We start from the raw sequence: 72,089 nt of genomic DNA, 5'->3' as shown, positions 1-72,089 counted from the left end.
TAGGGCTTTTGATCTTCCTCCTGTGCACCTGAGACCCAGTCAGTCTCTTGGGCTACATGTATAATTGCCAAAATTATTGTTACTTGTAATTAATGAGCACATGAAAAGATGGCTGGTTCTAATAACTCACCTTGGAGTACCCTGTGCTGTTGTTAAATTACCTTGAGCCCTGCTGATGATGATCATTATATAATTGCTGCAGCCCAAGGGATTTGGGCTCACTTGAGTATCAGATTATGTCTTCATTTTGTTGATTCACAGTGGTAAATGTACCTTTGCTGAACATGAGGAGACTGAAAAAAATACCATCTAAGAAGAAAATGCCAAGGACAGGGAGGAAGTTTAGCTCATACTTTGGCTTCGCCATTAAGATTTTTTTCATTAAGTGGCTAGCTTCCATTAAATTATCACCTGAACAGCCGTGCACTTTTTGTTGCTTTTATAAGAAACTAAACACTGAAGCTCATTCCACCCCTTTGCATCCTACTGGAAGTCCCTTATGTCCCCCTTCTTCCATTCCCCTGTGTCCTTCCTCAACTTATTCCTCATGCAAGGAGCTTTGAGCATCCCCTGTCTCTCTGTATAATTATCCTCCACCTTCTCAGCTCCACCAGATGGATATGCCTCCCTACACATATATTAGACAGTCTATATACCCTCTCTCCCACCTTTCCTTCTACAATTCCATACTTTATGTGAGCTGGTTCTGGAAGGCAATCTAGAAGTTCACCTGCCCACTTTCAAGTGATTATTTGTAGCAACTCAGTGAAAGAAGGCATAAAATAGCTATGCAGTGGCTTTTTCTTTTCATAGAACAGCAGGAAAAAGCAATGTAGATTCTTCCTAATGGAGCTAAGATTATCATTCAAGGTTATACAGTCATAAAAGTTGTCAGGCTGGATTGGTTAAAAGTGTGAGCAGCTTTTCCAAAAATGGTAACTCTTTAGCTTAAACCAAAGACCCAGTGGGCTAGGAAGGACCTTGCCCCATCACAGCAATGCAGTAGTTAGATGGTGAGGTTCACTCCAGGAGGGTGCTGGTACAGGGCCCAGTACTAGGCTATATGACAGATGGAGGAAGAATCGTAGGAAAAAATGTAACACTTGTTAGCCAGGCAAAGGAAAACAAAGCTGGGGAAGTACCTCTAAAACCAAGTATCATACATTTGGCTTCTGTGTATGTAAAAACGATCCCTATCATAACAAAGAGAAAGGAAGAGCCTTCATAGTGCTGCTACTTTCCTTTGCAAAGCGCTTGTCTTCTATTTTCCTAGAAACTTGCATGAGAAACTCGTTTGACCACTGGCAGAAGGGAAAGGAAGGAAGCAGTTTACCCAGTGGTAATCTTTAGCCATCTAAAGACTTCAGCTGCTATTACTCAGCACTAAATTGGCTCTGACAACAGATACAAAAATCAGCCCTGTTTATTTTAAAAGCGTAGCTTTCCGCTGCTTCAGCTGGAGGAAAGCATTTGCTCTTTGTCACCACATTGCATTGTGCAGCTGAGCAGCCTGGTATCACCCAGCTGAAGGCAAACGCCTGCGTGCACACAGGCTAACTCACAGCATCCCCTTCCAGCCAGAACAGGCCATCAACACTGCAGCTACAACACGTTGCTTCAGCCTGGTGGTGTCCACAGAGCACCAAATTGTTCAACTATATAAGCAGAAAGTGCTTTAAACTCATCTCTTGGATTTTGCACTGAAATTGGCTCGGGGTACTTACACAGTCAGTTACGGCTGAAAGGCCCCTCGCTGCCTTTGGCAGAGAACTCGTGTTTTCCAGCTAAAAGCAACACCCGACAACCTGAGGGCAAACTCGGTGATAGATCCAAAAAGTCATCTCTGGTGCATTAAGAAACCATCCATTAAGGAAGTGTCAACAGTCTCCCCACATCTTGTGGGGTGTCCTTACAGTCAGGCAGAAAGGTGAACCAAGGAACCACGCCTGGAGCACCTGAATGCAAATGCCGTGCTTTAGGCATTGAGCCATTTGTCTTCTATTTAACTGAGAGTGGGAAAAGAGTGAAAATATACATTTATTCTGCAAAAACTGATTTAAATTTTTAAAAACCCAGAAAGCTGAAAACTGAAGGCTTTGGTTCATGGATCTGTAGCTCAAAATTAATTGCTAAAACTGCTACCACAATAAAATCAGTTAATTAGGGCTCTCTGGTTCCTTGAGCACTAGAGGACATGATCATCTGACTTTGCTGTTTGTATACTGCAATGTACTGAAAATAGAAAATAAAAGTTCCACATGACAAAGTGTTGATTAATTGTCTCTAAAAAACAAAAAGACAAAACAACATTAACCAATTATACAAATCTTTAAAAGACAAACTCATGGAAACAACATTTCCTTCTGTTGCAATTTTGTTTGGAACAGCAGGCTGTGCTCCTGAATTAATTTTACAGCTGAAACACAGCTAATCCACAAATAAGCCTGTTACAGTTGGTGGGCATAACAAAAGAAGTGTTTGCCAATAGGCGCACATGACATCTGGAGGAAGAGTATGTTTGGTAATATATTAAAACTTCAGGAGTAGGTCCCCACAGAAAAATGTATCCACAAAAAATCCATACCTACTACAGACCCTCATGAAAAGCACATGCTCACAGTGCATCTGCAAATATGAGAAAAATATTTTTATGATCTCCACTGATATAACATTGTGTATAAAAAAGTGAAAACTCATGCTTTTCTTATTCTTTAAGTGAATGTCTTCTGCAGAGAGAACTGAAATAATAGACTAATTTTAATTTTAATGTGCTACTACTGAAATCTATTTTCAATAGATTGAATATTCAAGCACGGAAGTCTTACAGTTTGAACAGGATTGTGTGCAATGCAGGTGAGATCCTGGCCCTTTTGAAGTCATTGGCCTATCTCCTACTATTTGTAAGGAGACCAGAATGTTATCCTGCATATTCAGGTCCATGTAAAACCTAAAGGTGTAAGAGGAATTTACTCTAGAACACTTAAAGGTATTTAATTTCCAAGAAATTTGGAAATTTCAGGAGTTTCACTTCTGAAAAAGGAAAAGTAGGTTCATTCACATCCTCTCCCTGTCTGATAGGTAGGATGCCAACCAGGAGAGTAAGCTCACTGCGTGCGTGTTGGCACTTATTACACCCTGGCAATGTCAGATTTTTTAAACATCTGTAGGCCAGTTCAAAGAGCTGTCTTTAGTGCGGAGATGAGGAAGGAATGAGACGCTACCAGCAAGGAAAACTACATCTGTCACCTAGCTCCTCTATGTACTGCACTCCTAATTAAAATGACATTCAGACAAAGACTTGAGCACGTGCTAATTTAGGTAATGAATTTAATAGAATGATTCTCATGCTTAAACATTATATGCATAATGAAGTGCTTTGAGAAGTGAATCTGTCACTCAAAGAAAGAAGTATGAGGTGATTTTAAAAAGCCAATGGTTAGTAATTTCTCAAGCAAAAAAGACTTCCGTGTTGGTCAAACTATAGAGAGTTACACATCAGTAAAAAAGATTCATCCTCCATTTGTATGACTAAATTCAAGCCATGTGAGAATGGCTAATTATAGTCCCATTAAAACTATGTGTTCCACATCATTTAAGGAAAAATATAAAAGGATACCTAGCAGTAACATGAAATTTAATGACAAGAAGGAAATTCCTAGTTTATATAGGAATGAATTGCTAATAAGGGCTTTAATGTGAATAAATTGATGCTTTAATGCTAATTATTTCATTACAATGTGTACTGTTAAACTTAACTCATGTAAGGGAGCAACTATAACTTGAAATGTACTGGCCTTTGCCCAGTGGTCTGGAAAATGCACTGCATAGTGAAAACATGAGCCAACCGTGCAAAAGATTTTGATATTGTATCATGGGATGAACTGTATGATTGCTATTAAAACCCATGTAGGTGGCAGGACTCAGTATCATTTTTGCATTGCTTTGACAATGCTATCCCTACAATCCACAAAATTTCTAGTAAGCTCAAATTTTAAAAATCCAATCCTGAATACTGTCATTTCTACTTATGGAGAAGTTTGCATTAGATTTGCAGCTGCTCTTCCAATAGCATTTATGTAATAGAATACTGTTAATGATGCTAAAACATTTGATCTTGGCTTAAGACATTGGCAAGTTCAATTTCAACATATTTGACTGCTTGTTGCCTTTATGGGTTTCCGATAGAGGTGATCTGACCTCTCTTTTACCTTCTGGAGCAGCACCGGAGGAATGTCAGCCAGTCGAGTCCCTGACTTCTCCCAGAAAAGAGTTTATTCATCAAGGACATGTGAAAAGAGGAGTTATAAAAAACAGCTGTGCCAGCTCTGGAGCTTCCTTATGCAAAACCTGCTGTGGGCGCTTTGCAAAAATCTCACACATTTTGTTGTTCTTGTTTCGGGTTTGGCTGGGATACAGTGGGTTTTGGTGTCTATTTTCTCAGGAGAACGTTAATTGTTCTCTGGGCTGCACTAACTTGTTTGCAATGATGATGCAGCAAAAGGGCGATAATTTGGGACAAATACATGCCATTGGGACAGCTCTTCGCTATCTTTAATCTTCTGAGATTTGCTTATCTTTTCCTAACGCAGGAATTGCACACAGCATAAAATAACCTGAATTAGTGGTGGGACTGGAAGCAGCAATATAATTCCGTGTGGCCAAGCTAAGGTGAATCCATGCTGATAACATGGTGTGAAGCAAGCACTGGACTGTTTCAGAGAGTTGTTTTCTCAAAGCTGGTGGAAACTTTTCTTTCACGCTTATCATGGTCACGTATTCAGACAAAAATGTAAGTGAATGTACACGAGTACAGAAGCTGGTTAGGCCCCATATGGTGTTTAAATCCTGAAGTAAGAGCAGCTTTGCAGCAAAAGGAACCCTTTGACCAGAGAAACCCTCTTATCCTTTGTATGCAGCTCTTCTTTTCATCTTCAAGCATCTTCTAGGTTTAAAGTAGTTTTCTCCTCTGTTCTGTCATGGGTGGGAAGAACAAGATGACGATTCCCTTTGTGAACTCTCTGAGCTGTCTCCTCAACATCAAGATGAAGAGGTCATCTGCACAATACGAGAGCATCTTTCAACCTCTAGTTAGAGAGGACTTCCCAGCATGGAAGCAGCCAAAATCATGTTCTTGGGGAGCTTTTTAAGATATACTTTGTAGCTTGATTCACAGATCCAGCCATCAGCTATGAGAAAACACAGTGCAGTGCAGTCCCGAGTGGATCTGTACAGTCAGTAACTGCAAGGTACTTTTGTTGTGGTTAGATCTCCCAGCAATCGCATGACTAGTCCCTGAGCCTCTTTTACTATGCCCCAGCAGACCATGATGCCAGCAAGGTTTAATATGGATTCTCCATTTTAAAAGCCAGGATAATAGAGTTCAAATATTTATAATAGCCCATGCGTACCATAAACTGGGGTAAACTCAGTCTGTTATGGCAGAAATAGTTCAGTGCAAAGAAGCTGGAGAACAGTTTAGGACTGCTATCTGTAGACTCTCATATTTAATTTTAAAAGCATATTAAGAACATCCCAGATATTTGTTGAATCTGAAGGCCTCTAGCAAAAGCTGACTGATTTCTAAAGTCCAAATAAAAAAACAAAAAGTTGCAACGTAGTCAGAATTGTGTCAATTTTTTTTTTAAAGTCTACAATTAGATGTTTTCTCCTTAATGTATTACTTTTACTAGCCTTCTATTGAAAGACCTCACACCTGGCTTTCCTGAGTTGAAAAACTCAGCACTGTTAAAAAAAAAAAAAGAAAGAAAAACGAGAAATTGCATTATTTGATGCATCATACCAGCAGTTTGTTTTGAGATTTTTTTTTCTTTTCTGCAGAAGTATTGCTTTTCAAGGAGAAGGTGCCAGTGATGAACATCTCACTGATTCCCAGCTATAGTACAATTTTTTAAAAAAAAAAATTGTGATGTTGTTGTTTGAAATCAGGTTCAAGATATTTGAAATCTAGGCTTGTGTAATAGTTTATGAAATAGCATTTTACAAATTCTAGAATTTTGTAGATAAATCTAGTCAAGTCAATTATTTTGGCAGTGGAAAACCTGGATCTGAGGAGAAAAAATACTGATCTCTAAATGATTTTTAGGCATTCTCATGCACTAAGCTAGAACAATCTTATCTGTTGACTGCAAGATGAACCCTTATCTTCCTGGTAAATAAAACTCAAGTTTCTGGTTAACTTGTTGAAGAGACTCTTTAGTGGAAACGTAGCATAACAAATTTATATCTGTATTAATAGTCATCTCTCTGTTCATCATCTACAAAGAACAACTCTTACAGAGCACATGTAATATCCAAGTGCCTCATCACGGAAATAAAAAAAATATTGACTTGTCCAAATTCATTGAAAGACTTTGATTCTCACTCCTCTTTTGTTGTGTAAGATAAAATGATTTTGCTGTTCTCATTTGCTGATGATCTTTTTTTTTCAGAAGTCTGGAGTGCTGCCTCTTTTTGCTATCTTAGCAGCCTTAAAATGTGATCCTATCAGGACTATTTCCATTCATTTTTCAAAGAAACTGAAAAAAAAATCAATACCTTCACTATCAGTACCCAGCTAATAAAAAGTCTCGTCGATAGAGCATTATCCAGTTAACTGTCAAAAGACATTGGTATACATCTTACAATTTCTCAGCTTTAAACAGTAGATTGAAGCAGTCTATAAAAATACTTGCTTTCTGTCACCAAAAGAAGCATTAAAACATTCTGGTCATCCAAGGCACACAAGTGTAGCAGAAGGCCTCAAATTACCCCTCAGAAAGAGTGGCTGTGAAAGCAAATTTGGAGAATGGGTAAAACCTTGGGAGGAAAGTACTGCACATTTGTAATACCTTATTAGATTACTAGACCCTCTGGTGGTTATCAGTTAATTCCATGCAAAGAAGCTGTAAGATATAAAAAAGTATAAATCAAGATAAAATAAGAGGTAAGAATCATAAAATAGTAGGTGCCTCCTCTTTCTTGTGGCTGGCGTCTTCTCCAAGCAACTCTCAGTTGGCATAAGCAGCTTCAGTCTCAAGGACATCCATATATTTTTTTACTTGAACTGCTGCTTGTAAAGAGCAGACAATATTGCTACAGATCCTAGAGTTTCTCCCCTGAGGAAGTGAAGTGCTTCTGTTCCTCTTGCACAGGTTTCTCAAAAGAAGTGTCTTCTTCCCAGGCCACCTGCTTCCTAGATGTATGACGTGATAACGTACACTAGACTCAACTCCAGAGGGCAGAAGTCTCTAGGAACTCAGAAAAACTTTCTCCTCCTTAGAGAAAGATTTAAACTTCCAAAATAGTTCACTACAGGAAAGTTTTTCAGTTTTCAGAGCACACAGCAGACGTGTGCTTGTCTGCTTATCTTTATTACAAGTAAAATGCATCACAGCAACTAAAGCCTCGATTTATAGTCATAAAATACAATAATATGCAAAGACTGAGGGGGAAAACAGAATGAAGGTTTTGCTCATCTGTTGCAGCAAGAGTGGCTTTTGACATTTTTCTTTGAAGAAATGCATAGACCAATTTTCAAATGAAGAGGGTAAGTACATAAATTGTGCTTTTCTAAGTCAAAATGGTTACACATTCTTTTCAGTAAAGTAATTGTAGGATTATGAATGTCTCCAAAAACATAGATTTAAAGAGAGCATTCTGCTTGCTATTCATTATGTTAATCCTTCAGTTTTCTTTATTTAAGTTCATATTCTGAATCTTATTCCTGTCCGTATGATTTAGGTGTTCACTGTATAAGCAAAAATTCAATCCATTAAAGTTATTTGCATGTCAGAATAGTTGACTGAGCACAAGACTCAAATACTGAATTTTAATCTAGAGGAACATAAAACATACCAGCAGATACTGAGCTAAATCCAAGCTTAGTTTTGGCCACCACTGAGAGATGTTTATAATAAACAAATGTACGATTATTTGCCTGCAAGAAATTTTACTTCCTACTAGTCAGAGTGTGGCAAGTGTTCTTGAGCAAGAGAGTTTATTTTCATTCCAGAGCCTTGTATTTTGTTTTATTTAGGATTATTACACAGTTTATTATTTAATTCTGTATCTTGTCATCTGTTAAAAGTAAACTGTGTAATAGGTTCAAGAAAAGATGTAGGATCAACATTTCACTTTCTGTTCCACTGTAGTACCACTGCCTGTGTAGACACCTCAAGAGGGATCGTTCTATGGTTTCCTTGTTTTAAATTAACTTGTGGTTGTGCATCACATTACTTTAATTAGTATAAGTGCCAGTAAGTCAAACAGCTGTAACAGGTAATTATGCAATTACACATAATTACTTCACTGAGGTGAGTTATAATGCAAGCATTTTTATTAAGCTTGAAAGTCAGAAGGAAAGCAGCATGTACAAGCATTGGCCAGGTATTAGCCAGCCATAAGATATCACCACTTTATTTCTTGCATCATGAATGTGTTGCAGCCATACAAGAAGACAGAGCCAAGTAAATGTGCTTAGGGCAACCAATAAGTGCATTTCTTGGATAAGAAGATATCTTAGTCATCAACAGCTCTGCTTCTGGTAAAAAAAGAGTTAGGAAAAAGGCGGGAAAAATGAAACATGGGAAATGAAGCTGGTGAAAATCGCAAGAGTGAGGAGAATATGTAAGAGAAAAGAAAAATGGGCAGACTAGAGGAAATGGGGGCAGGGGAAAGAAAAATACATGAATCTATGAAAAAAAAAAGAAAAAAGGTTTATTCTATCAGAAGTTAGCCTTATGTGTCGCTACCCTCCTCATTCTTCACAGGAATCTTTCTCTTTTTAGCACATACAAGGATCTTTTCCCCATGCAATTTTTTTCTCCTGTGACATGAAAGTTGAAAAAAAATCTGAAATTATTTCTCTGGCATTTTCCCTGGAGGATGATCATGCTTGAGAAGAACAGAAAGAGTCCCCAATTTGGTGCCTATTTTGATATATTTAGAATAGAAAGTGTAAAGAATAGATACACCTTCTGCCAACAGAAAGTCAATTAAGACTAACAGCTACTCAGCCAAATACTACTGAATTCAAGCATTTCTCACGCGTATAAGTGATCTGAGACTGGCATAATTGTTCTACTCATCCCAGAAACCACTGTGGACTAACATGAAACAGGGAAAATCTCAGCATGTGTTAAGAGAATGCATTAAGTTACATAAAAGTCTGCCAAGGAACTGTCAATACAAAAGAGCACTGGAAATGTCTGGTTTTGTCATTTTAATATGAAACTTAGGGTTTGCCTTCCCAGATAAGTCCAGTGACTCATTTAGAAAAACCAAAACCTCTCCCTGCATAGGAGACGGTTATGAAATACTCTCTACATAGAACCTCTTTTTGCAACCAAATTTTTTGAAACATGAGTTTACCACAGAAGCTCATTTTATTGGGTAATGGATTAAAAACAAACAAAAAGAAATTATTTTTACCTGTAGGATTCCCTGCTACAGGATGTTACTTCTGCTGACCCAGTGTGAACTGGTTCACAGAGGGGCTGGACAAATTCATGGATGAAGAGTCCATCAAGAGCTGTGAAATTCTATGACATAAATCCAAACTCTGGCTTAGGAAGTGCCTTAGATACAGATCACTGGAAGTAGATGTGGAAAAGCAGAAGTATATACTTGCCCTGCTGTATTTTTCTCAAAGTATCTGCTCCTGATCACTGTCAAAAACATGGTACTTACGTAAGGAGACCATTCACCTGAGTTGCATTAAAGAACTTGCCCTTTGGCAAGGGAGCACAGTGTCTCCCTGCAGTCCAGATGCTGTTTGCCTCAATAATTTCTCTAGTTTTTCTCTAGTTAATTAAACTGGTTTCCGTTCTGAGCAGGTATCTGTCACACACAGTTTAGAAAGGATCCTGCCTGTCTTCCCTCTCTGCATCCACCTGTGTGTCCAGCCTGACTTTACAAGAAACGTGTAAAATGGGGCAGTATCTCTACTTCAGTTGCACCTCCAGTCGAGGTACAATGCTATTCAAATTACTGAAAAATTGTACCAATGTAGGGAGAAGTAGAACATTATCCTGGCATTGGGTTTTTTTGGTTTTTTTATCAAGCTGCAGGCTGGTCTTTTTAGTTAGGACTCAGAAACTGGCTTTCCACGATGAGCTTGATCAACGCAAGCACCAACAGCCAACATTAAACTGAGAAGTTAAGTTTATTTTTTGATGTGTAGAATTGACAAGATGAACTGCAAACCATCTAGTCAGTGCTTTTTGGAGTACAGTTGTGCTTCACTTTTCTCTTGTTTACTGAGAAAAGACAAGTTCCTGAGAAAAGGGATGTGCACTGAATTCAGGTTTGACAGCTACAGTGGTGTAACAGTCTTGGCTACAACACACACCAATATTGTTTTGGCTCCACAGAGTGCAATGGAAGGAAGAAAGCCCTACTGGTCACTGACATCCCTGATGGAAAGATTCCAGCAGACAAGATTTGGGGTTGGGTGATGGTTAAAGTGAAGTGAGAAGCGCTGCTGGTCTAACTTGATATCAATGTGCACCTTGAGTGTGAAGAGGCCATTTAAGATCTCCCCAAGCTTTACTTAATACAAATGGAGGAATTGCAGTCTCCTTCCTGTGTGTGGAGTTACTCCTGCTTCCAAACCAGAGCAGCAGGGAAGGATGTGTACACTAATATGCTGAAAGGGGGGCTGAGCTCTGCAATAAATGGTCTGTGCTACAACAGCAGGTTGAGACTGAGGAACCAGAGCACTGGACATGCTCCCTTCTGTCAGCTCAGGCTACAAGTGGTAACCAAAGAAAGAGCTGAGAGTGGGCAACAGTGACTTCTTTAGTTCTCTGAAAGCATTCTGGGAAAACTTATTTACTACAGCTTGTACCTTGCATCTCACTGTGGATATGAGAAGGCAGAAAGTTGATGGTTTTTTCTTTACCTTCCACACCAAATTACAACTCAATAGAACATAATGTCCGTAAAATGCAATGTCTCAAAGTCCTTTAAAAATATTCTTGTGAGATTAATTTGGATTAATCTTACATCCACAGACCTAGGGTGCTTAGTTATAAACCTGACATATTAAAAAGTACATGTAAAAGTCATAAAAGCCCACTGAAAGATGCAGATCTTAAAATTCATCTCTTTCTTAATGTAACACATCTTGCAGTAGCATAGCACAACCCCTGGGTAGAGACATAAGCACTCAGAAACAGGGGCAAGACACTTGCTTGGAACAGATCCAAGCCAACTCCAAAAGCCCAGCCTGGGAAAACAATGAAGTCTTTCACAAGAACTGTAATAAATTGAGTATAGGTCTTTGGTACTTCTCTGGGAATTTCAACTTACCACTACAGATTGTGATTCATGGTGTATGTAGGAACAGGAACTCATACACTCACATATCCAAATTTTATTATCAGTGGGGTCTACTGTTACCTCTCTTCATTTCCCTTTCATAACTACTTCCCTCCACCCTCTCCTTATGTAAATGAACAAGATTTCTTGCCAGACAAGCCAACAGCATTTAAGGCAATTTATAAAATATGCATTGTAAGTTGTAACCATCTTAAAATGAAAACAATTTGCATTAAAAGATATAGAAAAAAGACATTACTTACCTAGAAATTAATGTAGCTGTGCTCCAATTGGCTTTACTGTGGCCAATGTCTGACATTTTACTGATAATGATCAATTAAGCTGGCAGGAAAAAGAAGGTTATTTCAGAGGAAAGCTCAAAGACAGATAAATGTTTCTTGGCTGACTTTGTGTATAGTCCACTGAAATCAATGTAAATATTCATACTGACCTTTGGATAATGTCCATTTGAGATCTTAATGAGTTAGTTCATTTTAAGATAACAGAGTTCTGGATAAAAGGCCTCTATATCTTGTTGATAACTAAGCAGGGTCAAACTAATTCTTGGCTTTGGATGAAACTGAAAGACATACTGATTTGTGGTTTGAGTCCTGTTCTCATTATATATTTTGCTTTGACCAAAGACAAACATAGTCAAACAATTTTCATTGTTTAATTTTGAGGGCTCTGGACCCCTCAACACAAGAAAGACATGGACCTGTTGGAGCGGGTCCAGAGGAGGGCCACAAAAATGATCAGGGGGATGGAACACCTCTCCTATGAAGAAAGACTGAGAGAGTTGGGGTTGTTCAGCCTGGAGAAGAGAAGCTCCGGGGAGACCTTATTGCAGCCTTTCAGTACTTAAAGGGGGCTTATAAGAAAGATGGCGACAAACTTTTTAGCAGGGCCTGTTGCGACAGGACAAAGGGGAATGGTTTTAAACTAAAAGAGAGTAAATTTAGACAAGATATATGGAAGACATTTTTTACAATGGGAGTGGTGAAACACTGGAACAGGTTACCCAGAGAGGTGGTAGATGCCCCATTCCTGGAAACATTCAAGGTCAGGTTGGACGGGGCTCTGAGCAACCTGATCTAGTTGAAGATGTCCCTGCCCACAGCAGGGGGTTGGACTAGACGACCTCTAAAGGTCCCTTCCAACCCAAACTATTCTATGATTCTATGGTTCTATCCTTTGGAAAAGTGCAACTTCTTGATGGATTTTGCTTTCCATCTGAGCATGTGTGCGAAGATCACCAGCAGAGCTATGGCTAAAGCTGGAAGCACATTTTGCAGCTCAAGTGGTACAATCATGAGCTAATTAGCCTAAATATACCTCTGTTAAGACCTGTGATATTACCTCCATATAGCATTGCACACTGTGGTCATTCCAGCAGACTCAAGCTCTTGGAGCTAGCTGCACAAATTTGCACTGCACAAAGCACATCAGTATTGCCTCCAAACAAAACCAAAAACTTGTTAAATTGAGTCAAGATTAAATTATTTAGTGGAAGAATTTTGCAACTCTATTTCTTTGCCTTCCAATCAACTACCACCAGGGTCTCCAGTTCTTTTCCATATGTATGTTGATGCAGGCCACAGTTTCTGCACTGAAATACCAACACATTTGCACGTAACAATAGCAAGTACAAGGGGCACAGAAAGAAAAGAATATTTGCTAATCTATGTAATTAACATTTGGAGAAAACAAGCAAGACAGTGGAGACAGATCTGAAAAGAAAAGAGGTGGCCTGAAGCTCATTACAACTGATGGTTAAAACTTGTTCCACTAGAACAGAAGAGCGGGACGGAGCATGTGTATATATCTACATCTGTTTCGGTGTCCATATGTATATATGGAGCAGAAAAAGAAGCTTTAAAAGTAAAATACCATTCCCTTCTACAAGGGAATGTGTTCTCACAAATTACCTCAACCTGGAGATATTCATAGAGATCTCGCATAGCTTTTGTACCATTTCAAAAAGTAGTAGATGATTATTTGTAAACATGGAAAGTCCTGCACTTTGAAATAACTGCTTATTGAATCCCACACTGACTGGCAAAGGAGAGTTAATTACAACACCTAAAATCAGCCAGTGCACTGCTCCCCTGCTGATGATTGCATTTCTAAAACATGGCCCCATTGTAACATACGTGCTTGGGACTCCAGAAGAACCATTTTCTGAAACCCCAAACCCCATTTTTTGCATAAGTGACTAGGAATACACATGTATGCTGGAAGTGTTAGTGAAAACTGAGATTTGTTTTAAGATGCACTACCAGTTACCCCCAAAAAAGCCACAATGGGATTGCAATGCAGAAGAGGCTATGCTAGCTGAAAGGAGGCATGGAAGCAGAAAAAAGTCATTCAAAAAGGTAATATGGGTGAAAGGAGGATAGGGAGTAGAATGAACATTTTGTATTAAATACTGGCATCTAGTAAATGAAGCTGAAGGAAAAGAAAAGAGCCTAAAATGAAGAAAACAGGAACAGCAAACCTGTGAGTCTATCTGGGTCTTAAGTCGGGTAGTATAACAGTAATTTAAGACTCAAAAATAATTCAAGGCTAAAAATATCGTGGCTGCTAGTCAATGAGTTTCCAGGAAGCCAGACCTTGTCAACAATCACAGAATCTGCTTGTAAGCAGAAGGGCCCCCAGGTTGGCATTTTGGCTTGGCACAATATGATACAACAATTAGCATCCTAGATATGAAGAGAAAACCTGCTGATGGCAGTTTTCAGAAGATGCGGACCAAAAAGGTCATAAAGGGGATGTTTCTAAAAGAAAACTTGATCTGATTAGATAGCCACTATCCAAATATATATGTGTGTGCTTGTGTGTGTATTTTTGTATATATATTTGTGCATATATGTGTGTGTGCATATACACACACAAACACGCACATACGTATATATGTGTTAATCCAGCCATATGAAAATACTAGCAGAAGTTTGGAGAAAATCCACAGAAATACTTCAGAGCTCTCAGAATTCTGATCAGGTGAAGAAACTATATGTTTTGATCCTCAAACAGAGAAAGTTTACTTATACAGTAACTTCAAGCACATAAATTACTATATATAATGCAAAAAATTGACAGTAAATGTCTATGTTGTAGCAATCAAAACAAAATTTGTTGCAGTTTGGCACTCATGTTAGTAGTACTTGTCTTTAGTTATGAGCTGCTTGTATAGCTTAGAATGAAACAAATTTTGGTGCTTTTTCTTGAAAGGAACAGATTATTAAATATATGAAAAAAATTTAAACCTTTAAATGAACAAATCATCTTGAATCAGCTAGCTAATTAATTGCCAATAACCTCATTAAGAGTCAACATGTCTGTAAATAATGAGCACAGTATTAAGGAGTGAGATGTTTTATGTATCAGAAATGTATGTTTCTGTATCAGAAATAGTGTGGCCAGCAGGAGTGTGGAGGTGATCGTGCCCCTGTACTCGGCACTAGTGAGGCCGCACCTCGAATCCTGTGTTCAGTTTTGGGCCCCTCACTACAAGAAGGACATGGAGGTGCTGGAGCATGTCCAGAGGAGGGCAATGAAGCTGGTGAAGGGTCTGGAGCACAAGTCTTGTGAGGAGCGGCTGAGGGAACTGGGGTTGTTTAGCCTGGAGAAGAGGAGGCTGAGGAGAGACCTCATCGCGCTCTACAAGTACCTGAAAGGAGGTTGTAGCGAGGTGGGTGTTGGTCTCTTCTGCCAAGTAACCAGCGATAGGACAAGAGGAAATGGCCTCAAGTTGCGCCAAGGGAGGTTTAGATTGAACATTAGGAAAAATTTCTTTACTGAAAGAGTGATCAGGCCTTGGAACAGGCTGCCCAGGGAAGTGGTGGAGTCACCATCCCTGGAGGTATTTAAAAGACGTGTAGATGAGGCGCTTAGGGACATGGTTTAGTGGGCATGGTGTGTTGGGTTGACGGTTGGACACAATGATCTTAGAGGTCTTTTCCAACCTGTATGATTCTATGATTCTATGAGTACAGGGGCACGATCACCTCCCTGCTCCTGCAGGCCATACTAGTTCTGATGATACAGGCCAGGATGCCGTTGGCCTTCTTGGCCACCTGGGCACACTGCCGGCTCATGTTCAGCCGGCTGTCAATCAGCACCCCCAGGTCCTTTTCCTCTGGGCAGCTTTCCAGCCACTCTTCCCCAAGCCTGTAGCGTTGCATGGGGTTGTTGTGGCCCAAGTGCAGGACCCGGCACTTGGCCTTGTTGAACTCATACAGTTGGCCTCAGCCCATCGATCCAGCCTGTCCAGGTCCCTCTGCAGAGCCTTCCTACCCTCCAGAAGATCAACACTCCCGCCCAGCTTGGTGTCATCTGCAAACTTACTGAGGGAGCACTCGATCTCCTCGTCCAGATCATTGATAAAAATATTGAACAAGACCAGCCCCAAAACTGAGCCCTGGGGAACACCGCTCGTGACCGGCCGCCAACTGGATTTAACTCCGTTCACCACAACTCTCTGGGCCCGGCCGTCCAGCCAGTTTTTTACCCAGCAAAGAGTGTACCTGTCTAATTCTCTTTCAGCTCATCCAAGGAGGGAGGCTGTTTCATAGCAGATCTTCCTTTTCTCACAATGCTAATTGTTGTTCTGGCATTAGGCTGCCTTTGCAAAAATATAACTGGTTTTCCTGGCTACAATCTAGATGTGAGGCAAAGTATTACAGATCATTCTCTCACCTTTAACTGAAACTAAGACTGCAGTTGTGTCTCTGCAAGTTTGAAGAATGTATCTCAGCCTATCATCTCTGCCAGCTTCCACTTGAATGATTGTTGTATAAACTCCTTGTTTCAGGATGACTGATGTCGTAGGAAGTGATTACATGCATGGGTCCTTGCTCTAGGAGTTTGGTTGGAGGCTTAGTCACAGTATGTTGGTTCTGGCAGGTATGATTATTAACAACACATCATAAAAATTGGCTTACTAGTATTACACAGTGACATAATCATGAAACAGCTATGTCACACATAACAGAAACACACAGATCTCAAATACTTCATCCACTCTTCAGCTTAAAAGCATCAAACTCAGCATCAGACGAGAGGTACTTCACATCAGTACATGAAGATGTGGACCAAACAACACATTCTACCTGTGTATTTTCTCTCCCCCATCTTTTTCCTTCTTCTCCTCACTGCTGTTCCGGATCAATAAATTAATTTCGCTTTAAAAATACCAGAATTAAAATCTCCTGACTTGATATTTCAAATGTAAATGCACAGAGCCAATAGTGAATACATCCAAGAGCCAAAAAAGCATTTCCAGCATGCTTCCAGGTGTCTGAACACCGATATGCATCTTCATTCTCAGAAATATATATTTGCTCACATACACAAAAGTTTATGTCTGTCCCAGTCAGGGCTCCTACATTATTTTCCTATTTATTGTATTAATACTACATTATTGCACCTGTCTGTTAAGGTGACTAAAATCCTTCTAAAGAAAGGGGAAAAAAAGGCTGGGCTCAGGACTTCACTGTTCAGATTTCTTTGAGAAAACATCTCTTTGTAAAGCTGACTTGCAGATTTCCATCCTCAGCAGACCAGTGTGTGCATTAGGCAGCTAGAGTCCATGGCTGACCCCACTCAGGTTTCAGGCAGATGAACCAGGCCTGCAGAGATGCAATTTTCTCATGTTCCCTGTCCCAAAACAGCAATCAGAAGTGCCATTCTTAAGTGGTGTTCTTCCCTTCTTGCCAATGTTATCTACAAAAGTAGCACCATTTGAATGTAAAGCTAGCAGGAAAGAAACGCTTGAGAATTTAATACAACTACAGTTGCCTAAATATTCCCCAGGCGAAGTAGCCAGACTGGACCAAGTTGCCAGCCATTACTAAGAGATGCAGCCAGGGTTTTAAGGTGAAAGGACCTTAGGTATTTCTTCTGCCAAGGCTGAAACGGTGCTTACCATAATCACTAACCTCGGTAGATTTGTCCAAGACTTCCCGCTGGAGCTCATTTCAGTGCACCTTCCCCACACCTTTGCCAGAAGTTCCCTCCAGGTAGGGAGGATAACATCTCGGAGCAGCCCGGTGAAATCTGACAGTGCTCATTACATCAGAGCCCTAAAGCTGCTGCTAGTACTGTAAGGAAAATACCTTATTACCACACTTCTTGTGATGTATTAAATATCTAAAAGACTGAGATATTCGGTTCCTGTTTTGTGAAAGGACACCCCCATCCTGTCTCAGACACCGACACCTCACTTGTCTGAGCCAGCAACCCTTCCTCTCGCTTCTCATTGCCCTCAGCCTAGAGAAGGCTCCACGGCCCTTGGGGGGATTGTGGTTATGATTGCCAATGTCCCTGCCTCCAGAAGCAACTCTCAGACTTGAATCTTTATGAATTTGACTGTGCAAAATGTGTTACTGTGTTTATAGGTTACAGGGCACTGGGGAAATCAGTCCTAATTACTCCATTTTGGAATACAAACATGTTCTTTCATATTACTATCAAATCATATTCCAGAGGCTCTGTGAAGCCTTGCACTTGATTAGAGACTGATGTCTCTCAAGTGATTCCTCAGCAGGCTCTGCCCTACAAATTTTTTTGAACATTTTGGAATGATTTCAAGTTTTAAAGAGACAAAGAAGACCTTGTTTATCTTCAGTGTGAATGACAGACAACACTGACAGGTGAGAAATGGATGGCAGTGTTTTGCTTTAACTCTGAGAATTCGCTGCCACTCAATATGATACATTGCATGATAAATGTTATGGCAGTAAAATCAAAGAGTATGTCCCTTGCTCTCAGGCACGCGTACTCACCTGCCTGTGAACATATAACTTCCTGTAGATTTGTCCCTGTAGCTAGGTAGATTTTAAGGTTATTCGTTAAAAGAATAGCTTTTGATATATTCTCAAACTTGAGACTGTTGTCCAAATGTTACGCTACCAGTATCCACTAAGGAATGTTTAAATGCAAGAAAACGGGGGCAATTTTTGTAGAGAGTATACATGGTAAACTACTGAGAAGTGACAGAGCCATACAAATACAGCAGTGTTTGGGTGCTGACGGAAGTCATCTGCTCTGATTGACAAATTACAACTGTCACTTATTGACCTTAAGGAAAGAGGCCTGTTATTTCAAGCCAGGAATATGTTTATTCTGGGGCAAAACTAGCAGCCCAGTCATCAAAGAACGATGGGAAAGACAGCCGTAGAAGTTGCTACCTTAAATCTAATAAGAAAAGTAAACAACGGAGTTTGTGAGGAAATGCTAAAGACTGTGAGATTATTGGGTGTGCTTGGTCATGTCCAATTTAGTCATAAAATGGAACAGTCACATTTTAAAACTGGACAGTGCTATACATAAGTGCAAAGATGAGTTTGTGCAAGCTTGGCAAATCCTTTTGCATGTATTGTGGAGATTTTATTTTAAACCTGAGCTAACATACAGAATCTGCAGAATAGACCTTGAGGGGTGTTTTGACGTTTTTTTAATCTCCTAAGGAATCAGATGGAAAAAGAGAAAGGGAAAAACAGGAGGAAAATAAGCTTTCACACAAAACACCATCATCCTTTTTAATCTGTTAATTAGAAATTGGAGTTTGGGAAGGTGTAGCGTGCCAAACTGGCCTTGCTCTGACCCCTCAGCCTCCTAAAAAATCTGAGGTGAGAGGGAAGGAAAAGAGAGTTGGTTGCACTTTTCTTGTCTTTTTTAGCTTGTTATAGTTGAATAAAATCCTACCTAGCCAAGCTTTCCATATGTAATCTTTCAGCTCACTTGCAAGTATTCCGATTAGTTAGGAAAGATTCATGCAAAGAACTGCCTGTTTTCCTCAAATGCATTTCTGCTAAGTCATTCAACCTCACTGTTAGGAGTGTTTCAGGGCAGCTTAATAAAATATCTTTTCACGTAAAATGCACTGCCTTGAGTCAACCTGAACAATTCTTTTCCTCTTCAGCACTCAGATGTTTTGACTTTGTTAATCCATGGGCAGAACATATAAAATAAAGTCTGTCTTGCCTCAGAGAATTTACTCTCTCGTCTTTCCTTACACCAGCCACTGCGGTACTATAGTGGATTATGCTATTCTTCTCAATTTAAAAGTTCTGGTATAGAAGAAGAGGTAGGCAGCACCCAACCACCCATTTTTAATAAATTCTCTAAAATTCATACGGGACATGGGAAAGAAAAAAATGCACCTATATTTAGTTTGATAATTCCCTTACCTGTGAAAGGCTCACTTTTACACCTGAGTTTTTGAACTTTTATCTGTATACTGGATCTGCTTATTATGCTTCTGGTAGAGTCTCAGTCCTAGATCTTCTCACCCCTGGAAAAGGGCAATGGGACTTTAAGATTAACTGATTCTCTATTCACTTCAGCTTCAGTACATCAGAAGTCTCAGACAAAGGCGTAGTGCAACGAACACAATGGAAACGAGAGGACTTCCTATGTTCCTTGCCAGCTACTGCTCTTTTGAAAAATTCCAATTAGATATTCTACAGCTGTATATTTTTTAAATCAAAGTACCTTATGGAGGACTGTCAACTTCAATTAATTTCAAGGTTAAAAGTCAGGCAGGTTACCAGTGAAAAAGTGTTTTCAAGACATCTTTCGTACTCCACCTTCTTCCCTGCCAATGTACTTGGCAGGGTACTGAATTGCTGAGAGACTGGAAGCTTTCTGATTTTTTATTTCCAGGTAAACCAACCATTTGAACTGCCTTGGACCTGAAGCCCTCATAATTTTCTAGTCTCCAACTCCAGGAAAAATAAGCAATTTTATTTCACTGAGAATTATACAGTTATTGGGAATGCATTCTGGAAAACTACCATGAATGGAAATTAACATCCTACTTGTCCCATCTTTCATTTTCATCTCTGATATGAATATTTGTTCTTGAATAAGCCATCTGTAGGCCTCTTACATATTAATGTTAAGTATCAAGCTGTGAGCTGTTTCAAACTACCTAGCAGAATGCTAAAGAGAGAGATTGGTTTTTTCGTGGTCTCGATAATATATTTAAATGTAAAGTGGTTGGATAAAAAACATCAGAAAACCCATATGAAATAGCTCTTCATTTTAAGAACAGTCCATTAAAATCATGCTATAAGGGAACATTGAGCATAAGGAAAAAGTAGAACAATTAGCAAAAAGCAATTAGGACAAAACTCAGTCCAGATTGATTGATATGTAAATGTCCTGGACTGGAGACTTTATTCATGGCCACTGACCTTTTGGATAAAGTAAGTTTTAGTGGGTATTGAAGAATGTGTGTTTCATTCTCTGGGGAAAAAAAAATACAAGTTTGACTATAGAAATTAATCAGTAGCCTCTAGATTTAACTGTGATGTTTCAAAACTGTAATGCACGTATTTTATAAAGATAATGAGACAATTTAACTGGGGAAGAACATCTCCTACTGGTGGCATGATACCAATTTACTCTTTTTTCAGACTTCAGAGGAGTCACAAACTCAGTTAACATCTCCACGGGACTGATAGCTTTCCCAACCCCATGTCATCCATAACTGGTGTACAACCTGGGTATGAAAATACTCAAAACACCAAAATTTTTTGACAGGTCTTTCCATATTTGAAATACCTTCCCAGTTTGACATAAATTCACCATTTCTCTTTGAGAACTATATTCTTCATACAGTGATCATAAGTTTTGGTGACTACCTTGTTTATATATATTGCCTACTTTTAAGAATGCCTCCTTTTAAGAATGTCATGGAAGACACTGCCAAAAAATCTACTAAGTCAAGTCAGAGTCCATCAGCCACATTTTTCTAATTCACCAGGCCCGACACTTTGTCAGGAAATTAGTCTGTTTTAATATGTTCTGTTCTCAGTAAACCCATTTTATAATGCAAATCAAGCTTAATAACTTGGGCAGAATCTTTCCAGTAATCAAAGTTCAGCTGCCTAAAAAACCAGAAAGCTAATGGACCTTCTGCCTTTTAAAAATGCAGAATGTTGACCCTTTTCCAGTCTTCCAAGGCCTTCCCTGTCCTCTATTAATTCTCCAGATAAGTGCTAATGGTTCACAAACTATGTTGGCTGCTTCCTTTAGTTCCCTTATGAGATGCTTTTTAATATTGCTTTGCTAGTAAACTATAACATATCTATATTAGCTAAATGTACTTTTTTCTGCTCTTCAGCCTGTTGTGAACGTATTTCCCTTCTATAACCATTTAGTTAAATGTATCTGATTGCATTAAATTTTTGCAAAGACTGAATTGAAGAAATAATTGAATTCTTCAACATTCTTTGCTTCCCCTCTTATCTGTTCTTTTCTTTTTGCTAAGGATCAGTACTTGCTTTGTTTCTCTTCCACTTCTGACAGAATCTTTTCTGTTTGTTTGTCTCTTACTATCTGAGGTCTACTGTGCACCTCCACTTTCTTTACATTCTTGAATTATTCCTTCATAAACACAGCTTGTTTTCACTTCTGAAACAATACCTTTTTGATTTTCAGGTCTGTCAGGTTCAGATTTATCCCAAAAATTCCCTCCCTGCTGGCTTCATGGATGTGTTGCTTTTTTGAAATCCATTCTCCTTATTCTATTATTATTCCTCTGTCAAATTTTGTAAAAAAAAAAAAAAAAAAAGAATTTGTTAACTTTACCCTACACTTCCTTCCACTGTGGTATTTTAATCAATTCCTGCTTATTATTCGAGACCACGCAGAAAACAGCTCAACCTCATACAATATCCTCCATAGTTTGAGCAAGGCTCTATGTCCATCTTGTTCTGAAAACTGTGTTCTATTACATTTTTTAATAAGTCTGCCTGTCTCTTTTTATGTCCCAGTAGTTATTCAACTAGTTCAAGTCCTTTAACTCACTTAGTGCTGTGGGTTTGTGAGTTCAAACCAAATCAAACACCTTCCACTTCTTCCCAAATAGGTGATTTGTAGCCAGTTTGTTACCACAATCTCATACATGTTCATTTTCCATTTACCTTCATTCAATGCCTTTCAACAAGCCTTTTTTTCTGAGATACAAAGCAGATATTTTCAGTCTTGACATAGAGCAAGCACAACTCTCGTCCCTTATTTTTCTGGCATTTCTTCCCCAAAGAGCATCACCTTTTTATGCCAATAATCTAATCCTGCAGATTGATTGTACCACCTCTCTATGACCTAGTTATATCATGCCTTTCATTTCAGTTTCTTCTCATTTCCCATGTGTATGTAGAGGCATGTCAAAGGCTAGCGCACTCTTCCATTATTGTCCTCCTGACCTCTTACAGGAATGAGGGATTTATCTCGTGAGGGAACTAGGGGAGCTGCATGCAATTCCCCTCTCCAACCTTCCCCCAGTGTTTTAGCCTAGATTCATATTCAGCTAACACAAAAAAACAGTGTCTAAGGAGGTTCTTTCTCACTACATGAGAACATCCAATATTCAGTATGTTAAACACACAAAGTAGTTTGGACGTCCATTAGCTTCTAACTTCCACATTAACAGGGTATTGAGAAAAGTCTGCTTTGTAAATAGCTAGTGCCCTGGGAATAGAACTATAGAATCATAGAATCGTAGAACGGTTTGGGTTGGAAGGGACCTTAAAGATCATCTAGTTCCAACCCCCCTGCCATGGGCAGGGACACCTTCCACTAGACCAGATTGCTCAAAGCCCCGTCCAACCTGGCCTTGAACACTTCCAGGGATGGGGCATCCACAACTTCTCTGGGCAACCTGTTCCAGTGCCTCACCACCCTCATAGTAAAGAGTTTCTTCCTTAGATCTAATCTAAATCTACCCTCTTTCAGTTTAAAGCCACTACCCCTTGTCTATCACTACATGCCCTTGTAAAAATGCCCATATTGCTTTTTGAGCAAGGCATAAGGGAAACCTGGATGCATGGTGTCTTATAGAGCATGCAAAATGCTGCATGTTGGAGCATTTGCTCTTGCATTAGGGTGCATGAGTAGTGGGGTACTAGACGGTCTGGATGCTCCCAGAACCACTCAGCCTGGCTGCCTGCAAGCTCTGCACGGGTGTTTCTGTGAGTAACCATCAAAGAAATATGGGCAGATGACAGATGGATCTGAGAGCACATTGTGATCCTTTGTACTCCCAAGGCTGCCACTGAGTAGTAGCAGAGCGGTACTCACTGGACCTCAAGCCAGAGGCTGTATCTGTGCTAAGGGCAATTTCCTTCTACAGTAGTATCAGTACACAAAGTGTTACTGGCGCAGATATTGTTATACCAGTAAAGCTGAATTTTGTACTAGTAAAACCACCCCATGACCTCCACGTGATAATCTTCAGTGCAGGGCTTAAGAGAGATCAAAGTCACCTAGCACAAATGGTTTCCAAATTAACGTTACAAAGAAGTAAGAGTGGAGTTACGCGTTGTCCATTCCACAGAAGTGGTTCAACAGCTGCAGTTTCAGCAAACTTAGGTACTCCACCTTTTACAGTGCATGCAGCATCCTACCACATGTGTTTCTATTCCATCTCCCTCTGTTAAGTTTTCCCAGAAGATGCAAATATCTGTATGTTCTGTGAACAATTTCACACAGATAGTGAATTCTTCAGTAAGAACGTTAAACTGTATTTTTATTATTATACTAATTTAGTGCCTGGTAGTAAAATTCAGCATGATTACAAAGCATTTTGAGAATGATGTTTGTTGTGGATAACTGTCATTAGTTTTATTTGCTCCAAAGACAATTAAAACCTATTACTTCAGGGCACACTGCAGTGGCAGAGGGAGGCCACCAGCTTTCCCAAGGAAAGACTTACGCAAATGTGTTTTTTTAGAGCAGCTGGGCTTCGGCTATCCTGCCTATGCAGAAATTACTGCAGAATTTTTTGTCCTGCATCATGCAAGCCACATTGTGTATGGAATTGCCATAGTTCCTCTCTGGCATTGGGCTCTTGGAAACATGCTTCTGCAGAAGAGGAAGTCTCCCGAGCCCATTTATTCAATTTCCTCTGTAAAGCTGCTTAAAATGTCAAAGGAAAAATTTCCTAACTTCTAAAAAAACTTAAAATTTTGAAAATTATGTTTTCTTCTGTTGACAACAATATGTATAAAGTTTTTTATTAAAATGTCTATGTTAGAAAATACTTAAGTTTTGATTACAGGCAACTAGAAACTGAAAACTTCTAATTTTTTAACTTTCATATTTCAATAAGAAGCATGACTGAAAACATTACTTTTTCAAAATAATGTTTTCAAAATAATTTGATTGCTTTAAACATTGGCCAACTCAAGCCTACCTTCAAGTGGCCAGGAGTCCTGCAAGGGGCAGATCTCACATATTCCTTCTTTATATATGAGAGCCCACCTAACAGATGGAGGTTTTAAATCCTCCATCCGTGCCAAAAGAAAAGACATTATCTTCACTTCTATAACAAACACTGAATAGTGAGTCATATTTCCAAAGGAATTCCCTGGGTCAAAACATGTTCTTTTACCTTTTGTTTTTTAAGACTAGCTAAATATTGAATACATAATGAAAATGGTTTTGCTTTTTTCAGTCTTGTCGAAGTTTTTAATGTATTACATAGGTCGCTCAGCAGCTCTACGTTTGCTTCATCTTTCTAACCAGGTTGTCACTGCCCTCATATGTTGTACCTATACAGCTTTTTAAAATTAGGTGATAATTATGCTTAGTATGGAAGCATTCACTGGAAACATTCAGAGGATGCACAGTGTTACAACAAAGGGAAATAACAGTTTCGTAACATAAGCCACAATGAGGCTGTCCTATCTCAGACAGTACAGCCTGTACAGTGAGAACATCTTTCCTTTATTTCAGTTCTGCTTTTCTTTTTTTAGCTAAATCCATTGAATACTGGTACCAGAAAGCTGGCACCAACGAATGCATTTGGGCCAACACAGCAATCTGCCAGTGCAGAGTGAGCTGCAAGAGCAAGACCACAGATGTAGGTACGGAGCTTGTAGTTGAAAGAAGCAGGACAAAATCAGCTCCTATTCAGCTGGACTGGGCAGAGACCAGACTCAAAAGAAAATGGGAGCTAGTGGTGTATCTTCTGGGAAATCACTCTGCCTTATGGGTTGGTTAACACCTTGGTTTTGTTGGCCTGGTCAGATTGGGTTTAGCTAGGAGTGCTGTTTATTTTGATCTGCCGAGCAGGCAGCGTTCTGGTGCGGGCACCGTGGGAGCATAAAGCTGCTGCAGGATTCCCTCTGCCTCGCAAAGTGGCCAGCTGGCAAGGCGGGTGAGAGTCACCCAGAAAATCCACATTCAGAGAGGACGTTGCAATGTCACTGCTTCAAGAAAACTGGAAAAAACTGCATGACAAAACTTGTCTACAGTTTTGCTACCAGAGATATCCTGACTCAGGACTGTGGATTTTGTAGGAAAAAATGAAGGGAGAAAATCCATTTGCAATTGGGAGTGGAACTTAATCCAACACACGTAAAAATTGAAAAGAATAAAGTATTGTGAGAGGAGAAATCAGCTGAGATATGTCACCTCACCTACATCAAGCTATGCAGAATGCTTCCCGATACCTTGGGCCTGGATCAAACTTTCCCTGCAAAGTATTTAAATGTTTTTTTTGTGTTCCAGCTTTCTGGCTCTGTCTCTTTTATGGAGGTGCAGTCAGGGCATATTGAAGGAACCCCCTCCCTAGGTTTGGGGCCATTTGGAGTTGGCCTGACATAAAAAGCTGTTTAAAACCCAACTGTGGTGAACTGCAGTGGGGGAACCATGGACTGGACAGTGAATGAAAAGCGAAGTGTTTTTAAGCTGCAGACTTAGCTAGTATTTTAAAACAGCATAGTAATTTCTGTTGTACACTTCTGTACATCAGAGAGTATGCTGACTGTGACCACAGTCCATAGAGAAACTGTCTGTGTTCATGCATGTAGAACTGGAAAAATTGCCTGTAGAAAAAACATCATTTTCCCTGAACAGCAGGTAATCAGCATTCAGCAACAGCCTTGTCTCGGCATGAAGCCTGATAGGAAGCAGAGTGTCATAGCAGAGAAATAAGATAATTGAAAAGGAAAATGTTTCAGCACTCAGGACGACTTCTGCCAGTGTCTCTGAACTAAATCTCAACAACTGACTGGCAGACAGTGCCTGCCAGTGTCTCTCAGTCAATGGAATATGTTGGCCCTGACCCTCTTCAGAAAGTGAGACACATCAAACAAAAGACAACAAGACTCATCCTCATTTCAGCTCACAGCTATTAATTTTACGGTGTGACTCCTCCAAATAACAGATGCATAGCCAGAACTGTTCCCAGATTCCAAGTGATGAGAGACCAATTTCCAGCACCTTGACTCCTCTAATTACACTGACAAGTCTCCTGAAATCTCTGCTGTGGTCCTTCATCTGAAACAAAAATACGGATGATTCTCAATAGCATCTGTTGAGCTGAGAGGAATGAGAGGATTAATTAGTTGCAGTTCATAAACAATAAGATTAAAATCCATGAGTAACTGCAAAGTGTAATTGGCAATAACAATCCAATCACCACAGTGCAAGAATGACAGGATTGGTCCCAGATATTTTACATCTGGAACAAAATATATTGATTGCACTAAGACCATGGAGCAGGGAGAAGCCCAGATCCCAGCTGGCTCTTCAGCTCTGCTGGCCTGGGCAGCTGCCTGCTTCTCCTTTAGGCTGGCGTGCCAGCAGAGGAGCGGTTCTGCATCAGAGGAGCATCGCCTCTAAATCTCCAGGGGTCCGATGGTCTCCATGGGTCTTACCAAAGGGCTGCATCGGGGCATCCTTCAGCTCGCTGGGGAGGGTTATGGCTAGCTGTGGTCCCGGCGCCTGTCAGGTGTCCTGCAGAGGAGGGGGTGTGCAGCAGATAGTGCAGTTTTAACCCTTCCTCTGCCAGACCCCCCCCAGGTGTGGTGGGGGCTGCAGGACGCTGGATGGCAGGGCCACTGTATGACTGCCCCCGCCACCCTCCCAGGTGCCCTCAGTGGCCGGGCATCACCCAAGGACAAAGAGCTGGTCTGGTTTGACACCTTCTGAATGGCACCAAAACACCCTTATGATTCCAGACTAAGAAAATCAAAGCTTATCACTTCAAAATTGCTGTACTGAATATTTTTTGTATTTCCAGCAGTGTTTTTCCCCCCCACCCAAAACCATTCAGTGCTCTCACCTATCTCACTGCATTTTGCAATTCACTGCAAAACATATCCCACACATTATGGTCTTCTTTTTGGTGGGTGAAGTGCCCTTCTGCAGTCCCATTCAGGGATGTAATGCTTTGATTTTGTGTCTCATCGGTGCACTGCTTGCACTGCCTGAGCATGCAGAACTGGTCCAAAATACAGATCCAGCTTGCTTATGCAGTTGATTGTGTCCAAAGAGTCTATTTCTAGCCTTCCTAGGGGCACTAAACTTGTAGCATGCCAATCATAGTTTCCTATCCAAAGAAACTCTCTTCTTGGCTTTTCTTTCCTGATGTCCTTCACCCATGATGTGACAGAAGGAACATCACTGAGTTCTTTGTTAAAAGCCTATCTCTAGGAAAAGGCATATTTCTCTTACATGCAGCATGAGAAGCGTGACCTGCAGTAATGCCTTTACTGCTTCTCTCTACAGATAGTATTTTTGTCTAAAGGCGAAAAAATAATGGGGATATCCCAGTCTCCCTTCCAAACCCATTGCAACTAAAGCTACCTGCACAAGAGGGAAAACTTTCCCCACCACACAGTGGGAACACAGTCTGAGTGCACCGCCATTCTTAATGTCTAATATATGGGCAATTCTCTGCAAAGGCACAATGTTCCTCCCATTAACTTATAAAATGAGCTGGCATGGATTTTACGGTCATTTTTAAAACATTACATTTTATACTCAAAGTTGAACGTCACCTTCTACGTAAATGTTTTACTTTATACTCAGAGCTGACAGCCAGGTTCAGACAGTCCAATGCCAATTTGAAGGACCCTAAAAAGATACAGTAGGTTTTTATTTCGCATCAACAAAAGGACATTATGTGAATACATGTTTACATATTTTCCACTGAAAAAAAAAGTAGCATCTAAGGCAAGTCAGCCTTGGCTTCCACTATAGAGAATGCTAAATTGAAAGTGACTATAAATCCAGGCATGGAGACTCCAAACTTTCTTATTTTCCTAACATCCCTATGTAGATCTTTTAGACAAATGATATTTGTGGTTTAGACTAATAGCTCATAATATTATCTTACCATATAGCTAAAAAGCAGCACAACTCAAATTGCCAAAAACACCCGACATTTTTCTGATCATTTTAAAAAGCTGCATGTTACGGCTGGGATTTCAAACATCTGTATGGAAGCTGGGGATGCAGCCCCTCCGCACGATGCAGATTATAATTTTTTGTCTTTTGATAGCGTGACGTTTTTAGGCTTTGCAATGATATGCCAGTTAAAACCCACAAATATACGCCTTTGTCAGTGAGTCCTCCAGAGATTTATTCACACACTCAGGTTTGTGCATTGACATCAATGGGACTTTGAGCAGGAAGGACCAGATGACCTCTGAATGTAGCTTCCACTCCTGTTTTTCACTGATTCACCATCTGAAAAGGTCAGCATTGCCTAAACATCCTCAAAGCCTGACCCCACCTCACCTCAAGCCAGAGACAGCAGTTGCAGTAATTGCAACCCCACAGAACTAGGTTCGTGTTTGTGCCGTGCTGCTGAGCCATGTGTCTTGGGAAGTCTTGGAGAAAACATGCATTGAAAGGACTTTCTGAGCATTCAAAGTCCAGCTGCCTTTTCTGATTGCTTTTTTGGAGTTCCTGAAGAGAGACAGTACTTTTTTACCTTGGGGAGGGTTTCTTTTCTGTAATGCCCTGGAAATGTTTTGTACTCTTCATTAGGTCATGTATTTTAAACATATATGCATCATGGAAATCCAATCAAAAGTATCTTAATAATTGTTTATATACAAAAATATTGAGGATAAAAGGAGGCTTGGGGGGTTGGTGGTAAGGGCAGTTTAAAAACAAGACACAAAACTCTATGTCCCAAGTAAATATGCCAAATGCATTCTATAGCAACCAAAAATCCCATGGCTAATTGGAGACTTTCATAGAATTTAACATGGCTGTCCCTTTTGCAATCAGGTACATATTCTTCAAGTCACCACAGAAACAGCAGCAAAATGTGTTGCTGATGAATCATTATCATTATAAAGATACAGGTATTCCCCTGAGGCTTTGGTAGTGTCTCCCGGGGAGCAGATGATGAACTGGCTCTGCAGATGGCGAAGTCCCTGGGGGGAGGACTGCCTTATCGCCCAAAGTAACCCCAGCTGGAAAACAAAACTATAATCACTTTTAATAACAAAGCTATGGTAATTTTGGCTGTAACCTGGCCAAAATGAGAGCCTGGCACTTCCAGGGTGCCCTTGCTCTCACGGCAGCAGCAGAGAACATGGTGCTTCTTGCTGGCAAGCCGTGAAACAGAGCAGCAGTTCAACCAAATCCTCCCTAACCAAGTAGAAGCAACCATTTCAAAAGCCCTCTTTCTCCAACACCTCTTTATTTCCTTTTCCTTCCTCTTCCAAGGGAGAAAAAAGGAGCCCAAGAATAAGGGAAAGAAGAGCTGTGCGTATTCTTACTCTGCAGCATTGTCCTTGTAAGCCAAATTCAAGAATTCCTGGAGGATTGGGATTTTCACGTGGGGTAGTTTTCACAGGTTTCAGTGGTTTGCACCAGCAGAGATTCTTGCCTTTTGTGGTATTTCTGGGCCAGGTCTTCACCCTCCTAATTCCAAGGTCCTATACAGGAAACCGGGAATAATAAATAATGTCCTAGGGCAAGTTCTAAAATTACACCAAAAGGTAAACAAAAGTTACATACTATCTTGAATTACCAGAAATATTTTGATTTCATTCATGTGGAATGAGGTCAGAACCTGCCTGTTCATCTCAAAGCAAGGAACAAAATCACCTATACCTCCCGGCAAATGCAACGTATGAGGTCATTCAGCATCGCTTCTTGGAAAATAGGCACTTCAATTAGCATTTACCTTTTCAGTTGCTATAATAATTAAACCAGCATGAGCTTGTCCTTTTAAAACTCTGCTTTGAGTTATTTATTTTGAACAGACAGAATATAAAATGTACATAGTCTAGAAAGGGTAATAACGCTTTATGGAAAACCTCTCAATTGTTAGTGTATTCTCTTGAAAACGAAGTAAAAGGGTGTTATGAAATGCAGAGAGGATTTGTCTGACATAGTTCATGATGTGAACACAGTTAGCACGACATACTTAAGTTGGCATGGCAAGAGTCATACAGCATTTCTAGCATGTCCATGCTGTAGCACATGTCGCATCAAAGAGTATGAGAAAAAGCAGGAAAATAGTCTAGAAAATGGGGTAGTAGAAGGACTCTTTAGAAAAGTTACATTCATAAATCCAGTATAACAACAGTACTGCCAGAGGGCTTCATGCAAGCAGCTCTAGAGGTCTGTAAATGTATGATGCACAGGTACTGCTTCCAAGGTGATTTCCAAGGTATCGATTTCAGTGCTTTTTTCTCCCCGCACAACCACCTTTACTGACTTCTTAGTGGCCTGTCTCACTTGTGCTTGGAGGTTGCTCTCCAAGGACACAGTTTCTTGAGGAGGGCATTCCATGGTGCTTAGCTTCTCCTGGCAGCATTTTGGATAGCTTTGAAAGCATTCGAAAGTATCACTGCGCTTTTCACGGGGGAAATAAGAACATTCTTCCACAATTGGCAGCGAATTACAGCTGGATTCATTTTTGCTCTTACATGTTCTCAGGCTGGTGTTCAAAGTTGATCTGTAGTTCTGCGGTGCCTTGACACAAAAAGAACTCCTGATGCATAACTGTTGAAGAACTGTGAAATCTTTGGCGATGGTATTTCGGAAATTGGGCTTCAGGAGGAGATAGATAGCTGGATTGTAGAGTGTGGAGGATTTTGCAAAGACAGCTGGCACAGCAAAGGCTAATGGAGGAATCTTATCTATTGATCCAAAAGCTGCCCACATGGCAATGATGGCATAAGGGGTCCACGCAGCAAAAAATCCAATGCACACAGCAACACTCAGCTTGTAGAGAAAAAGAGAAAACAGTGAGTTAAAAAATTGCATGCATAAAGAAAATAGCCACCAAAATGGTATATGCATAAAAATACCACCTGATTGAACCCCCTTGTTAAAAGTCTCCCCAAGTCTTCCATCCTACCTTAACTGCTCTCCAAATGCATATTTTTCTAGCAACTTAATTCTGTCTGAAACTTACTTCTACCTGAAACTTTCAGAGTTAAAATGTATCAGCTCCTACATTTCTCTTCCTCTTCACTAAAGTGCCATGAAAACTCTTTTTAGACCAAAAAGGAAGCCAACCTAAAGAAAAAGATACCATTCTGGGGAAATGCTTGTCTGGATTACAAAGCCATTCCTATCTACTGTGTAATTCATGAGTAATACTGGTTTTCCCAGGTACAGAATGTCTTCCATAATTTTATTGTTGGTGCTCAACTGGAGCCACACAGAGCCATCTAACAGCAGAGAACTGGATTAATCCTGAAGGTGAATCAAATTAATGAATTTAAGTTAAGTCCTACTGTGCAATTTTTTGTCCTAATAAACTCTATGAAGAAAGCTTTCATATGCCTTTTAAAAAAAAAAACAACACAAACACAAACCACCAAACACTAGACAAAAATAACAATTTTTTTTTCTAAATTATCACAGAGATATGTAGAATGCAAGAATAAATACCAGGCCTGCAATAACCATAAACCTTGAGAAATCTAAAGTAAACTAAGCATCAGTATGTATAGGAAGACTAACATGCTGGGCATCATTCTAAGCACTGTTTATAATTGAAGTGCACATATATTTTAAAGACAGAAACAAGAATATTCATGCTCTTGAAGAAGCTTCACGAGTCCAAAAGTATGTATTTCCAAATAAGGAAGACAGTAGAGAATCCATTCAATCTAGAGTAGTATTGGATCCAAGGGACAGAAGAAAATACATAAGGAAAGCACTTCTGTTTTCAGCTGCTAATTGTGCCACCTGCCTGAGCTGCCCTCTGCAAGTGGGAGTACAGAGCTGCTAACTAGCTCAGTTAACTACAAATCCACCACTTTTCTCAGTGAAGCTTTGGCTATAGATTCAAGGTTGCAAAAGTCATGTTTTTTTTTAAGAGAGTTGGCATTGTTGTGTTCAGGGTGAGATGAAAGAGGCCCTGAGCACTAACACCAGAGGAACACACATTATACTCTTAAGGCATAGAGAGCTCCTCCAAATGCTATTATTTTCTCCTTAAGTTTAATAGTCTCACAAATTTTATTTTGCAAGAAGAAATGCATGGTGATTGCCAAGAAATATATACCACGAGTTTTATGAGGAACTACTGTGGCATTTAAGTGTTTTTTCTATTAGGCTAAAATCTGTTTATGAATTTGCATATGTCTCTAGAAAGCTATCCACTATAATAATAGTGGCACAGGAGAAATTTCCCATTTATGGGTGATAACCATTTAGAGCTCTAACCTGTCACATGAAGTCCAAAGTTAAAGTCATTTGACAGAATTGAGAAACAAGGTATTTTGACAGAATGAGACTAGTTAAGAAATGATGAAGAGGCAAATCCACAAGGTGGGGTGAGCTTAATTTTTATCTTTGTTTCTATAGCATTCTATTTCTTTACATCAGCTGAAGGTCTGGCTCTATCTGTGGATATGCTGGTGCCATATGCATGGGTTTTGTAATCCTTAACTGACCATGGCCAGTATTCAAGACTGAAACTAAAAGCAGTCTCTGTGGCAAGTAATATGCCTTGGCCCTCTAGAATCACATTAAGAAGAAATGGACATTAGAATCAATTGGTGCTTTTCCCACATGGCTTATTTATGGTAGCAGTTAATCTTTGGGATTGTGATAGGCTTTACTTTGTTCCTATGAAAAGACATTTGGCACGAATTTTCAAGGAGCTCTAAGCCAACTTCCCAAACTGCATCAATACAGTTTCTAGAGCAAGGAGGGGATTAATCTTGCATAACTTGAGCTATCCAAAAACTTATACGCTAAATCTAAGCCAGTCTAGGTTCTTTATAATGTCAAAGAGAGACATATCTCTTGAAAGTAATTGGTATCATTCAAAGATCTATATCTAAAATAGATGTGACAGAACTGCCCTTAGGTCTTTGTCACTGACAATTTTGAGGATGTACTTAAGACAACTAACTTTTAGTGGAGCACAACTAGGCAAAAGGAAACCCTTTGAGATATTTAAGCATATCAGCTGTACATATACGTACATGAATGTAGAAAGAGACTTTGTTATTATTATTTATATTGTCATGCCACATATTGAGAAGTCTGGAGTTTAATACAACAGAGCTTGAAAAGACTTAACACTCTCTGTCTATGGTAAGAAGTTTCAAGCCAGGTGCTTAATGAAGTACTTCCATCTCCTTAAGATCAACAAAATGACCAACATGGTTCCAAGAAGACAGGTATGAGAATTGGGCTAACCAGTAATGCCAACACAAGATGGCAAAGAACATCAAGATTTTCATATGCACAACAACAAAAAAGGAGAATTTTAATGAGGCAGATATGGGGCAACTTTGTGAACATTCACAAGAAATTCACCAAAGGGCCATACCAAAGGACACCTTTGCAGTTTTGTGGGCAAACAGGAACAACAGCAGAACTGCATAAGGACAACAAATGGGGGAACATTGCATAGGCACACTGTGCCTTCAAAGACATGTCCTTTAGTACACATTCTTGGAGATATGGTGTATTTGTATAACCATATCTTAGCTACCTCTGAAACACTACACATGCAAGTTGCAGTGGTCAGTTTTCCTAAAATTATCAGAAAAAGATTACTGAATGTACACTCTTCCAGTGAAAATAGAGAGGCAACAAAGCATAACGAATCAGCCATAATAAGGGATTTCAATTACCTGCATATAAACTGGTCAAAGATATTAATGGAAAAGTTTTGAAAGCAAAATAATCTTTTTCACAAGCTCTTTCACTGTAAGGGACAGAGTACTTGTGAGTGAGCATTCCTTTTTTCCTGCTGGTTCATATTTCAACTTTGTTGATGATTTCCAAAAAACTTTCTCAATTCAGTGCACAATACAGTGGCCAAAGGTTACCTAACAATGTAAGTAGCAGGATAGAAACCAAGCAACATCAGTTCTGTAATTCAAGCCTCAACAACCAACTAGAGTTCTGTGAATTTCAGAAAAAAAACTTTACTTCTGCCTCAGGTAGGTTATTTCCAATGATGAGTTCATTTTACCCAGAAACCGTTGCTCAGAATAACTGATCTGTACATTCTTCTATTTCAGTTCGTTAACTCACAGAGGCCACACATCAGCTACGTACGCCAAGGAGAACAGTTCATAAGTAAATACGACTTTCACACTATGAGACGGGTCAACTACCCCATTTCATGACATTACTGTGTGATTGATTCAGTTATTTTTATGCTATACTTGATGGACAGATGTCAGTTCTGGCCTTGGATTTCCTCCTGTGAAGGTGATCGCACCTGAGGCAGCAGCCACCTGTGCATCACTACACAATGAGACCTGGGAAGGACAACAGGCATGCTGCACTACAGCCGAGCCTTTTCATAATTTCATTCTAGACTTGAGCCCAGCATCTCTCATTAAAGCGAAGAAGAGACACATTGCCTAATTTTAGCCTCAGCCTACAATACACAGCTGCCAAAATTGCAGTAACAGTAAACTGAGCCTGTATAGAACACAAGGAAATCCAGCATAAAGTTGTGTGGCTGATTAAGGAACAATGTGATGATGTGACTTAGAAAAATATGTGCAGGCCTCATATAAAGGCATAAAAAAATTTAGTTGTTATGGAAACTATTCCAAAAGGCACTAGGTAACTCATTACAGTTTTTAGCAAGCACAATCAAAGGTTTATAATCCAAAATCCCTTAGTGGTAATAGGAAGATGGTTTTAATGAACTATAATGGACTCTCTGTAATGTCTTTATTTTATCATGGAAATAGAAAGAAAAATAGCTTCACCTCTATGGTTATCTTTTCTGCACATCTCCATGGAAATTTCTAACACTTTTTCTTACCGAAGTGACCGTCAAGTGTGCCGCTGTTGCTCTGCAGTAGTATGAATGAAAGGCAATGCCTTCTTCCCACATCTTACAAGCCAGATTTTTATTTTAATTGTTTGTGTTTCCACTCAAAGATCTCACTGACCAGAAGAATCCCTATGGTCCTGTCCATCATACAGGGATGTAAGAAAAATACTATCACAGGATACATAGCATCCCCCATGCACCCAGCACCCATTCTGACTGGGAAGATTCTCATAACTTATGTAGTTTGCCAAGTATAAATCATTTCATAAAATGTAAAAATTCATATAAATGTAGGCATATAGCAATATAATAATTTCCCAAGGTAAGGCAAGAAGTGATTCACCATTGCTCAGCCTCTTAGCCTAGACAGGACTTTATCTTAGGTTGTGAACAATATGATTTGACATAGATGAGTTTTCAAAAATCTTTTTAAACTTTGCCCTCGTGTGTAGGCAAATCTTATATATAAAAACCTTCTTTAAAATATCTGGGGAAGCAAATAAACACAATTACAAATGAAAAAAAATTCTTTGTGTCTGTAAATCAAGTATAAGGATATTGTTCACATATGAAATATAATGGTAAGTGACACTGCTCAGAAATTTACAGGCAAAAATCTCTCTTAGGGAATTACGAACGTGAGGAAAACATTATGGTCTATAAGAAGAGTTTCACAACAAAGAATACAAAGAACACAAGTTACAGATGATATTTTTACATTACTGGTAAATAGAAAAAGAAAATATGTGTTCTACACTTGCAGCATTAAGTCATCTTTGTCATCATTAGATCTTCAGCTGGTGTGTGTCAGTTCACTCATGCAGACTGGAACAAGCCCTGGCTGTTGGCCAAGCTGAAGATCTGATTCAACTATTTCAAACTAGACGTTTATTGGAGTACGTATTGAATAAGAGGGGCTGAATTCAGCTTGGTGACACATTTAAGTAAATGATGCTTTACAGGACTGAACCACTGGTGAGAATATCCCTGATGCAATGACACTCGGCCAGTCACCCGGGCACAAAGAAGCAGCAGTACCTTGGTGTCAGCCTACCAGAAACAAAGTCGTGTTACTTGTTCCCATGAAATAAGTGGAAACTATGCACATGTACAAATCTTTCACAGCTTCCCTCTTAGGATTATCATAAGTTTCTTTAGTAAGAATGCACAATGCTTGGAAAAGATACTTAAAGTAAGTGAAAACGAGATTTTATCAAATCATTTATTTTGAAAACTAATTGAAAAACACGAGCCACTTGATCACTGTGTTTTTTATTAAAAAAATTATTACAATAGAAATATCTCATTAGAATCCTTGTTGTCTGACTTCTATTTCTAACTTCTAGATGTCTAACTTGTGGAGCTATTTTGTCCCATGTTTTCAATAGAAAATGACTCATTTCAACATGTAAAAGCATATATGCATTTGTGTACGTGCATACTAAAATTATGCATACATATCCTGTAATTGTACATGCAAAATTCCCTGGTGTATCTAAAGTTGTTAAAAAAAACAACAACAAAATGACTTTTTCTCATGTATCTCTAATCATATTCGCAAAGGAATGTGTATTTTTGCATGTCCAGTCCAGATTTCTCAATCTGCCCATCACGTTTATAAAAATTAGAACTAGAAACACAACACACCAACCATGCTTGGTACGTTCAACAAATCAAATTCTGAAACTACTCATGTTTTTCCACCACCCATCAGGGAAAGTATTTGTCACTTCCAATCTGCTTCCAAATAACAATGTCTTCTGGCCTATGGAGAACTACCAACATCTAGAAACAGATTTCCAGATTTGCACTTCTTCTGTACAGGAACCAGCACAGAATGCACCAGTCATTCTCCTCATTTTTTTGCTTTCATCTTTCCCTTAACACAGTCACCAAGGTAATTTGCATTAAACTATCCATATCATAAAGCATTACTCTTCATAATTAAGAGAAAGTACATGAAGAATGAGAGCACATTCACTACAAAAAGTCTATTTGTCTATACATTTAATAACTGGTGTGAAGCATTATTTCAAAGTTATGTTCCACACAGGTTTCTAACAACTCAGTTTGGCTGATAGGATTTTAAAAGCCTTGTAAGTAGTTCTAGTATGAATTGGTCAGCCATGTTCAAAAAACCCAAACATATCATATGCCTCAACAGCATTTTCTAAAACTGAACTAACATGTAAGCATTTGGTCCTCAGTGCTGCAAGTCTGAGTCGTTGCTCATCTTTCTCAGAACAATTCCTACAGCTTGGGTCCAGTTTTTTCTGGCCCGTATAAACAGATGCAAAGCGTACTTACTGCAAAAGTGGCATCAGTGAGTGTCACCCTGAGCCTCATGCATTTTTGTATCCTGAGGAATTATCTTGGCAGGCTGGACTGCTTGCATTAGATAACATGAAATCTAGAAATCTGGTGAATCATAGGAGTTTTCAAAATAATAATTTCAGCCCAAACTGCAGCCCACTACACCAGATTTAATCAGAAGCTAGAAGTCTCACTGGGCAAAGTTATGTCCTTAGTAAGGCAAACGGATTTGACATTACAGACACTGAACAGAGGAATTAAGATTGACAATCACTAGAACACGTTAAAATCCTGTTAAGCATGGTATAAAAGCATCAGCAGGAGAAAAGTCAATCTAATCTTTCATCATCATTCATTTAGTACCAGACTGCAACAAAAGGAGCATTGCAGGCTTGGGGACAGGATGGGGCACTGTCATGGTAGGGGTGGCAACAGGCCAATAGGCTGCCTGACACTGGCCGTTCTCTTGCTGGAAAAACTAAGGTTTATCACTCATTTTCCTACTTAAACTACGCAGACATAAAGCTTTCTCCTGCACTGTGCTACTCAGACAGGAGAAGCTTGCAAAGGAAAATTAACCCCCAGGACCTCTCCACAGCACTCCAGCCATGTTAAACAGGGGCTCCATCTGGCAAGTAACACACAGTACCAGGAGATGTACGCTGGACACAAAGATTGGGTTTTATAGTCTCATTGGCTCAACCTCTAAATAAAATAAGATCAGGGACCACTGTCTGGATCTAGCACAGACCAGTCACCTCCACACTGCATACTGTTGGACCTTGGGTCTCACCAGCATTCTCTTGCGGTGTCTTGGTGGGCTTAAGACATAATTATTGGGGGTTCGGTGTACTTTTTTTCAGTTCAACGTGTTTTTATTGCATGAAAGACAGTATTTGTTGCATGCCCTGGGAAGGGGCGTTAGGATCATGTTAGAGTGCAGATGCTGCTGGGATAATACTCGCAAACTGTACAAGAAGGAACTGATACAAGACAAACGTGCCGCAGTCTTGTCCATATCATCTTTTAGGAACAGTCCCTGGTTTGTGCTATCCCCTGGCCTGTGCAGGCATGGGTAAAAACCACACAAGGGAGCATGCTAACAACTAAGCCACAGGGCAATCAGTGGGCCAGTGCTTGTGATCCTTGGCTTTTTCTTTGACAATACAGAAATTACCACCATTTCCTGCTACAACTCCTCAGATTCGTCTGCTTTTATCTGCTGCCTTTTGCTTCCTAGTTTGATAGGAAAACCTTTGGGTTCCCAGTTTTCTGGGTCTGCACTCCTACAGCATCTAACAATACCGGCTCCTTTGCATTCCAGTGATGTTTGTTTCCACAACAAAGTAATTTGCATATATTCTAAAATTCAAGGAAACAGATATGTACCTTACACCTGTGATACTAGGCTGTCCTAAGGATTCAAGACTAGTTTACATCAACCAGTATTTCAAATAACAAGTGAAGATTTCAATATAGGTAAAAAATTATGAATGTTAATATATTAGGAGTCATGGCTGATCATTTTCTTACCTTGTCATAGCCCAGCATGGAGCTATAACTGCAAACTCCTAATAGATACCATGTTTAGATGACAGTATAATAATTACATAGTGGGCTTGCTTTTTAATTATAAAATATATAAATACTGAATTAGCTATATATCTGTCATGTAGTGTGTAATTTCAGCAAGCTTTAATGGAGACCATGTAGATGCTTTAGATCATTCAGTCCTTAGCATCTACAGCGCAGCACGTATGGCACTATTTAGCACCTGCCTACAATTTCAGACATGACAGCTGACAGTGTGTCAATTATCTGCAAATTCCACTAAATCAGTACGAGCTGCAGATCTCCAACCAGCCTGAAAAACTGCTGTTTAGGTCTCCAAATATAATGCAGTAGCGTCAATATAACAGCCAACCTCTATGTTTAAAAATTTCATCTACAGAAGAATAATATTGTCCAGAAATATGCACAGAATTTGAGAATATATTATGAGAACTGTGTAATATTTTTTTCACTACACTTTACCCTCACTGTAATGAACTCCCTTGGGACTAGGGTGAATATTTGTTGTATCAACACATTCACTATAGCAAAGAAGATTTAGCAAATTCTTCTATCTAGATAATAAACTGACTAAAAAATATTCACTTTCAACTGATCGTTGTATACCTGTATGGAGACTACAACATTATTGCTTAAAATTGTCAGGATTATCAAGAAGAAGGAGCAATGTACAGAAGGCATGGAAAGGAGAGTTCCTGGTCAAGTTCAAGAACTTTTGAGTAAGGTCATGGACTTATAAAACCCTGTGCCCCTACTGATCTTTTACAAAGAGCAGAACGATTGTAGCCTGTAGGCACAGATGAGATAAACCTGCGTGGTGTCAGGGCCAGTCCATCCAACACGCCTGAGGCCAATGCTAGGAACAGGCAGGGAAGCGGCGTTTCAGTGTATTCAGCATCTTATGTGTCTGGACTTGAAGTATCTCTGTGTACAACAGAGAACCTTGCTGGCATACGGATGTTCCTAAATTATTAATAAAGAATAGTTCACTGTAATAATAAAGCAAGTTTAGAATAGACTAATATTCTAAATATTAGAATATTTAATATTTTCTGCTTCTTAAGAAATACATTGCAAAAAGTTTTTGAATAGGAAGTCTTGAGCATTAATGAATTAGAAGAATCAAGCCTTCCTGAGATTATGTTGTTTAAATCGAGAGGACTGCATGTTGTCCTTCCTGTGAATCGTATATGCTCCATCATTTGTCTCTTCTGTAGAATCTTTTGCTTACTTTGGCAGACAAATTCATTCTTGTCTGCAAAACGGAAAAGAATATTTGCAACAAGTGCTTAACTTTTCTCAATTTATTTATGCGATATGTTTATTGCAGCACCGCCTTAAAGGATTCTCAGTTCCCAGAGGCTGCAAAGAAGGAGAAATGGGCTCTCAGGTAATTAGATAAGGTTATGACAAAGTCAATAAAATGATACTTTCTTCTTTCCTTTCACTTTTAAAGGAATTGCTATGGGTGAAGCTATTCTGCTGAGAATAGAAAGTTTTTCCTACAAATTGTTTCTGACAGGGTAAATGCAACTATTTTCAAAATCTGTGAGACTTGGTCCAAATGCATGCTTATAAGCAGAAAATTAATTTCACTGATTTTTTATGCCTCAAGGGACTATTACAACCTCTACTTTGTTTTTCTGTAAAATAATAAGTCAGTGAGCCAATGCATTGCTAAAATAGAGGAAGAAGTAAAAGAAATTAGAAATTCACAGGCTAAGCTTTGAAAATTCATGTCATGTATTTTACTCCTCCCTTCATTCAACAAAGAGCAAAAGATTAAAAAAAATAAAACCAGTAACCTACTGTCACAGTACTGTGGTTTAGAAAAAAACACCTGATTCATATTGGTGTCTCCTCTAAAACAAGTCAATGGGCCTCTTTCCAATGATTACTCTGCTCTCAAGACCTTGGAACAGACCTTTGGCAGCATTTTTTTAAGCAATCTGGCATTATTTTGTTTACTTATTCTTTTGTACATACTTAGAGACAGCATCTCACTGTATCTGCTCAGCTTAATGGTGCTGAGTTGTGTAAGATAAAGATAATTCTCCTTCAACGGTCTCACTAAAATATGGCAAAAAATATTTTTAATGTTATCTAATTGCTACTGCCCAAAATTTTTTGGTAGCTGTCTATTTATTTCAAAGTGAGTCCTATGATTAGCACACAGCTTACAAAAAGTATGCATAAATGGGTATGCCCCCTCCTGTACCCAGGCACTACTACATATTGCCTGTAACTCTAAGTAAAAACAATGCTCTAATGTAGCATAAACATTTTATTTAAAATGTGTACATCAGCTATGTATCTTTAGTGTAATCCATGCTCCTTGCATCATGGATTACCTTGGTCATGTAGATGGGATCATTATATGCATCCCAGTGAATGAAATACTTCAAAAACTAAACACAATCTCCATTTGTCCTGCCCTAGGGCCGCCTAAAGCACATGGGTGAGGAAGATCTAGGCTCCCTCGGAGGAGGAATTCCAGTACAAGATTTAGGGCCAGTTTTCCTCTTGGGGGTTTACACCTATAGAGCATATCCAAAGCTGGTTTTTGCCCTTCCTTATATCCTCAGCACAACTTTTTCTATGTCTCATGATTTGCAAAAGCGAAGTTTTGTTCACAGTCAGCATCCACAGGTACACATGTATCATGCACGGGGCAAAATCCCAGTGAGCCTCGATGACCCATGGGAGACTCCTGTCCCAGGAGTGCCCAGCTCCCACTCCTCTCTGCTGAAGTGCCAGGGGAGTTCCTAAATTTCACTGAGGATATCACCAGTGTATCTTAGGCCAGAGGCCTGCACAAACAGCTGTAACAGCTTTACTCTCAGAAACCAAGGAGCACCCAGTGCAATTATGAAAGCTGGGAATGAAGCCTTCTCTTTGATCTGGATCACAGATGATAGTAGGAGAACACAAACATATCATTAGTGTTCCCATCGCCTGATAGTTTTACCTCTTTTATTTTGATACTATGCTTTCAGTCTCCATTTTGAAGGCCATTTTTCATCAAAATATAGAAACCAGTACTAAAAGAGGCCACCATTTTTTTTCTTTAGTGTCCTCCTAGGACAGCAGGGAGCTGTACACCCCAGAGCAAGGTCTAATAAATGGTGTGCCGTAGAAAAACCACTGCTTCTCCAAAGTTCCTGAAAGCACAGTCACTACAGTAATGTCGGAACAGGACAGAGGATGCTATCCCTCTGAGCCAACCAGCTCAGCTGGCATGGAGCATGATGGAGGAAATGGCTCTTGTCCCTTGATGAAGCCCTTCATCACCTAAGATCTGCTAGTTCATCCACCACAATCTACCAAGATGCTGCCTGTCCCCCACAGTGGCTCACAACGATGAAGACAGGTTCCTACAAATCACCTGTCCCTTCTCCTTACTTAATTTATGTTAAAGTCAAGTAACGTGGACCCCAAACTCAGCCTCTGGATCCTTGAAGACTGCAAGACTCAAGCACCCGATCTCATGGACCAGTGTCCTGGTTTCGGCTGGGTTAGAGTTAAATTTCTTCCTAGTGCTGTGTTTTGGATTTAGTATGAGAAGAATGTTGATAACACACTGATGTTTTCAGTTGTTGCTAAGTACCTCCTAGTCAAGGACTCTTCAGAGGCTGGGAGGGAGCATAGCCGGGAGAACTGGCCCAGTTGGCCAATGGGGTGTTCCATATGACGTCATGCTCAGTATAAGAATGGTAGGAGTGTTCCAGGAAGTAGCGATCACTACTTGGTTATTGGTCAGCAGGTGGTGAGAAATTGCATTGTGCATCACTCACTTTGTATATTCTATTTTTTTTTTCTTTTTCTGTTCTATTAAACTGTCTTTATCTCAATCCACGGATTTTAATTTTTCCCCCGATTCTCCCTCCCATCCCACTGCAGGGGGCAGGGAGTGAGTGAGCGGCTGTGTGGTGTTTAGCCCTCTGGCAAGGCTCATCTAGCTCTTTCTTCAAAAGCCTGCAAGAGCAGAAGCCTCTACTAGAAAACTGCAGACTGTCTCTCTGTACAAACTTTGCTGAGTTTTCAGGTCACCATAAGTACCATACCAAAGCCTGGAGACAGAAATATGCAAGAGGCAGAGGCTAATGGGCTAAGCACCAGGCAAAGCAAGAGTGGTTCCTGGATTTGAGTCTTGCAGCTAATTATGACTACACTGGTGGCCTTAGTTTGGTAGTTTAACCTTGCTCCAGTTCTCATTGGTAAGGGAAATGTTGGCCGTAATTTCCCATCTTGCAGAGTTTTACTGTATATAGAAATCATTAAACTAGCCAGCTAAACACTCTGCAGACTGGTAGTTTACTGACCTGTAAAGCCAAGGCATATTGCAACTGTATCTTGCAAAATATTCCAAAGCAATGATGGCAAAGTCTGAAAAGCAGCAGCGAAGAACAACTGATGCTATTATTCCTACACCAGCAGGAAAGGAATTAGAATGGTATGCATCAGGCTGTAACAGAAGTCTGATGGATTTGGAATGACTGCTGTCTCACATCTCTGATCTGTCCTCTTTTTCATTTCTTTAAACCTTTCCAGATTTAAAAAAAAAAAAAATTGTATTTTTGCCCAAGATGCCTGGCAACTTCATAGGACCTGCACATCTGGAAAACCTAGGATGTAGCAGTGATCACTATAAATGAACTAGTCAAATGAGACCACACAAAAATGAAGGCAACTTTATTGAAAGGTCTAAAGCATTATGGAAGAGTTTTCCTGTTCTGAGCCATGCTCACACAGGAATCTAAAAGTACTTCTTCTTTCAGTTTTCACTATTATAAATGTTTATGCTGCACAAAAGTAAAAGCCAACCATAAATGTGATCATCTGTATTAAAGTAAGAGAATCTTAATTTCACATTCTCCCCAAATGAAATGTCTGTATTCTTCCACAGCAAGCCTTCACAGTAAGATACATTCAACAAGTTCTTTGTCAGTCAACTAGATTCTCCCACACTTGCCAAAAAGCTGATGTGCTGGTTTGGGCTGGGGTAGCGTTAATTTTCTTCATAGTAGCTAGGATGGGGCTATGTTTTGGATTTGTGCTGGAAACAGTGTTGATAACACAGGGATGTTTTAGTTGCTGCTGAGCAGTGCTTACACACAGTCAAGACCTTTTCTGCATCTCACCCTACCCCACCAGCGAGTAGGCTGGGAGTGCACAAGAAATTGGGAGGGGACACAGCCAGGACAGCTGACCCTAACTGACCAAAGGGATATTCCACACCGTATGTCATCATGCTGGGGGGAGAAGAAGGAAGGGGGGGATGTTCCGAGTGATGGCATTTGTCTTCCCAAGTCACCGTTTGTCATGGCTTAATCTGGCAGGCAGCCAAATACCATGCAGCCGCTCATTCACTCCCCCCCCGCCCCCCCAGTGGGACGGGGAGAGAATCGGAAGGGTAAGAGAGAGAAAAACTTGTGGGTTGAGATAAAGACAGTTTAATAGAACAGAAAAGGGAAAATACTACTACTAATAATGATAGAATATACAAAATGAGTGATGCACAATGCAATTGCTCACCACCCGTGCTGACCGATAACCAAGTAGCGATCGGTACTTCCTGGATCACGCCTACCGTTCATATACTGAGCATGACGTCACATGGTATGGAATACCCCATTGGCCAGCTGGACTGGCTGTCCTGATTATGTTCCCTCCCATCTTGTGTACCTAGCTCAGTAGTAGGCATGGGAGCTGTCCTTGGACTAGGAGGGCACTTAGCAACAACTGAAAACATCAGTGTGTTATCAACATTCTCCTCATACTAAATCCAAAACACAGCACTAGGAAGAAATTTAACCCTATCCCAGCCAAAACCAGGACACCGTTACACGTGATGGAGCCCTGCTTTCCTGGCGATGGCTGAACACCTGCCTGCCGATGGGAAGTAGTGAATGAATTCCTTCTTTTGCTTTGCTGGCGTGGGTGGCTTTTGCTTTACTTATTAAACTGTCTTTATCTCAACCCACGAGTTTTCTCACTTTTACTCTTCTGATTCTCTCCCCCATCCCACTGGGAGGGAGTGAGCGAGCGGCTGTGTGGGGCTTAGTTGCCAGCTGGGGTTAAACCACGACAGCCAATCACTTCCACCTCAAATCAATAAATATTATACAGTCAATAGTGTAAGTAAGGTAACTTTAAGTTTGGCATTGACTGTTTGTGTCTTCATGCAGATTCTCTCCCTTCACACACATTCGTAAACAGCACACGGACCACTAATCTCCAAATGGCTTTGAAATGCCTGCAGCAAATTGCAATGTTGCTGTGCCTCACAACTAAAGCATCTGTTTAAGGTGGACAAAATCAAGAAAGACAATGAACAGTTATAATTCTTATTTCATGTCAAGAGTAGATTTACCCATTACAATGAATTATTCAGATTTGGCATCTTGTATTCTAAATTGTTGGTCGTCTTTGAAGAGTAACCTTTATCCAATTTGATTTCCATCGTATTTCCTATTATGCTCATAGATCTTCCCACCTGTAATTAGCCACAGCTTTCAAGATTGCTTATATCAGTGAATATATAATACTTCCAGTTTCAGAGCAATGTGACATCCTCCATTAATGGTGGTAAAATTTCTATTAATTTAACAAAAAAAAATTCAATGAGAATTTAAAAAACCCAAGCACTATGTCCATGCATTGCAGAAACCCACTTTAAGACCAATTAACCTCCATGGTGTCCAGATTTGTGTTGTTTCTCTGGAAATCATTGCATTCCATACTAAGAACAAAATCAGTTTCTTCAATATACAATATTAGAAGAGAGATGTGAATTATTCAACCTTCTCCATTTCAGCCACATGATACATTAGTGTTTTAAATCACATACTCAAGAGGTATCACAGATTACAGCCACAAAGAAATACAACTTGAGTACCGGGAGTTTTGTCCAAGGTCATACATGAAGTCTGAATCAGAACAAAAACTGAACACAATCTCCCAGGCCAAAGGCCTACCCCTCATGATTTAAATTGAATGTACTGCAGACAATTCAGAGATGGTATTTGGACAAATATTTGATGAGACATGAATTTACAGTCATGGTGGTTTTGCTCCTGCAACATCTAGGAGGAACTAAGATGTTTCTGAAATGGCTTAATGCCGAGGAACTCCTGGAGAAGAGGCAAATTTCTACATCTCTACTTGCATTCATAATATTTATCTGTCTTATCTATGTGCTCAGAGCATGTTTTCTCCAGAAGCTGGCAAACCCATGCACCTGTGAAGAGATCACATGAGAACAAGTGTCCTCTGTAAGCATTATAATTGATTTTTATGGCACTGTATAATAATAAAAGCAATATCAGTAGTTAGCCAACCTTGCAAATTCACAAGCACAAAAGCACTAATAGCACTATACAGCTCCCATTACATTTTCTAAAAGTCTTGCTATTGTCATTCTAAAATAGCACAGAAAAAAACACTACAGACAGATCTTTTACTATGGGAAGTAGATTAGTGAGAGCAAATGTTATCTGTATTTTATTGTTCTTTTTTTTATAAAAATATTCAGTCACTAATGAACAAAGAGACTAAAGTGGGCCTAAACTGAACACTATGGACTGGTTATATTAATATGGTTTAGGAAAGAGAGAGACACTTAGTGTGCAGGGCAGCACAGATTAAAGCAAACTGCAGGAACTTGGGAAACCGTTATGCTTACAGAGGAACCGGTGGCATTTTCTTGGAGCCTCGAGGCATAGGCAGCTTCCAAGCAAGAGCTTCCATAATCATATTTATGGGCTTAGCTGGATTCTTGAGTGTTTAAGTCCCACTTTAAGTGCCCAAGTAATTTTCCGGATTTAGCTTTTCAAGACCGAAGCAATGTCCAAGCACTTCAGCTGAAGCCGGATCAGACGGTAGAGGCACAGGTCAAACCTGACCAAGACTCCAAAGTCACAGTGAGCTGATGTCAGAGGCAGGATGGAAAAGGCTGGAGGAAGAATGGGCTCTAATTGTCTCTAATTTGACAGGCACTATAAGGTAGGCTCTATTGCAGCTCAAATCCAGCAGGAAAAACTACAGTTCAACAAATACTCATTCCAAGTACACCACAAAATTGACATATTTGGGGTGGATTGTTTTAGCAGATATTCTTAAGGAAAAAAAAAAATGTCTCTTCTCTCCTCTCTGCTTCTATGCGTTTGACTTAAACTGTCCTCTTAGCTCTTATCTCCAAGGGACTATCGTGTATAACTAGTTGTTTTTTGTAGTATTATTATTCCAGGGTGAGATTCTCTGCAGATAAGCAGTCTCAGAGTAACTCAAAGAGTTTACAATCTTTTTAGAAACAGTGAAGATCAGAGCAATTTTGAGGGGAACAAATTAGGGAATAAAAAGAAGAAATACTTGTCAGAACATGATAAGCAGCTCTGCTAGTGTTCCAGCAGCCCAACCAATATCAACATCTATAATATACCAGCTTGACTTTTTGTGTTAACATCACAAAGGAAATTTTGAAGGAGGTACTGTTTTCATTTTGCCAGTGTTTATTAGAAGGAACTCATAAGAATGACAAGTAGCATTGAACATGCATGCACATTTTTCTGAGTGTTGTGAGCATACAGTGTAACCAGTCTTGGTCTCACTGAACAGGAATATAGAAGTAAATTAGGATAAGCTATAAAGAGTCTTAAAAGTTAATTAAAGAGTTAAAGGATAGTATCCTGTAGTCCGATGGAAGACTTAAGAAAATGAATGTCTACTGAATATCTAGGAGTGGGGCAGCTTTAGTTGGGAAGTGTTCCGCCTAAGAGTTATTACAAAGAAGGAGTAGGTAAGACGTGGACATAACTCTTTAGTTCTTAAGCTGCTTGGATTGAGGAAGATATTTAGGTTACAAGACCATGCAGTAGACAGGACGATGGTGTTTCCCACGGTGGTCAAAACCAAGATACTCAAAGGGCAGATTAAAATGTCTAGTGCAGCTACACTGCACTCAGTAATTTGAAGAGAGATGTCAGAGAGAGACAAAGTTTGTTAGCATGAAAAAGAGAAAGCAGATCATCTATACAGAAGCAGATCTGTGAGATATCCAATTGTATTTGCAAACGAGAGAGTCCATATTCCTGAACAGAGAGAGAAGCTAAGGACCAAAGATGACTCCAAGCAGAAAACTGAAGGGTGGTGAGGAAAATACTTAGAAGGACAAGCTAAACAAATAACTAGAGAATTGAGAGAAGGATTCACTGAAATCAAGAAAGAACAAAGATAATTAACAGAGTCAAGAGGTAACACCCATGTCTTCCAAGAGGTACATTATCTAAGGAGTGAAGCACACCTAATGTTAGCTGCAAAGTTCCTCTTCTTATTTTTTGGTACATTAAAAAAATAGATGCTGATCTTCTCCTGGAAAGGACAGAGACATAGTCTCGCAGCAGGAAACAATCTTCACAACAAACACTGCAACCACAGGTTTAATTTTACTGTATCGGCTAGTGAAACACAAACCTTCAAAGGTTTTGGTTCAAAAACTATTTACAGAAATACACTTTTCTGTGACTTTTGTCCTTTGTTCAGTTATAAACAAGCGAATTTGATCTCTACACTACTATTTAAAATCTTTAATGATATAAAGCTTAAGCCTGGATCTCCTCAGTTGTTTGTAGCTGGGCAAACAGAATTCACTCACTTAAAACCAGACTGGCTTTCACAAGCAATGAGCATGAGACCCAAACTCACTTCTACACAGTGCTCCAATTTTAACCTTCCTTTTGATCAAAAGTCTGAAATCTTAATTTTCACTAGTAATGAAGCTCTGTGGGTTTAATTATCACCCTCCAGAAACAACACAGCTGCTATTTGTATGTTTAGCAACTCATTGCCATGCAGCGAATCTGCACAAGACAGTACCGTTGTCTGAAATGAAAATGCAGTAAGGACCAATTTTCTTTTCCATCTTTATTCTCTCCTCAGCAACTTTCTTGGTCCTTAAATGGTGCTGCCCAGCTGTGCCAAAAACAGCTTGCCAAAGACTAACTTTCAAATACCTTGACAGTAATGGTTTGCGCGTTGCTTATCCTGGCAGGGCCGGAGACGTGCTGTTCCACTGCTTTCCTGGATTCTTTCACAGTTACCAGAATAAGAGAGTAGGAGGTGACAATTACTCCGCAAGGGAGAATAAAACAGAAGACAAAGAGGACTACGATGTAAGACATGGCCACGCCGTTTACGTTGGTGGAATGCCAGTCAATGCAGCAGGCTGTGCCGTAGGGCTCCGCTCCGTATTCTCCCCAGTGAGCTAGGGGAGAACAGGCAAAAATTGCTGCATAAGTCCAAGCACAGGCTATCAAGATTTGTCCATGTTCTCTCCTGAACCTGTTCCCTGGAAGACACAAAACAAGATTGGCATGGTTGCCACGTCTGCAAGGAGTTTCCCATACGCAGGCAGCTGAGCAGGGTAGCTTTAATAGGTGTTCAAAAAGGATAACTTTAATAGGTGTTCAAAATATTATAGTATATTGAAGGTTTGTAAGAATAGGGCATGGTTTGCAACAATTTGCAAAAAAATTAGGTAGCTGAATTCTCTGATACATGTAGGATACTTAGCATAACATAAATCTGTATGAATAAATCTCTATCAATATGTAGCAATAAACTCTGAAAAAATTAGTTTATTCAGGCTAGCCTTGCTTTCAGATCGGAACTCTTATTCCATGTTTCCAAATTATCACCCTGACTTAAAAGAGCTTAAAAGTAATCAGTTGCATATATCTAGCCCTATAGTTAATTACCAATGATCACAGAAATAAGAATTGTTTGACTGGATCTAAAAGACCTCTTTTCTATAAAAATACTCTCTAGGATATGCAACCCAGAAATGGTGGTCTATGTTCACATGCAAAATTGAGTCATTTAAGACAGAAACTTTAGCTTACCATAAGCTGGAAAACAAATTTTGAGGCAGCACACAGTGCTCAGTAATGTCAGTGTTGAGAGACTGCAGATCCCAAACAGCACCCCACAAAATGCATAGAACAAGCAAATCTTTTTCCCATACAGCCACCTGGCAAATAACCAAGAAAGTTAATTCTTAGATGCTATCCTTCTTTTTAAATGTAATACTAAATGGTAGAAATATATTTACAGTTGTAGCCTTAAAAATTCAACAAAACTGCATGATTAACTTCTTTGTTTGTCAATGATCAACTACAAAAAGTATTCTCATTTGAAAAAATTACAGCCAGTAATCATGTCCCGCTTTATTTTTATGATTCACATTTAAGCCTTTTTATTTTTATAAAACAAAGCAATGTATCTTAATGATAATCATTCTGAAAAGAAAAATCAAAATGCTTGTCACTAGTAGGCCTAGGTCATAAAATAATACAACCTATTATTATTTCTGCTATCTTTATATTATATTATGTATATTTTTAAAACTAGTTTTCATCAAAATCAACAAATTCTTTTGTGAAGGCTCTCCAGAAGAACAAAAATTTGATCTGAATAACTATGCCTCCTCCCTTTCTATTCAGACACCAGCAGTATTTGCAGTAGCAGTTGTCAAAAGCCCTATTCTAGATTTTGAAGACATCATCTCCATTAGTCAATATATTTAGCAATATTTTAACACAGAAAGTAATGTGGTAAAAACTGAGTAATTACTGGATTTTTTTTCTATTATTTCTTATTTTGATGCCAAAATGAGAAAAAACTAGATGGAAGAAGGACAGAGAGAGATTTTGTCACATCAAACCAAATACATTTTTTTCATTTTGGTTAACTGAAAAGAAAAAATTTCCCAGGGGTTATGTTGGGTGAGGTGTTCTCCGTCTCTTTTGTTAAATATATTCTACTTAATTACATTATTAAACACACATTCCTAGGTTTCTCAGTAAAGCGTTTTGGGAAGCCAAATCAGCACTGCATATTTACATCTGTACAATTGTGGGACATTCTGCAATAACTGGGATAGACCAAAATATTACAAATACCATCCTATCCCAAACCATGCAAAACAGCTCCTGACAACCAGTTCTGATCTTCCTTCACCTTTTCTATGTAGTTCCCTTCTCTCAAACACTTTCATACTGTCTGGGTTGCACAAATACTATCTGAGGTCTAGTAATGAGTCTCCTAAGCCTCCCAAACTTCAAAAGAAGATCACAAAAAATAGATCTTGCACAACGATATGAGGTTGAATTCATGTGGATAAAGAGGACAGAAGTGGGGAAGGAAGGAAGAAGTTCTAAATGCAGAATGTTGGCCTAAAAATTAATCCAGAACGTTACATTTCTATGCATCATCACTGCCACTACTTTTGGAGATCATAAGTAAATTCAGGGTTTTCTTTTCATGGTACCAAATTTCACTGTCCAACTGAAGAAAAATGAAGCATTTCACCATCACTTGAATAATACTACCCACAAAGAATAAAAGCAGTAGGAAGTGAATGTTTGGCAAAAAATCTTCTCAGCCCTGCAGAAATAAAAAAGATTATGACCTCGAATAAAAACGAACGCTAATTAACACCAGCAGTCCATAAAGCTGCTGTTACACAGCATACTTCTCTCGATCCCTCGAATTAATTCCCACTTTTATGGCACGCAAAGTGGCAGAGTAATTCAGTCTTCATCACTGACACAGACCTCCAGAGCCTGCAGAGGATGTTAAATATTGCATGTATAATGAACAAACCTGTGCGAAAGGCTGGAGGTTACAGCTAGAGGGTACAATGTCAGAGTCATACCAAGGTCACTGATGGCAAGGTTAATAATGAAGTACTCTGCTGGTTTCAACAAATTCTTTTTCTTGTAGGAGACATATAGGAGAATATTGTTCCCACACAAGGAGCATATGCCTGCAGAGAAACACACAGTATGAAGTTTACTTTCGGCCATGCTTTTTTTTTTCCTGCACAAGAATAATGTCCTGTCATCATCGCTAGCATTTATCAGACAAACTTGTCTCTTTTTTATATTTGTGGTTTTCTCTCCATTATATCTCGAATTGTTTTTGAAAATTTTTTATCATTTTTCCTGGTTTCTTCCTGTTTTGTCCATCAAACCATCTACAAAGATCTAATGAATAATTTTATCCATTACATTATCTGACCTGCCAGAAAAACATTTTTCCTGTAGGAAGCTGGCATTAATTAAGCCAGAGACAATATCCATCTGCTACTGCACACATTTTCCCAGTTCCAGATCTAGAGCTCTCCATTCACTAACCCTTCTTCCTTTCTCTTCGAGGTGCTTTCTCAGAGGTGCCCATTATAGTTCCTAGTAATAATAGGCAATATAGCAAGAATGTTGAATTATGCATGAAAGAGAAAAATGTAGTTAAGTAATGCCTCTACTGTGTGTAGATAGAACTATTTTCTCTGGGAATGCCACTTTTACTGTGAGACCTGCCAAGAAGCTTAAGAAGGCTGCAGCAGTCTAGTAGAAGACAAGCAATTTGCTCTCTACCTTTAAACTAACAGATTAAAACCTATGATGGATACACAAAGTTAGACAAGAGCTAGGTGACCACCAGTTTAGAAGGTCAGACAACAGTCAAAACCTGGAGTTTTAGGCAGCCTTTTACAGACATACAAGAACAACACTTTCAAACATAAAAGCTTCAGAGGGCCATGAACACGAGAATGCCTAATGAATGGGAGGGTTAAAATGCCATGTGAAATCAAGCTGTTGAAGAGAGACCAAGTGCTTTTGTGGACCTCACTGCCTGTTCCTGCATACCTTTGGAAAAAGCAACACTTTACCTATAGTATATAGGTAAATGTTGATATAGAAATTGAGGTTAACAAGTTGCATAGAGACTGCAAACCAACATTGGCTTTGGATTATACCCATAAGAGAATAGGCCTAATTTAATCATACTCTCATAGGAAAAAAATACATAATTTTCCCAAATGTTCTACAGATTATGATATTTCTTATAAGGAAACGGCAGATTAGCAAGTAATGTTAGACACTGATACTAAATTCCTCTTCATCACTGATCTCTTTAAACCCATTTAAGATATTTACAATTTAAAAGCTTCTGGAGAGAGAAAAGATATTCTCCTTGAATTCTGCTCCTGCAAATGTACAACAACTTTGTTCTAAACATTTTTATTCCAAGACTTCAAAAATATAACAATGAAAACACAGTAAAAGGCAATCATTTTTTTTAAATTATTATTTCCATTTTCTTTCCACATTTTAATATTTTTCAATGTTTCAATTACATTTCAATCTGATTATCACTTGGTATCTCTAAAAGGAACATTATCGAAGCAGAATCAGGTTGGCTGAGGTCAATGAGCACAGATCATCAGGCTAGCAGGATATGCTCTCTCACTGTTCCTACTGTAAGATTAATTTTAACCAGAACATAAAAATTGTAGCCACATCAGAGATATCAGTTATACCAAATATCTTCAGTGGTTATACTACAGGAGAGTCAATTGTCGCACTTTTTACTTAGCAAAAACTCGATTTTATTTTTTGCTTTTATTTCCTATGGTGTCTGTTCTTGTCTGGATTACCAGCTCAAGCCCATATACAGGTTTTTAGCACATACCAACTGACATCATAGTCACTTTGGGATCTAGTTGGCTGTATGGTCAAAGCCATCCCTATTCACATATTGTGAAATTCCTGGGGGGAGAGATAGGAAGAGGTTTTACCTAAAACAATTTTTTTTTTCCTTTTTAAGCATATAATTTTTCTTTCAAATATTATGTGCGACTTTTACAAAATACCACTTACTGGAAATCTCTTTTCCATGTTTCCCATTCCACCTCATATTAGCAAACACTGGAGTAAACTGTTCAGTGAGTTCGTGGAAAGTTTTTCAGAGGAGGCTTGGCAAATTTTGATCAGGAAGGGTATAAGGGGTCAGCAAATGCACTAAATGCTCTATCAGGATCACTCCAAGCTCCATTTTCTATGGCCTTGGGAACGTACTGCACCTGTTTTCTAAGCAGGACCCTTCAACAGCTTTGGCACGACTGACAAAGTAGATACTGAAGATACATCCTGAAAAGAGACTCAGTGATCTGAGCGTGGTTGATTATCACGGGATCCAGAAAGAGAAAGTTAAAAAGGAAGTTATGAGGCAACACTATGCTATATGACTAGCTGAACAAAGACGGGAGAGGAGAACATGGGACAGACATAGATGAAATTTTCACTATTGAATCAGCAGTGTTGTCAGTAAAGAGGTCTGCATCTTATTTGTTGTTGATAACACATAGAAAACACCAAAAATAAAGCTACACCAGAAAATTTCAAGTCCATCTGGCAGGAGAAAAACAGCATGAGGTTTCTGATGAGAAATTACCTTATTGTTAGCTGAACCAGCTCGGCAAATTCAGGAGTCTCTAAATTGATATGCATTGTCCAGCCAGGCTATAAATCTCCTCTCAAACTCAGCCATGCATATACAGCTACACTCTAAAAGAAATAGGCCTACATTCATTTAAATTTTTCAATCAAAATGTTGAAAAAACATGTTAATCTTTGAAGCCATTAGGATGCCAATATTCATTGACAGTCAATGGGGATAAAAGACACAGGTTCACTCTTTGTTGGTGTTACATTTATTTTGCAATAATCCCATACTTCAGGGCTAGTGCTGTTTGCCTTAGGGAAGGAAAACTCCAGGGAGGATTTTTTTTCCTGTAAGGGCATTCATTTGGCTCCTACATTTTCCTTTTTCACCATCTTCTGAAGCACCAGACATCAGCCTACTGACTGAACTTAGCCAGGGTGGCTCTCCCAATATCTGGGAGATGGGTTGCCTTTCCTGGCCTCTGGCTCATGGTTACACTGACCAGTACCTTTAGGATTGGATCTGGATTTTTCTCCTCAGTCAGACCAGGGCTATGGAAATAAATTTACCTCCTCTCTAACAGCATAGCCACCTCCACAGAAATCTTACTTTCTAAGGCAGTGACTGGATGTTGGACATAAACCTGATCTTTCCAGTATCTTCCCTGGAAACGTTATAATTATGGCTTTTAGTATTTTACTTCAGGCATTATGAGGAGTCAGGATATGTTGTTCTATGGTTTGCAATGACATATGGAAGAGATGCTTTCCTGTTTAGACTTAACAATGAACACGCGGATGCTGAGAACTGCCTCAAAAACCAGCGTTCCTGTCTAGCCTTATATTCCTAATACTGAATAAAGTTTTTGTACCTAACATAAATCACAGGTTAAAAATCTTTTAATGATTTTACTCGATGCTTTTTTCCCCTTTTTTATGAATATAGAGTTCATCTATGTCAGAAACAAACTTGACTTTTACCGTAAAGTCTCCTTACCACATCAAATATGGCCAAAGCTCTATAAACACAAGTACCATGGAATCACACTTACCAAATACTATATAACATATTCCAACAACAATATCAGCTGATTCTGTTATTTTGGACTGGAATGTTGAGTTCCCGAAAGATGGGCCCATCTGAAAAACGAAACAGGACACAGTATTAAAAATTCAGTATCCAAGCAGACACCTGTGAGCTCTCTGCAAGGCTATAAGCTGTTTGGTGGGGAAAGGACAGGGAATATTTAATTTTATTTTATTTTCTAAATTAACAATTAATTTATCTGAATGGCGGATACAAAGCCAGGCTCCTTTCAGTGGTGCCTAGTGCTAGGACAAGAGGCAGTTGGCACAAACTGAAACACAGCAGGTTCCCTCTGAACATCAGGAAACTTTTTCACTGTGAGGGTGATCACGCACTGGCACAGGTGGCCAGGAAGGTTGTGGAGTCTCCATTCTTAGAGATATTAAAAAAAACCATCTTGACACAGTCCTGGGCAACTGGCTCCAGGTGGCCCTGCTTGAGGAGGGGGGTTGGACCAGAAGACCTCCAGAAGTCCCTTTCAACCTCAACCATTCTGTGATTCTGTGTAATTTACAGATGAAATCGCAGCCTAGAACTGATGCTGAGGTAAACCAATTTCTATTAATTGGCGGGACTTATCTAAATACGAGAATGTCATAACATTACAAACGCAATTGGTGAGCAAGGGTGCTTTAAATTTTGGAAACTTGACTTGGCTCAATAAGGTTTTTTCCAGAATATTACTCATCATCATTTTACAACAACCAGAGGAACCAAGGTAGGAAATCTTAACAACAAGGAGTACAGAACTGGAAATATAAACCTAAAACAAACAAACAAACAAAAAAATCATACACCCACACACAAAAAAAACCCCCACAAACAAACAAAAAAAAGAAAAATGTAGGAAAAGCATCAGAATAACTAATAAGTAGAGGCAAGAATGTATGAGATATGTGTGTGTATGCACTTAATTGTAAAACTTATTTATACCACTTAACTCAGAACGTTATGTAGGGGTGAGCCAAATAAATTCTCTTTTTCTTTCTGGCTTCCACAAGCATTCCACATTTATTTCCCATCCCTGCCCTTCACCTTTCTGAATGTGTCCCATTGAGTGTATTTGTAAACCTGTCTATAGAAATTTGTGCTTCTCCAGCCCAGAAATTAGCAAAGTATATGAGAGAGTAAAGGGCTGAATGTAAATCAACAGCCCTTCCTTTAGTGTAGCGCTCCTGCCAATTTCCTTAAACTACAACAGATTGAACTCTCTCAAATTTCAGGAAGTGGGTTATTAAATTTAAAAGAGTCTGTATTTCAGGTATCCTGTGTGTCAGCTCTGAACATAGCTACAGGTGTTAGTATAAAGTCTTCAGCAAGGAGATGACAAGTCAAGTCAATGGGATATTGCTCAGCTTTTCCTAGCAAAATCCTTTGTGAAGAGAGTTACACTAATGAAAAAGAGTTTCTGTCAACTGTCTTCATGTTGGTCTGAGATATATACTGGCGTAACTCAGAAAAATGCCAGAGTTACTGCTTACTGTCCTCTGCCATCCCTGTATTCAAGGAGCCTGCTATGGGACCAGCCTGTGACGCAGTCCAGACCTTACTGCCCTTGTGGATGAGCGCAGGATCAAAGCGAGGACAGTCACGTGTGATGAAATTGCAATACACCTGCTAGAGCTAAACCCAGATATGTAGACGCCTCTCTCATACAGGGTTTAAGACATCTTACAATTTAAGGGCAAACACCTCAGGTGGAGCTGTCTTCTAGCACAAGAAGAAGACAGTCTTCAGAAAGAAAGAAAGAAAGAAGTCTAACAAAGGCTAATCTTTTTGTTTGTTTGTTTTTCCTCCTCTCACAGATGCTGTTGCTGTATTGTCTTAACCAGTATTAGAGAGATTATCTGCAGCTGTTCTTGGCAAACTGAAGTTACCACAAAAAGATGATGACAAAAGCTCAGCAAAATCCTCCAGATATATTCACAGGCCTTTGCCTCGGATAATGATAAATACATTTCCCCTGCTGGTCATTTTTCACTTTCTCTTTGCTTCCACTGAGTTTCTTGCTGCAAAGGGAAAGCTCCTGTCTCCTGCTTGATCACTCTGGACAGCAATGGGCTCTCGCCCCATCCCCAGCACAACAGCAGCTCACAACGAAGCGGCAGCACAGCTTTACACGTTTGGCTTGAGGGCAACATGGGAAATGTCAAAGAAAAAGCACCTGGAGAAATGAAGTCATCTTGGCAAACAGCTAAAGCTCCAAGTTCACATAGCACTTAAACCCACTGCATTTTAGCTAACTGGTATGTTTCCACATTAAATAACAATCTTGTAGCTGCATTTCTTTCTTTCAGTGTAATAAGGCAGAGTATCTAAATTCAGCTTGTCTGCATTCCCTACAGCTTCCTATAAGCTCCTTATTCTCCCAGTGGTCCATCATTTCTTTCTACATAAAACCCTCTTTCCTCAGTTGCTATAATCCAGGACACCTCCACTGAAACCAAAGTGGAACAAATGTTTGTTCACCAGGTGTTCGCTCAGGAGGAATTTTAAGCCTAGTGCATGGCACTAATAATATTTATATTTTAATCCTTTTACCAATATTTGTTCCATTCATTAAGCAGAAGCAGTAACATTTTCCTGGTGGCCAGTGCTGCAGCACGTGACTGCCCTCAAGAGACAGTAACAAAAATAGTGACAGGACATTCATCTGCTTTTTCCCTCAGGCAATCTATTCACAAGGAAAGGCTGAGCTCATTTCAGATGTTAGTGCTCCATTTCCAAAGCTCTCTCCTATCAAAAGCAAATTTCATATTTGCTAAAAGGAAAGACATTCTACCCTAGAAAATGCAGTTCTTCAGCTGGTCATGAGTTTTGGAAATCTACTTGAGCTCCTGGTTTTCCAAAGCAGTCTGCTCGCTTGTCAGAGGTAGACTCTCTTGGGTTTTATCCATGTTATCTTTGGAATGAATTTTGGAGAATGAAATCCCATGTTGAGAAAAGGGGAGTTTTATTCCAAGTGCCCAGTGCTGGCTGGGCTCAGGCAGAGGAGCATGTAAGTCACAACTTCCATACTTCAAAAGAGTGATTCAGACATGACAAAACTGTGCTAATATTCCCAGTATATGCAGTGTCCCTCATCCAGAAAGCATCCAGCCCTACTCCTAATTTGGCTTTGATAAGAGTGGCCCCCACTTTTCTGAGTAGATAAAAAAGCTCTCACTCAGAAATGTCAAGAAGATGTTCTTCTGTGCTGCTGACAATGTGGCTCCTGCTTGTCTCATTTACTTTACCCCTGGTCCAGTAATACCACAGTTTTCACCTGCCACTGTAAATGAAAATCACTTCAAGGTTGTCGTAGCCTATTTCACTCCTTGTGTTATGGAAACTGTAGTCCCCAGAGCCCGCTCTACTCAGACTCTCTCTGACATACCTCCAAGCACCAGAGCTTGTGTAAAGCCAGCGTACCAGCTCTTTGCTCTCACAAGAATTGTAAGAATAGGTTACAATGTTTCAGCCTTCTGTGTGTTATCAAAATAAGAAAATAAAAACAGATAAGGGAAGTGATGAGCAAGTAAAAATAACCCCATCCTTGTTAATTAAAAAAAAAAAAATGCCTCCATTAAGCAAGATTTCGATAATCGCCTGAACAGTCTGTTCCAATAGTTCTTATTTGTAGTATTTGGAAATCTACATTCTTCTGAGCACTGTAAATATTTCTTGCTATTCTTTTACAGGAATTTTTAACTAAAATTGTGCCTTCTCAGGACCAATGAAGCCATTTTAATAATGAGTTCCCCAGCTAAGTTTCTAAGTCTCCAGAAACCTGCCACCTAAGCAGTTTCCAAGCATCTACCTTTTTGCAGACATATGTAGTAATTTTAGAGTTAAGTACAGTGATTAATTTTGCACATCAATAGTCAACAGCTCTGAGTGGGTTATATAAAGAAGGGCTTTAAAAACAAACAATATTTAATCAATTTATAATTTCAAAGCAAAAGCATCAGTTTTAGAAAAGATGAATAAAGCCATCTTCAAAGAGGAACTAGAACAGAAAAGAACTGCATGTTGATGTTTCAAAAACCACTCAACACTCTCTAACATGCTGTGCTGGCAAATAGCTGCAGTTTCACTGGCTTTTTTTTTTTTTTTCCTGGGCTGATGAACTACATAATGATATTTTTGAAAAATACTTTACCTGTGTTTACCTGTAAAATATTTTAGCTGAAAAATACTTTACCTGTATTTTTCTCACTCCTTCCCTCAACAGCTAGAACAACTTGCCAACACACAAGAAATGCATTTAAATTGAAATTGAAATTTTAAAAAAATTTACAAAATTTATTTTTAAAATTTAAACTTTTAATAGTATGTTAATTACCATAAATCAGGTAACATCTAAGGTCTGGACATCTACATTCAATGTATCAGTTTCAATAAATTGGTTTAAAAGTCACACTCTTAGTTAAACTATTGTCATTGTGAATATATGTCATAAATCTCTCATTTTCTCCCTTCAGATAAGTCTTCTGTTGACTTCAGTTCTTCCATTTTCCCCAACTAACATTTTCCGTGCTTTGCTCTTTCCCTACACTGTACATACTAGCTTAAAAAGGTAGGTAGAAAATAGCCTAGTAGGAAAAGCATGCAGCAGATGGAGCAGCAGGGCAGGAGGAGGTAAAACCAATAAATGAATACAGTCTAATAATTCAACATCAAATGTAAAGTATTTGTGATAACTGGTAGAAGTAGAAAAATTTCCAAATGCACTTTCAGTAATAATTATATTTTTATACTGAAGAAGCATTATATTTAGTCCTATACGAAGCTTTTTTGAAATGGATTCTGCACTCTTTTTAATCACCTCTATCCACTAAATATATGACATAAAGCCAAACTACTATGCCCCAGTTTAAAAAATGTCTCAGAAATCTTCCTTTTTTTAAAAAAAGTTTACTCCTCAGTAACTGACAAAAAAAATTAAGCCAACACAAGATACACACAGCAACTTTGATGATTTCACAGTGCATGAAAGATTCCTGAAATAAGGAGCACATAGAGGTCTTTACCAATAAACATGGAGGCTTTCTCTTTTTCTGCCATGGCCATGCTTGTGAAGACTTTGGAAGTCATAATACTAACTGATGTAAAAATGTGTTAGACCACAATCACTTATTCACTTGTATGAATAAACATTTCCGTATACAGATTTCTACTCTCGTTTTGTTCACTCCCATTGCCATTTCAGCATGCAATCATGAAGTGAGCTGGTTATGCATGCATGCATGGATGCACTGAGGTCCTATCATTGTTTAACCTCATGGAGAATTCTCTTGGAAATCTTGGAAATCTTGGAAATTTGTTTTTCACTCTGGTTATAAAAAAACATATTTTTGGAGAACAGGACTGAAATCATGCTCATCTCCAACATCACGTCACTCCACCTTCTATAAATAACAATTGCTGGAAGGACTAATTAGAAGTCAAAGAGCATTGTGTCTTGTGTGCAGAAGCTTATCCATGAATGTACAAGGGCTAGTTCTGCAAGAAAAAACAAGACACATTTCAAAAGTTCTGCTATTACAAATCAATAAATTACCTTGAATTACTCTTTTTTCTTAAAATGTTGAATGCCAGCTAATATGCTTCTATTTGTCCTGCCAACCATATTAAAAGCATCCACATGAATCAATTACATTAAGATAAGAAAAGTTGTGCAAAGAGAATGACAACCTATGTGCTTCTGAATGAAGTGTGACAGGAGAAATCCCTAAGCCCCACTGTAGCAGTACTCTCCTTTTACACCACACCACAGAACGGGAAAACAGCATGCAAAAGGGAATAATTTTTAAGTAGATCTGTTAAATAAGAACAGAATAAATAGAAAAAAACTGTTGTGTACATTGCTGTGACCAGAGCAATTATTTCTACATTTCCACCCCCAAAATCAAGATTAAAATCTTCCCACAAACTTCTCTATACTAAGAAGTTATCCCAGATTCAGGGCTATAAGAGACCTCATAAGACGGCTGGCCCAGCTGGCCAATGGGCTATTCCATACCATATGACGTCATACTCAGCATATAAGGCTGGGTGAAGAAGAAGGAGAGGGGGGCGTTCGGAGTGATGGCATTTGTCTTCCCAGGTAACCGTTACGCGTGATGGGGCCCTGCTTTCCTGGAGATGGCTGAACACCTGCCTGCCGATGGGAAGTAGTGAATGAATTCCTTGTTTTGCTTTGCTTGCGAGCGCGGCTTTTACTTTCCCTATTAAGCTGTCTTTATCTCAACCCACGAGTTTTCTCACTTTTACCCTTCTGATTCTCCCCCACATCCCACCCGACGGGGGGGTGAGCAAGCAGCTGCGTGGTGCTCAGTGGCCAGCTGGGGTTAAACCACGACAAGAGGTCACAGGAGGTCACACACCATCACCACTGATACAAGCTATTGGGCTTCACGAAATTAAAGCAATCATCCAGGCTTGACCTAAAACACAAGGTCCAGCACAATCTTCAGGAAGTCACTCAGAGGGTTAGTTGGGGAAGGAGGAGATGATGCTTTGGTTTTGCCATTTGTCTAGCCTCACATCAGCACAAAAACACCAAAAATAAGTCACCCTCAACATTTCCTTAACAATTTAAATGGAAGGAACTCCAGAGGTTTAGGATAGAGGCCGTTTCTGCTCCAGCAAACTGACTTCACTGACCTCAGTAGAAGATCTGGCACTCCAGGATTTTGCCTTTCACCTTCTACAATAGCCCAATCCAATATCCAAAAGGTCTCAAGATTAGCACCATCTCTTAGGAGTTCTGTGGCTACCAGCCTTTGTTTTCAATATCCCATAATGCTGCCCTACTATTAACTTTACACTTTAGATTTTCTTCAGGGGGAGAAATTTGATCAAAATCTTGCAAATTCAGAGAACCACAGAATCTTTGATCCCTTACCTCTGCCAGTGTTATTGATGGATGTGAAGTACATTTCAAAAAGCAGTCTTCTGGAAATGCAGCGCTATCTGCAGACCATTTAGGAATGATCCCTAAGCATTCTGCCGTTGCTTTCCAAACTCAAAATGTTTTCTGCCCTTAATTTTCTTCATGTACAAACAGCAGTCCAAATTTCAAAATTATTGGACATTCACTACCTGCTTCACGTCTCCAATCTTCATCATATCTCAGCAGCTACTAAAGACCATGGAAGCATTTACAGCTGATCAGAGCAGTGAGAGGAAGGGGCATACACTATATTGACAGGCTGCTACCTAAACTTTTTCACATGGGGGACCTGGGTGCCAAGGCTTCAGGTCATACTTCTAGTTGGAAAGCTGCAATTGTTCAAAGGAAAGCATAAACAGCATTCAGTATTCAATTGTAGAACAAGGTTAGTAAAATGGAATCAAACTTTTATTATTGGGATGAGATGAATAAGTAGAAAAGCAAAGCAAAAAAGGGTAAAAATCATACAACTACTGTTTATATTCAGAATTTGGTTTCAGCTTTGACAACAATCAAACTATTCCCACTGAGTACCTGAGAACATTCCTGAACATCATAAAAAACATAAATATTAACTTTAGGTGCAGAATATTTACAAAGAACATAATTCAAACTGTAGACCTGATTGAAAAAATTTGCATGGTTTAATTCCAATATTTCTGTAATTTTGTTTCTATCTGATGAATGGAGGATTTATTTACCAATCAATAAAGAGAAACTTAGAAATTCATAGTACTCCACCAAACTTCATAACATACCCTGCACTCATGACCAGGGACAGGTTTGTGAAAGCTGCTCAGATCACAGGCTACAACTGGTGCAGATAGAGAATAAAACAATGACAATTCAGTGAGAAGTTACAGCAGTAACTTGCTAATTTGTCTCTCAAAAGGTCATAAAGAAGACTCTTTGCTAAACTGCCATGTCTGCTAAGCTGAAATATCTTTCCAAAGTTTTAAAAATAAATTATCAGTACAGCAGGAATGTTACTGCTTGCTAGAAAGAGAACTGACGAATAACAAAGAATTGAAGGGGTGGAACAGTATTGATTCAGGTTCACAGGAAAAAAAGTCTCATTAATCCTAATTAGGTCACAGGCATCCAAGGAACAACTGGGTCCAACAATTTATTTCATCCCTACCTAGTGAAATGGTTGCCATAATTCACACAAATTCACGCTGCTACTGTTGTCATTTACGTTTTGACCTAGCAAACTAGGCCACATTGGAAGAGAAACAAGAAGCAGAAGCTCATGAAGAAAGTGACCTAATTACAATGGGCACAAAATCCTATCCCCAAACCCATTAACTACAGCTGTGTGAAATGTTTTTGGTAAAATCTTATTAAATGGTCTATTTGACCTCAATGCTCATTTTTTTGCAAAACACAATGGTTTTCCTACTGCCCTGGTTAATAAACCAAAAAAACCCCAGGATAATACTTTAATGAAATATGTTGAATTTAATAGTGCTTGACATATTGCTTCAAGATTTACTTCACTTGGTTTTTTTTAAGTTTTGAAAGCTGAATGCTTTATTTTATTGAAATTATTGAACAACTAAAAAATTTTCAGCTGGTTTTTTCCATCTTCACAAAATTAACTGAAAAGCCACTTACTAGCAAAGTTCTTCCCTCAGTGCCTGTGATTCATGGAGGTTACCCATTATACTCCATATGGTTTTATACTCTGTGGATGACTAGATATTTGCAATTTGATTACTTGAAAAGTCTCTTCCCTCCCTGCAAGAAGGGCTTGCAGTAGCAGTGGACTGCTGTTCATTACAGTCATTGCTGTAGAGCAGAAGGAACAGTTGCCAATGCGTTTTGTGCAAGTGGTCCGTGACTCTCAAATTCATTTCCCTATCGGTCTGCCAGCATCTCAACTGATTAGCCTCTTAACAAGTTTTGGAGACTTAGAGATGCATTTTGATTGCTTTCCTTTTCCTCCAGACATTTATAGACTAGACAGATTAAACAAGATGAGCTGCTGCTCATTCCATCAAAATAGCTAATGTGATCAATTACTTATAGTACTAAGAAAAATTAAATGAAATTACAGACACTTCCATAATATTGCATAGTTATAAGGATAGCAAAAATACCCAGAATTATTGCTAGGCACTTGAAAAGTAAAATACAAAATAAACTTTCGTTTGCCCATTCAGTGCAGCTATTAATGCTTGTTATGGTAATTCAACTAATGAATTGGTCTGCATTTGCACAAAAAAAAATTTATTTATTTCAAGGCAGAAGGTCTGATCTAGAATGGTCCCATTTCTTTCCATTTTTTCTTCGTCAGGTAAGACAACCCCCTAAAGTATGATTATTTCTCCCTCGCCTCCTCATTTGTTCTCCCCATTGTCTTTTTTCTTCTTGCAGTCAATTTATAACATAAGGATTACTGGAGAAATTACATATTCCTACTCTGGAAGTTATTGGTTTCAAAATTGCTTTATAGACCTTGTTTGTATATGCAGCCAGAGCAGGGTTGACAAATAAATGCTTTTTTTGTCTATTGCTTCTTTATGAATCTGAAAATAAAGCACACTCAGGCAAAAAAAAAAATCTTGGGGCAAAACTATGGGGAAAAAAAATTATTAACCTTTTGCAGGAATGTTTCAGGTTCAGCGTAAGAATGCCTTTTAATATCAACTTATATATAGGAACTAATTCCTCATCTGATTTAAGTGTAGCTCAAATACTGTAAGCAGTGAAGGGTCCACCAGCCTCCAGGCTAACCTCTTGAATTACAAAGCATAAGCACATTATAATTTCTGTTTGCAGAAACTTAGAGATTAATATCCCTAGTCAAAATTTTCTACAGGTTAATTATTCTCAATATGGAATTTTTTATATCTTTCTTTTCCCATTCTTAACCTGAATTTGTCTAGCATCAACTATCAACACTAACTCACATTTTACCGTTTTCCACTGAAAAACCCTCTTGGTATCAGGAATCTACTCCCCAAATACATAGTTGCAAAGCATGATTAAGTCATTACTTGGGTAAAATAAATTTATTTTCTTAATTATCTTATGATGCAACTTTTCTTTTTTAATTGCTCTTGAAGCTTTCCCTGGCTCATTCCCAACTGTTCAGCCTGCATTTCTCCTGCTGGGGCACAAGGCTTCTAACCCCAAAATATCTTCATGAATGCAGTATCTAACTTCTCCCACTTAATATTCCCCGATTTCGATATGCATAGCTAGTATTTTTTCTCAGTCACAGCGTTGCAGTGGGAACTCATTGGTCAAGCATATGTTGCTGCTGCTGCTAAGCCCTTTTTTTTTTTCTAATATTCTGGGCTGGTTTATGCTACATGTGTGCCTTTGTATTTGACGGACCCAGCTCTTTCTTTATAACAAAGCAAAGATTTCTTCTAAATCGTTGTTGAAAAAATTGAAATATGCTCAGCCAGCAGCAGACCTATGAATAGATCCTGCTTGTGATACTTTTTCTTTTTCCCTCTATTACTTTTCGGGTACTTCCAGATAACCGTTTTAGAAACCTAATGCATTCTACATTGATTTTTTTTTAATCAAGCTAGTGTTCTTCCTAGCAAAATCACTACACATATGGCAGATTATACTACTAAAGAACCAAGCCACTATTAATGAAACAGTGCACTGAGCAAGAAATAAATACAAAGAAATAAATACAAAGCATAAAAACTCTTGCAAAATTCTGACCAACTTCAACGTGTATTTCTGTTGGAGTATTTTCTTTTGTTTCCCTCAAACATTAAAGCACTACAATGTCAATGAGCTGCTTCCTCAGATGATTATTTCTATAGCTACAGTAGATTACTTCAGTATATTCATTTACCTGCCTGCAGTAGATCAGTGACAGACCTGGCCAATAAATGAGTTATGCAAAGAGAATTTTGAATTACCAGTTTAATTACCAAATTTCCATTTTATGTCATAAAATAGCTATGCCTAATTAAGAATAGGAACAATGCTGCATGGATTATATATTTAACCAGCACAACATGGACTACACTTCCACTGTACATTGAGCAAGAAGTATCAGCTGAAGAATTCTCCAAAATAATTTCAAGTAGGGATTTTATTTGAATATCTTGCTGTCTCCTAGCAAACAGGAGAAAAAAATGTCAAGTTTTCCTTTCTAATTATTTGCACTTTGCTTTATCACAAAATGCTAAAAATTAAGGTTAAAAAATATACTGCTTATTCCATTGTTATTTCATTGGGATGGCATCAAATTATTAATTTACTTGTTCATCTGAGCATTGTAATTACTGACAGAAACCATTTGTTTGATACTGAGGCCTAAACCAATTGATTTCTCTTGGGGTAATTAATTTCTACTGTTTGTCTTCAGGGAAAAGAGGAATTACAGTTAATTTGTTAAATAAATAATGCCAAATTTTATTCATTGAGCACATGAATTTTTAAAAACACTTTCTGTTCTAATCAGCAAGTGGTGCTCCATTAATGGCTGGATATTTAGTAACATTTACAGAAGATCATCAGCATTAGAAAGATGATATATAGACATGATCGCTGAAGGATCTCTGCTCAAGGAAGAGTATTTTCCCATGTTATACACACAGCACTTTACATCATATAAGAGATATATGATAACAATGTATAAGGATGTATGAATCTACAAGAACAACAAAGCAACCGACCATTTCACAAAAGCATTTCCTCAGAGGTCTGATGGAGCTGGAAGAAGGAAGGGCATATTTTAACCAGAAGAATAGTATATGTAAAAGCTAAAACTGAAGCTGGTTAAGTCATCTGTCATTTCTGGAAGTGAAATGAAACAATAGGAAAGCAAATAAAAGCTCAAGATTGTCGGGAAGTTGGTTCATTGCTACGGCAGAGACATCTGCTGACTGACACCAAATTTATGCAGCAGACAAAGGGAAAAAGTGTAATTACAACATTAACAGAATGCAAAACATCAGAGAAAAAAACCTAGACTTTTATAATTAATTTTTCAATTCATCAGTATTGCAATAATATTCTGGAAAATGCTAAATGCAGCGATGGCTCCAGCTCTAGTAAAAGTTAGTAGACATACTCAGCCTTTTTGCAGTTGATTCAAAGGGATGCCTAAGTGCCTTTTTGTAAAGTGATGCACAGAAATAATAGAAACTACTATTGCACAACCAGCCAGGAAGTCTTCCCTAGAGAGTGACCACACACACAAGGACATCAATCTGACAGTCTGTGTATAAATGAAAGGAATAGAAAGGTGAAGACAGCTGGAAAGCAACCAGGAGTTGCATCATCTCTTGAACAGAGTACATGTTGAAAAGTCAGGCTTGGACTTTGGAAAGAGGAGGTCTATCCTCCAGCTGTGTGCAGTGCTCTGCATGCACACTTTGCAAGTATGCAAGGTCAAACACACAACACACCCCCAACCCTTGTGTCCCCTTCCTTCCTCCCAGTGGAATCAATCAGGCCAGACGTCCATATCCAGCCAACCGTGCAGCCCCAAGACAAGAAAAGGTTGGAAGTTAGGACACAGGAGTGAAACTTCAGAGGAAAAACCAGTAAGGGGCCACAAGGCAGCTCCCCAGTGCTCTGCAGTGACTGCCGTGGCTCAGGCTCCCATCCACCAAAACTCGTAGGCACGACATGGATGCAGCCCACATGCTCTTCTGCAATCTGTTCATTGTTATACTGTATGTCCTGTCTGAGGAGAGAGATCAAAGGCAAACTAATGGGACTTAACATTTGTTTTTAATTATCAACTTTTATCACACAAAAATAATTGTGTTTATTAAAGTGATTTGAGCTCAAAGACATTTTAGGTTAGGGAGTGCTAGATGTGCCCCTTCCCTGCCTGGCATCTGCCTGGGTTAGCAAGGATCGACACATATTTGTCTGGCCTTCTATTTCCTCCTGTCAAAAAACCACCAACATATTTGGCAGCAGAATAACTCCCTGCCAGGTGGCTTTGTGTGAATGAGGCCTATCTTTGGTTTAAGAGTACAGCAGATTGGTCTCCAACTCCTTGGCACTCCAGCAGTATATTATGAAAAATGTGCTGAAAAGGGATGGACTGAGAACCCCCACTCTAGGACAGACTTAGTGAAAAAGCTGACACCTTGGTAAATTGTGCTTACATTCATACTTAACACAGAATCAGGGTGATAGACTTCCAGGAGATCCCCCTTAGAGACAGGCACTAGGAGAGCTGACACTGGCCCTCATTTCAGCTGGTTGAGGGAGAAACTACAACAAGAAAGGCTCCATGTAACAGTGGCTTCAAAGCACTTTCTTGTTTTCTTTTTGACACTTTCCAAATTTTGAAGTCCTGCACTTCCTGTTATCCACATTGCGAGAATAACTTTTTATTCAGAAAATTTCAGCAAATCAGAAAAATGTTTCAGAAAACAACAGAAAAACATGATCAAAAGAACAACTTCTTCATCTCCGCTCATTGTAAGCCAGAGTCCCATCTTCCTTAAGTTGCTCTTCCTCACAGTAGCAAAGACAGGGTGGAGAAAACAGCTGAAGAACCAGTCTCTCTCCCTCCTAGGATCCTAATTTCAAAGCTTGCAAACTGCTTTCACTCCAAATTAGAATCACTTAGGTTGGAAAAGACCTTTAAAATCATCAAGTCCAACCATACATTCATTTTAAAAATGAAAAGTTTGAAACACCAGCTACCCGATAGAAAAACATTGAGGCATGTGTAGTTCAGGAAAGATGTGCCTGAAAGCATCAGAAGTTTGTGTTTTAACACATCAAAATGTTTCAATCTTGTTTGTGATATACTGAACCTAATCTGTGCTCTAAGTTATCAGGAAGCTTATAGCAGTTCTCATGCGGGTGCTTCCTGTCCCACTTCTCCTCTGGCAGCTGACTTGAACGAACAGGACATGCCAGAGTTCAATCGCATGGTTCCCGTAACTCAACAGGACGGTCATCTGATGACCAAGTCCTAACGGGCAGGGGAGTGTGAAGCACCTGGATATCACCATGTGCTCAAACAAGGAACTTCATTTTGTATTGAAACACGAACAAATTTCAAATCAGGTTTCCATTTGAGTTGACGCAATCCTAAACAGTCTTTGAAACTTTATTTAATGTTTCCAAATATACAAACTTTATTGTCATTAAAATTGAAGTTTTCCTGCAAAAAATACATTTTCCAGTTCCATAGAAAATTTCCAATCAGCTTTATTTTTTTAAAAAAGTTTTATTTATTGTCAGATGAAATAAACAGACTGAACAGTCTAAAACACAAGGGAAGCTGAACATATAGAAACATCTCAGATCCACTACAAAGAATGCAGACATATCTACATGCAGATATATCTGTATTCAAAGGTAAAACCACAGAAACATACCTTACTAAATTAAATACCTCTCTAATCTCTAGCGCTCTGAGCGCCAATTTCACTATTCATACAGACCCACCAACTTCATCCATTCATTAATACTGAACTCATTAATAGGAAAAACATTGAATCCTACCCTTACCTTTTCTCACATGGCAGGAAGGTAGACAGAGAGTTTATGAGGAACAAAACACAATCCCCTTCTGCTGCTCTGAAGGACAAAAATAATCTTTTTTCCTCACAGTAGGGGTCTGCGTACCTATCAGAAAGGTGTCCAGCTCTGATTATACTGCAGGATGCTTGCCTCATTCTAAACCAGAATGTTTTCCTGTAACCATCCACTCATGCGTTCAATATGCACAGAGGACATTCTTTTACAACTGTTTTTATGTTTCAGTTTGTAATTAGAATCCTAGTTTATGTTGCAGCAAAGAAAAGAACTGGAACAAATAACAACCTACTCCTCTGCTCTGCAAGGTATGAGCTAGGAGAATAAAACCAACAAGACAGGGTTTACAGTACAAGCCCTTGATACATAAATTCTTATTCCAGAACTAATGATACTGATGTAATTATACAGCCGTCATTAGACTTAAGTAAACTCTCTTAACATGCACAGTTCAAAATAACATTTAAACCTGCCATTAACAATATTATTGCAGAATAATAATCTTTAGCCTAGTGGGATGCTTGCACATAGTTCTCCATTTTTCAGATTCATTAAGAATCTTTGCTAAAGAATAAAACCAGGCACAAGGTTTCAACCAATCTGGAAGGAAAGGGAACACAATCCTGCCTTGTGGATGTCTGACATGAGTGAAAATCCTGGTTAGGAGACCTGGGTCAGCTTTGTTGAGGTCCAAGACTCCCTCCAAGAGCTGACTGCACTTTCTATGGTGAAGCATTTGAGTCCATTGCATCCACCTCTGTGAGAAACCTGCAAAAAGTCTTTATATGCTTCAAGACAGAGAAACTGTAATTCAGTTTCAACCAAGTCGTGTTCTAGAGTTTCTATAATTTATTTTGTGAATTAATTTGTGCCATAATCAGACTTTCCAGTTTTTGTCAGCATAAAGAGAGTTGGCAGTGCATCATGTGTGTCCACAGATACACACAGACATTAGGAAATTAAGAGGGAACTATTTACAGTTTGAGCATTTAAGGAGTAAGACCGCATAATATGCGCAATATTTGAAAATACAAGCAAAGATTAACATTTTCATTTCCAAAGTGGTTAAGATATAGGCCTTTCTGAAGAACACTCAGGCAACAGAAGTATCATTCAACCCTAAACCACCAAATGGCAGGCATCTTGTATCAAAGAAAGAGGTAAAATACCTAAAAAGGTGGAAGGGTCCATGGGTCAGCCAGCAGTCCAAAGCTGTGATCCCATTAGGGTACATTATTAAAAAATTAAAAAGGAAATTAAATCGATTTAGAGGTTGGTATCAACTTCAAAATGAAGAAAAAAGAGAAACAAAGATGCCTTGAGCAAGGGAATAGTACTTCATAAAAGATAACATGCACCACCACCATTGTTTCATGTGAACCGGAAAAAAATGTTTATTTCATTTATCCCTTGAATTAAACAGATATTCTTTTTTCTGCCTGTTCAAGACTCTCTGGATTGAAAGCCTGTCTCTCAGCGAGGAAGTCAGGAGTTTCATCAACCACGAGACAGTGTTGGCTGCTGCTGAATATGCTGGTCCTCTTCATGAAACATGAAATTCAGACCCTAAACAGATTTAGAGGGCTGGCAAGGGAATGCTTTGCAGGAATTTGCTGCCAGGAAAAACCCAGGCATAAACTAAATAGTATTAGGCCAGGTTTTAGAAGATAAAGTATTGCCTCCCTCAATTTGTAGATACTTACTGAGTTAGGTCTGTCAGATCTAAATCGTTGCTCCTGTCTGAAAGAGACTCTAAAAATCGTGCTTTGTGGGCCCACACTTAGAGATCAAGAGGTGAGTGGAATGCTATTTATATCTCTATCAAATCAAAGAAAAGTGACCGTAAAAACTATCATCATATTAGAATTCTAGATCTGCTTTTAAAAACATTTAAAAGGTTGAAAGGCTCTACAAAATGTGCAGAATCAAATTTCAAACTGGCACTTTCAGACATTACAAGAAGGGCACCATGTTTGCTCTGACAGCAGTGCGAAAGGTGCCGTTGGAAAGGGATGCAGGTACCCTGAGAACAACTCATCACAACTC

At 39.1% G+C, this 72,089-nt stretch overlaps 1 protein-coding gene across 1 annotated transcript; it reads right to left on the bottom strand.

The window, feature by feature from the left end:
* Nucleotides 1-30,564: 30,564 nt before the first annotated feature.
* Nucleotides 30,565-55,665, bottom strand: LOC142078198 (opsin-5-like). Its single transcript, XM_075140663.1, has 5 exons — nt 55,578-55,665; nt 51,902-52,064; nt 50,140-50,267; nt 49,252-49,586; nt 30,565-31,311 (listed from the first exon to the last, which is right to left on the bottom strand). The coding sequence occupies exons 1-5, from the start codon at nt 55,663-55,665 to the stop codon at nt 30,700-30,702; spliced, it is 1,326 nt and encodes a 441-aa protein (XP_074996764.1). The 3' UTR covers nt 30,565-30,699.
* Between the last annotated feature and the right edge of the window lie 16,424 nt (nt 55,666-72,089).

Source organism: Calonectris borealis, chromosome 2 (assembly GCF_964195595.1).
Source record: "Calonectris borealis chromosome 2, bCalBor7.hap1.2, whole genome shotgun sequence".
NCBI lineage: Eukaryota > Metazoa > Chordata > Aves > Procellariiformes > Procellariidae > Calonectris > Calonectris borealis.
Note: the sequence above shows the minus strand (reverse complement) of the source record. Positions and strands in the feature narration are given on the sequence as shown.

Coding starts and splice junctions, on each gene's coding strand:
- LOC142078198 (XM_075140663.1), bottom strand. CDS start 55,665: ATGGGCCCATCTTTCGGGAACTCAACATTCCAGTCCAAAATAACAGAA. Junction 50,268..51,901: donor ACCTCCAGCCTTTCGCACAG/GTTTGTTCATTA, acceptor GTTATTTGCCAG/GTGGCTGTATGGGAAAAAGA. Junction 49,587..50,139: donor AATTTGTTTTCCAGCTTATG/GTAAGCTAAAGT, acceptor TGTGTCTTCCAG/GGAACAGGTTCAGGAGAGAA.